This window comes from Manihot esculenta, chromosome 11 (assembly GCF_001659605.2).
Source record: "Manihot esculenta cultivar AM560-2 chromosome 11, M.esculenta_v8, whole genome shotgun sequence".
NCBI classification, from domain to species: Eukaryota; Viridiplantae; Streptophyta; class Magnoliopsida; order Malpighiales; family Euphorbiaceae; genus Manihot; species Manihot esculenta.
In genome coordinates this window covers 5,260,795-5,332,883 of record NC_035171.2, presented here as the reverse complement: position 1 = coordinate 5,332,883, position 72,089 = coordinate 5,260,795, and the positions used below count along the sequence as shown (strand labels likewise).

Here is a 72,089-nt window from a genome sequence, read left to right as displayed (position 1 = left end):
TCCTTATAACTCCTTTAACTCTGTTGATACCATCCTGTGGGGAGGGATAGAGATTGGTCCAATTCCATGAATTACTTCTATTTTAAACTCTATCTCCCTGATAGGTGGTAGCCCTGGGAACTCATCTGGGGAAACATCTAAACTCTCTAACAATGGGCACTGAGGCGGGCTCCCTGACCTGACTGCTATACTCTTTCTCAAGAGCTAGAACCCCTGACAACTTTTCCTGAACAACCTAAGAGCCTATAGGGTTGATACTGAACTTCTAGGTATCCCTATTCTGTCCCCTCTAAGGACTACCTCTGATCCATCCTGACCTCTGAACCTGACTACCTTGTCTCTGCAGATTAGGTAGTACCACTAGTAGAAGGACCAATCCAACCCTAGAATGACGTCAAACAGTCAAATCTAGAACCGCTAGGTCAGCTGGAAGGCATCTACTCACAACACATACTCTGACTATACCGGCAGACTAACTCTGCCACAGATGGATCACACTTGGGTGTACTGACCCCAAGGGGATACTCTAACCCATAAGCTATCAACCCATCCTCACAAGGGCTCACAAGCAAACAAAGAAAAGAGAAACATCAGGGTTCATGAAACAGACACACCAGAACATACCAGAGTGAGATTACCTGATCCCATCGGGTTCGATGTGTTAGCCTCCTACTGAGTCATGGCGAAGATCCGCGCTGGAGCTGATGGACCTTCCCCACGGGAACCTGCTGAAGAAGGGGCTGTCCCCCTGTCTCCGCCTCTACCACTGCCCTGAAACATGGATGGAGCTACTGGGTGAGCTACACTGCCCGAAACTGTCTGCTGGGACCGTGCCACCAAGGTCGCGGTGGGACACTCACGTGCCATGTGCCCCTCCTGTCCGCACCTGAAGCATGCTGTTGTCCCAATCAAACAGACTCCCTTGTGCTGCCTACCGCACCGTGTACATCTGGAGTTACCTGAACCAGAGCTCGAACCATCACCTAAACCCAGACCAGACTTTATCTGTTCCCAAAACTTGCTCTTCTTCGATCTTCTGAGGCCTCTGCCTCCCTTCTTACTCTTTGTGACAGCCTCGCTTAGAGGGGAGAGATCAACATCACTTGTCCCCGGGATTTTGGAACCCGAAGACTGTGCCACGTACTGTTTAACTGTCCCTTGGACAATGGCACTAGCCTCCATTCTCCGCGCCATATCCACTATAGCATGGAAGCTCTCCCTTTCTGCTGATTGAACCAACGAGGAATACCTGGAGTGAAGCTTCATAACGTATCTCCTAGACTTCTTCAGGTCTGTGTCAAGACCTTGTCCTGCAAACGGCAACAGCTCCAGGAACCTGTCCGTAAACTCCTCTACGCTCATCTCTTCCGTCTGCCATAGCTGCTCAAACTCAATCATCTTCAGTTCTCTGGAACTATCCGGAAAAGCCCATCCTGCAAACTCATTGGCAAACTGCTCCCAGGATAAGCTCTCCAACTTTGGGTCCACATAGTTTTTGAACCACTCCCTTGCCTTCTTGCATTTCAATGTGAACCCTGCCATCTGAATGGCTCTACTGTCACTTGCTCCTAGCTCATCTGTTATCATCTTTACCGTTCTGAGGTACTCAAAAGGGTCATCGCCTGCTTCGAACTTGGGGGCATCCAACTTGAGGTAATCTGTCATCTTTACTTTACCCCCAACTGATGAACCAGGCTTGGGTATCCGGACATCAGGGACTATTGGTTCTGCTGGTGGAGGAGGAGGTGCAGCATTCCCTGGGTTAGGGTTAGCTGGACCTGAGAAAAAGGGTGAGGATGGAAACATGGGGTACTGTGGGTACGGTGGGTGAAAGGGAGGATAGGGCATAAAGGTGGGATATGGGTTATAGCTGAAGAAATCCGACGTACCTCCCATCGGATACCCTGGCCCATGCGGGTAGGGTGGATACTGCGGTGGAACAAAACCCGAGGCCTGAGTGCCTCCTAGGGACTCCCCCATATCCTCTACTGACATACTCATGCCCAAACTACTATCTCTTCTCTGGTTATCCTCCTCTGTTTCCATCACATCCGCTGACATACCTTCATGAACTGATCTCCTCCGACCTGTATCAAAAGACCTTCTGGGGTCCCTTGATGTACTTTCCCTGATCGTCCTGCAAGATCTTGCCCTCTGCAGAGCAGGGGGATGGGCATCCATGCCCTCATTCTCTGGCGGAGCTCCAGTCAATCTCGCAGATCGACGAGTTCCTCTCATCTTGACTTCTGAAAGCATAACATAGCACATAAACATTAGCATCTTATGGTTCATGTGGAAACACATGAACCTGCTTCACATACATAACATACATATCATAGCATTAATGCACATGCTCATCGTCATGGCATTTCACATCATCATACAAGACAGGACTCCATATCCTATCCTAGTGGACATGATCTTCCTATTGTGCTTGCCCTACTATAACCTTTATGAGCCCGACACACTATAGGTCCGACCATGTGAACCTAGGGCTCTGATACCATTCTGTAACGACCCGGAAATCCGGACCGCTACCGGCGCTAGGATCCAGATCGGCATAAGGCCGCCGGGACCCGTAGCAAGCCTACTATGCATCCTGTACAGCTGGTATAATCCCAAACATGATCCAACATAAACATAAACTTTAAAACATAAAACTGTAAACTTTTTCTTTAACCCGTTTGACCTGTGTATGCACTATGACTGAACTCATAGAACCCCTAGGGTCAGCATACCCTATGTCAAACTCGGTCCATCACATGAAACAACATAAAATAAAACTCATGTACAAAGGGATTATCCAACTCGGGCCAAGCACAATACTATAACTCTGATCATATAACATAAGGTCATATTACAATACAACTCTTTTTACCACAATACATAAACTTAGATTACATCATGTCCACAACTATTCTATTACATAAGCATGACCATGGACGTATCCAGCTGATCTCCTGACTATCTCTGAACCTGCAAACCTGGGGATAGGGGAGAGGGGTGAGCTAAAAAGCCCAGTGAGCAGAAACTAAAAACATTTGCTTTAATTCCACACTTTTTAGGTATATTATTATTCATTTTATTTATCAAATCATTTAACTTTTTCTCATTCATGCTTTCATGAAATGCAACACATCACAGCTAATCACATAAAGGATGAATTTGTCACCACTAGCCCTCTGCATATTATAACATGTCCAACTACACCAGGGGCGATTAGGCCTCACCTAGTGTTCGCTTGCATAATTCATATCATAACATGTCCGACTGCACCAGGGGCGATTAGGCCTCACCTAGTGTTCGCTTACATAAACATAGTACCAGGGGCGACCTGGTCTTTTCATCTCATATCATATCATCATCATCATTATCATATACTATCATGGTGAGGGCTAGAGGATCATTCAACATTCATCCACATCAACAACATAATATGCAATGCATCATATTCGTGAATACTAATGCAATACAACCTACTACATAACATGGCATTTTATGATGCATGAACATGCTTAACATTTGATTTATTTACTTTAAAATAAGAGAGTTGTGTTCCACTCACCTGTGACTAGCTCAGGGCCGACTCTGCAACGGTTGACACTACTAAACACCTCGGTTCCTCGGGTCCGATCCTACACAGGTGGACTCCAGTGAGGTGCCAAACATACTCTAAACAACTCATAAAAGACTACCCAAAAACCCCCTAAAACATCATAGAAGCATGCATAGAAAACACCCAAGAAAAGGCTGGGCAGGGCACTTTCGGCAGCACCTTCGGCGGCCGAAAGTTCCAGACAGAGACGAAAGTCAGGCAAGTTCGGCGGCACCTTCGGCGGCCGAACCTTCTCTCCAGAGACGAAAGTCAGGCACTTTCGGCGGCCGAACATTACCTTCGGCGGCCGAAAGTCTGCTTTCAAGCCAAAACTCAACTTTCGGGGGCAAGGTTAGGCGGCCAATCCCTGCATCCTCAGGCAGGTTCGGCGGCCGAAACCACCTTCGGCGGCCGAACCTGAGTTCATCCAGAACTCAGCCTTTGTGCATTTCAAGCCTCCCAAACCTTCCAAACACCCCAAAAACAAGCATCCAACTTCTCAAACACATGCATACATCCTCAACCATGCACAAGGGAGCTCAAACAAGCTTAAACTCCCAAAAACAACATCTAAAGCATACATAGATAGTTTATGACCCACATAGGTCAAAACTATCAAAACAACCCAAACCTCACATACTCTCTCCCAATCATGCATACTCTCTCCCATAAGCTCAAGGGGCTTGAAAACTAACTTAAACCCCAACACAAACATCACATGAACATACATTATCATACATTGGGCATAAAACCCACATAAACCCTATCATGCATATCTACCCATCAAAACCATCTTAAAACTTCATGAAACGTAAAGAAAAGCATAGATCCACACTTACCTCTTGAAGATCGAGGGTTGGTGCGACCCAAAGCTTGAGATGTGGAGAACCCAAACTCTTAAAGTCTCCAAGCTCTCCAAACCTTGATCCAAGCTTTAAAACTCTTCAAAACAACCATAAAGCTTATAAAACGTGAAGGATTTGAAGAAAAAGCAAGAAAACGACTAGAGGAGGACATGAACACACCTGAGCTCGAGAATGGGGAGAAAACTCGCCCATTTTCGGTCTGAGGGGCTTTTATAGGTGGCCAGCCAAACCTCCTTCGGCGGCCTAACATGCATGCAAAACACCCCCATGTTCGGCGGCCGAACTTGAGGTTCGGCGGCCGAACCTGGTTTGTTCAATCAAGACTTTCGGAGGCCAAAGGCGCTCCCGAAACCAACTCATGTTCGGCGGCCGAACTTCACTTTCGGCGGCCGAACCTGGCAAAACCTCCTTGGTCTTTTCTTTTCAAAACTCAAATCTTTTTCATTTAAAACCATGAAATCAGTAAAAATCATTTTAGAAAACACATTTTACCCCTCTAGAAGACTCTGGCATCATCAACATTCCATATTCCAATGGAGATTCCGCCGGAAGGTAGGGATTCCGATGCCGGAATCTAGCCGGGTATTACAATTATCTACTCAGATCATGCGGCACTAAGGTATTTAATCAAGAAAAAAGAGTCCAAACCTAGGCTGGTGCGATGGATATTGCTGTTGCAAGAGTTTGACTTAGAGATCCGAGACAAGAAGGGAAAGGAGAACCTTGTAGCTGATCACCTCAGCAGAATTCTGACCAAGATGGAGACCTACCCCATCAATGAAAAATTCCCTGATGAGCACCTCTTTGCTGTCCAAGAAGAGGAACCATGGTACGCTGATATTGTGAATTTCCTTGTCACAGGAAATGTACCTACTGATTTGCCCAAGTACAAGAGAGACAAGATCAAGAAAGATGCAAGGTATTATGTGTGGGATGAGCCCTACCTATGGAAGCATTGTGCAGACCAAGTCATAAGGAGATGCATCCCAAATCATGAGATTTCTTCTGTCATAACTTTCTGCCATTCTCACAGCTGTGGAGGTCACTTTGGGCCATGCAAGACAGCCATGAAGATCCTTGAAAGTGGGTTATTTTGGCCTAACATATTCAGAGACTCTTATTTATTTTGTAGGTCATGTGCAAGATGCCAACAAACGGGAAATATTGGCAACCGAAGTGAAATGCCACAAGCACCCATCATGGTGTGTGAAATCTTTGACATATGGGGCATTGACTTCATGGGGCCATTCCCACCTTCCTTTGGTAACACCTACATACTTCTTGCTGTGGACTATGTGTCCAAATGGATTGAGGCCAAGGCAACAAGGGCTGATGATGCAAAAACAGTGGTCGACTTTGTGAAATCCCATATTTTCTCAAGATTTGGTATGCCCAAGGCCATTATCAGTGATCGAGGCACCCATTTTTGCAACAAGGTAGTAGAAACTCTCCTCAAGAAGCACCATGTCATCCATAGAACCTCTACTGCCTATCATCCTCAAACAAATGGGCTTGCCGAAGTGTCAAATAGGGAGATCAAGTCAATTTTGGAGAAAATAGTCTGCCCAAGTCGCAAGGACTGGAGTGTGCGCCTTAATGATGCTCTATGGGCATATAGAACAGCCTATAAAACCCCAATTGGGATGTCTCCATATAGGCTGATTTATGGGAAAGCTTGCCATCTACCTGTGGAGCTTGAACACAAAGCCTATTGGGCTGTAAAGAGCTGTAATCTTGATGAAAAAGAAGCTGGAGTCCACAGAAAATTGCAAATTCAAGAGCTCGAGGAGATTCGACGTGATGCATACGAAGCTTCATGGGATTACAAAGCAAAGACTAAAGCCTTCCATGACAAGAATATCTCCAGAAAAAAACTTCCAGGTGGGTGATAAGGTCTTGCTCTTTGATTCCAGGTTCAAATTATTCCCTGGGAAGCTTCGGTCTAGATGGATTGGGCCATTCTTGGTTGAGCACATCTATCCACATGGAGCTATTGACATACGGAGCCCACAAACAAGCAAAGATTTTAAGGTTAATGGGCACCGTTTGAAGAAATTTTATGAAGACTTCACTGCCCATCTTGTGGAAGAGGTTCCCTTGGATCCCCCTTCCCAAACTACTGAGTAAGATACTGCTGTCCAGCCCAAGACAGAAAACAGGGCGCTACTGGGAGCCAGCCCAGATGAAGTGATTTGCCCAAATCACTGGGGCAATTTGCCCAAATCACTAGGGCAGATCATCTGACTGTAGCATAGTTAAAAGTGATTGGGGCAGGTGATATGCCCAAATCGACAGGCACATCGACAGGGAAAATAAGCTCAAACAAGTCGGTCGAACCCAATGAGTGATTTGCCTAAGTGATTTGACCAAATCACCAGGCCAAAACGCCCATTCAGCACATCATCACGAGGAGTACTGACATAGCACTGCAATGAGGAAAAGTGATTTGGCCAAGTGATTTGCCCAAATCACTAGCCCAAATCATCCTGTCAAGAATCCAGAGGACCAGCAATTAATGATCAGGGCAGTTCAACCGCCCAAATCACTTTAAGTAATTTCTCTTTCATTTTTTTTTTATTTCTTTTCTCTTACGCAATCTTTGTTTCCTCTTCTCCTTCTCTTTCAAGATCCTACCCACCGGCGACATCAAGAAGCACCATGGCCCATAGTAAGATGATGACCACCGGCGGCCCCGGAATATGGAGGCAACGCAGAATGACTGGGCCCGTCCGCCTTCCCACTGACAGCGACGAGGAAGCAATGGACAGCCCTCCATCAGTACCCAACAACGACGGCGTCGACACTGGAGTGACAGTCGAAGCAAGAAACTCAGAAAGCCCAGTGGCGCAGACCTACCGCCGCTGGACTAGGTCGTCATTGAAGGCACCACCGCCTCCTTCCCCACCAGTCGTGACGGACATTCAAGAAGGCGAAACACCTCAAGAGACCACGCCTTCCACCACCAGTGGTCAGAAAAGACCCAGGACACCGTCACCACCACCGCCCGACACCGAGCAACATTCAGACACCCCCATTAGTACACCTCCCGCAAGCAAGGAAGGGGGCGAATTACCCAGTGATTTGCCCAAACCGTCACGCCTTGATCACATCAGCCAAGCGCTCACATTCAACAAAGCCTCAGAAAGGGCCAGGCTTGCCAGAATCTCGTCCCTACCACACCATCCAGGTAAATGCCTCCATCATAACACTCTTGCCACCCTGAGACTCCATACCCAGGTACGCTCTTTAATTACTGCCATTGGTTGGAACAGGTTCTTCTACCTTCACCTCCCTTCTTTCACTGAACTCACACAAGAGTTCTACACTACATTTTACTTTGATAAGCATGCAATGCACAATCTGTACACACATGATGTAATTGGATTCAGACTTTTGGGACAGCGATTTCGCTTGTCCATGCATGAGTTTGGCGTTGCCATGGGCTCTGAATGCCTTGGATCCACCTGGGATTTTCCTACTGACTTCAATCCCAGCAATGCCTATCTGGAGTTATGTGATAATCCTCCAGATTCTTACTTGCCCACCAGGTCCAAAGACCTGTACCTGAGGAACCCCAGCCTCAAATACCTGCACAGATTATTGGCCTATACCTTTTCTGGGAGAAAGGATGCACCTAACATCCTAACCAAAACAGAACTTTACATTCTGTGGTGTATGCACACACAACAGAAAATTCACTTAGGATATTGGGTAGCAACACAAATCTCAAGCATCATACAATACAATAGGCCACTGATCTTTGGGCATCTGATCACTGCCATAGCAGTGAATCAGAAGCTGTTACACCCTGCCCATACTGACCTCACCCCCACTGGTAAGCAAACTCCCCTGGACCTTCGATCATTGGATGATATGGGGTTGCTACGCCAAGTGGGGGGCATTTTTTCTCTTTCCCCTGCAGGACCCCTCACACCACGCCATGAGCGTGTGTTCAGAAAAAGGAAAGCCAGTCAACCATCCATTTCTCAGCATCCTTCACCTCAAGAAGCAACAGCAGAAGTGAGAGTCAATGAACCAGCACAAGAAGCACTTCCAGAAGCACCACAGCAGGAACAGAATCAAGTCCATGAAGACGTAGCCCCTAACCAGTCAGTACAGGCTCGTCTCGACAGAATTGAGACCAGAATGCACAATATGGAGCACTTGCTTCAAATACTGGTGAATCACTTCCTGCCCACAGAACAACAAAGACAGTGATTTGGCTGGGTGATTTGCCCAAATCACTAAGGCAATTTGCCCAAATCACCCACATCCCAGGCAGTCCCTTTCCTTCTCCTTATTAATTTTCTTCATATTTATGTTTAAACATTGAGGACAATGTTTGGGATAGGTGTGGGGGTGTTTGGGGAACATTTTTTTCTTCACCATGCTTACATGTTTAGTTTTCTTCTACATTCTTTTTGTTTATTTTGCATAGGTTTTACCTCTGTTACACACCAGAAATTTTTTGTCTCTGCCACACATATGCACACACACACAGAACTTTGTTTTTTTTTTCAGCTTATTGCTTTACTCAGCATAGATGACTAAGTCAACAAAGCTTCTTACCTCATGACCCCATTAAATTATCCAACCCTTTAAATCTGAATTGAAACATGCACAGTGTGTAGCCTTTACTTAGGAAGTTTTTCTTCTTAAATTGAATTCTTGAAACTGCTGTGGCCAATAGGAAAGGAAAATAAAATACATGCAATAAAAGTTAGTGTAATTCTCTTTGAGTTGATTTGCCCAATTGATATAAAAAGGAAAAAGAAAAAGAGAAACTCAGCAAATTAAAAAGCACAACCTGTTCCTATGATCTAAGGCTATGAACTGAGCTAATAGTCACTTGGACAAGTGACCAACTGAGTAACCGGAGGTGTATTACCCATGTGCACCGTCGCGTAAAAAGGTTGGTGACTTTTCAAGCATAAAATAAAGTTTTCGATGGTCTAAGATTATGAACAGAGCTAGTAGCCACTTGGACAAGTGACCAACTGAGTAACCGGGGTGTATCACCCATATGCACCATCGCGTAAAAAAGGTTGGTGATTTTTTCAGGCAAGGATAAAAAGTGCTGGTAATTAAAAATGCTTAAAATAGGGCAAGTCACTCTTAAGGGATTGCATTAAACCTAATATAAATTAATAAGCATGATCAAATAAAAAACTTTCCCTTGGCCATGGTGAGCGATAGGAAACAAGGAAAGAAGGGGACAACCTTAGTACATGCATCCTACACTGTAGTGTTTCAATTTAGGAGTCTAGGGGGGGCTGATTAAGTGGTACTTAGGCTCAAAAGAAAAGGAGCTTGATTGACTAAGTTGTTTGTTGCTTGAGGACAAGCAAAAGGCTAGGTGTGGGGGTATTTGATCAAGCATAATTTAGCCACATTTTTATTATATTTATTACTGTTTGTTTACACATTTTTCTAGCTTAATTTATACTTTTGTCATGTTTTTGCAGAAAAGGAAGAAATTAGAAAGTTAGAGAAAAAATGAAGAAAAAGCTGGAAAAGTGATTGGGTCAAAGTGATTTGCCCAAATCACTCGCAGAAACTGGCCAAATCACTCGCAGAGACAAAGACAGAAACTGGACTGAATCCCAAAAAGCGATTGGGGCAAATTGAGCAAGTGATTTGCCCAAATCACTCGCAGAATCTGCCCAAATCACCTTGACAGCAGAACTTGACAGCAGAGGCGGGAAAAACAGTTGGAAACCGAATTTTGAGTTTTCAGAAGTCCAAATCCAACTCAATCACTACCAAATCAATTCCAAGAGCCACGAAAGAGTTTCTCACTTAAGGAATTCAAGTTGCAATTAAATTCAACATCAAAAGAGGAATCACAAGTCAAATTAAAAAGGGATTTCAAAAACCCTAGATGGATGAGACTCTCCAACTATAAAAGAGCAACCTCCAAACCAGCAAGGCATCATCTCTTTCAGCATCTGCCATCCTCGAAAATTCTCCAGCAACACAGCAGAAACTTTCCTTCTTTCTTTTTTCTTTATTTTTGTGTATTTTAGTCACCATGAGTGGCTAAATTCATTATTTTCTAGCTGAAGTTTAGAACATTCAGATTTGTGATGAATTGGGAGGTTTAATACTCCATTGTTGAACTCTTGCTTGTTTCAATATTTATGCAATCTGATCTTTCTATAATTATTGCTTTGCTTTTAGAATCAATTAAGGCCTGTTGCTTTTAATTGCATAAGTAATATATTGTTTCAATGGTTAGGTCCGTAATTGCTTAGATTGTTTAAACACATATTTAATCAAGTTGCATAATCTGAACTTGACCACGCGGTTGGCAAGGTTAGAGTTAGGTTTCTCTAAGTCTTCATGCAGTTAACAGTTTTTCGATGCCAAGGCCCCAAGGACGTTCCTTGGCAACTTGTTAACTAGTGTTTGATTAGCAAACGTTTCCTAATCAAACTAGAATTAAGGAGGAATTTGGATTGTGAGAAGCGTCTCCACATCCTAAACTAACTTATTGAAATAAATAAGAGTATCCAAGAAATCAATGATCAATTCTGAACAAATTGAATTAGACTCACACTTCAGCTAGAATCTCTTTCCCATTGATATTCTCACTTATTTAAATTATTCTTCTCTTTTGTTTTTAGGCTTTTAACTCATCAAAAACAAACCCCCCTCTTTTACTTACTTGTTATTACTTGCCTTAGTCATTATTAGGAAGAAACTTGGTGTCAATTCCTGTGGTTCGACCCTATTGCACTATCTGCAATTTATTTGTTGATTGATAATAGGTTATTTTTGACGGCTTCGACAACCGCCTATCAAGAGACCAGGATGGGTTCGAGTGTGTCTTTAGAGGAGATAGGAGGGGGACACCTAAAGGGATGATATCAGCCTTCAGGCTCGTAGGTTGTTGAGTGAGAGGGATGTCAGGGGTTCCTAGCTCATGTGAGAGAGCTAGACAGTCAGGTTAGGGAACCGTCCTCAGTACCAGTGGTTTAGAGAGTCCCAGACGTGTTCCTGAAGATCTTCCAGGACTACCACCTGATAGGGAAATAGAGTTCGAGATTGAGTTGATGCCTGGTACCAGACCGATCTCTATTCCTCCCTATAGGATGGCACCAGCGGAGCTGAGAGAGCTGAAAGAGCAGTTACAGGAGTTGGTCGACAAGGGTTTCATCCGCCAGAGTACCTCACCCTGGGGTGCTCCAGTACTGTTTGTCAGGAAGAAGGATGGATCTCTTAGACTTTGTATCGACTACAGGCAGTTGAACAAAGTCACTACCAAGAACAAGTACCCCTTACCCAGGATCGATGATCTATTCGACCAGCTGGCAGGAGCAGGTGTTTTTCTAAGATAGATCTGAGGTCCGGATATCATCAGTTAAAGATCAGGGAAGAGGAGTGTACCGAAGACAGCTTTCAGGACTAGATATGGGCACTATGAGTTCCTGGTAATGCCGTTCGGGTTGACTAACGCCCCTGCAACATTCATGGATCTCATGAACAGGGTTTTTCAGAGAGTACCTGGATCACTTTGTAATTGTCTTCATAGATGATATTTTAGTGTACTCCAGGAATGCAGAGGAACATGCCCAGCATTTGAGAATAGTCCTGCAGACTTTGAGAGAGCATGGCTTGTATGCCAAGTTCTCTAAGTGCGAGTTCTGGCTGAGGAGCATTTCCTTTTTGGGACATGTAGTAAATCAGATGAAGGTATAGCAGTGGACCCCAAAAAGGTAGAGGCAGTAGCCAATTGGCCTACACCCACTACAGTGACTGAGATTAAGAGTTTTCTGGGTTTTGGCAGGTTACTATCGGAGGTTCGTTCAGGACTTCTCGAAGATAGCTGCTCCTATGACCAGACTGACCAGAAAGAATCAGAAGTTTCTTATGGTCTGAAGAATGTGATGAGAGTTTCGAGGAGTTGAAGAGACGTTTGACTTCGGCACCGGTGTTAGCTCTGCCGATTAGTGATGAAGACTTCACAGTGTACTGTGATGCATCCCGAGTGGGATTGGGTTGTGTGTTAATGCAGAAAGACCGAGTGATAGCTTATGCTTCTAGACAGCTGAAGAAGCACGAGCTGAACTACCCGACACACGATCTGGAAATGGCAACTGTTATCTTTGCACTTAAGATGTGGAGGCATTACCTTATGGGGTAAAGTGTGAGATCTTCACGGATCATAAGAGTCTACAGCACATCTTGAGTCAGAGAGAGAGTTAAATTTGAGGCAGAGACGGTGGGTGGAATTGCTCAGTGATTATGATTGTAAGATCCAGTATCATCCGGGAAAGGCGAATGTTGTACGATGCCTTGAGCCGGAAGTCACTAGGCAGTCTATCCCACATTTACAGCAGAGAGAAGGCCGGGGGTGAAGGATTTCTACAGGCTCATGGATGAAGGATTACAGCTAGAGTTATCTCAGCCCATGCACTAATAAGGAAGGTGGAGCGTCCTTTTGCGATTTGAATTTTGAATGTGCAAGGCATGAGGTGGCAACATGTGATCTTCAAGATTTGGATTCCTTAGCAAGCTGGATTTTGAAATTCAAAATTTGAATATGAATCTTGAAGATTTGAATTTCAAAATACTTTCCTTATTTGGCTCTCCATTAATGGCAACTTGAGATATGGCTTTTTGAATAAGGAAAAGGCAACTTGGAGATTTGAAATTTGAATTTCAAATTGCTTTGGCTGAATGTTCTTTCCTTCTTTGCCACTTTTCTTATTTAGCTTCACTTGATTTCAACTTGGCAGGCTTGCTCTCTTTTGCTCCAAATAAGGCAGTTTTGAGGGTATTTTCTCCAAAATGTCCTTTTTCACCATTTTCTGCAAAACAATGCCAAGAGCACTAAATTAAGCAGAAATCATGTAAATAATCATCAATAATATCAAGATAAAATGGACTAAAATATGCTCTATCAAATACCCCCACACCTAGCCTTTTGCTTGTCCTCAAGCAAATAAACATAGTCAAACAAGCTTTCTTTGCTACTTGATCCTTATTTCCACTTAAGCTCTTACTCTAGACACCTATTTTAAATTATTGCAGTGAAGAATATATGCATGAAGATTACTCACCTTCTTTCCTTGTTTCCCTTTACTTACCATGGCTAGGATTTATTTTACTCAAGAGAGAGGTCATACATGCACATATTATTTATTCAGATAGGACTCTTTTTAGCTTTCGGATTGACTTGCCCTTACCTTGAAGTACTTTATTCAGCTTTTTGCACTTTAATCTTGCTTGAAAACGTCACCAACCTATTGATGTGAAGGTATATATTTTCAGTTGGTCACTTGTCCAAGTGGCTACTAGCTCTGTTCATAGTCTTTCAACCATTGAAACAGTTTTGAATTTGTGCTCATGAGGTCCTTGCCTTTGCTGAATTTTCTTTCTCTCAATGATTTGGGCAAATCAACACCAATTGCTAAAACAAGTCATGTTAAGTTCATTCACACAATTTTCAATTTATTCTCTCTAATGAGTGTCATCAATATATTTTTCAACATGGCAAGCTCAAAGATTCAATTCAAAAGGCAATTCTCAAACATGAATATAACTCACTGCAATTGATTCAACATATGTTTAAAGAGTCATCACATCAATGGAGTCATGGAAAGAAAAACTCATCCAACATAGTTTATCAGTTTGAGTAGAGCAAATAAAAAAGAAGAATAAGGTTGTGGTTGTGTGTGTGTTATTGAAAGCATAAATGAAAACGAACTAAGGGAAACTGAAAGCAAAAAAATAAACGCATAAACTGAAACAAAATAAAGCTAAAGAAATCGCAAATCTGAAAGGAAAAAAAAAAAAGAAAAAAATTTCGCAGATGACAGAGTGATTGTCGAAGCCGGTCAAAATAATCAATTCAACTACCAACAATATTAATACTATAGACAGTGATGAAAGGATCGTATCCACAGGGAATTGATACTTATTTACCTTCCTTGTTGAGGCCAGATGAAAAAGAGTAGAAAATAAAATAAAGTGCAAGTGCATGTAAAGTAAAAATGGGGGTTTTGAGATTGAGTTGATTGCAATAATGAAAAGAGCAATTAAAAAGAAAGCAGATGATGAATTAAGAGTGAAACAATAATGGTAAAAGCTCTAGTTGAAGATCCGGATTCACTTTGGTTGTTGCGATTGATCATTGACTCTTATTTTCCTTTGATTGATTCAATAAATTAGCCATGGTGATTGAAGATGCTTCTCACAACCATACTTCTCCTTGATAATAAACCAATTAGGGAAAGTCCTCTAATTAATTACTAATTAACTATTGCCAAAGAACGTCTTTGAGCCTAAGGCCTTTTACAACAGTCAATTGCATAAAGATATGGAGAAAACCAATTCTAGTCACCTACAAGCATGAGACAACACTAGATCTTGCAATTTCCTTGATTATTACACCAAGTGTTTTTATGTTTGAACAATTCAAGCAATTACGGACTTAAAATTATCCAAACAAACAATATATTACTTTGCAACAAAGAATCAATGTAGATCTAAATAACGAAGCAATATTGAAATCACAAGAATATTGAATAACAAAAGACTAACAATAGAGTCCAAGTCTCTCAATCAAATCACAACCAAAGCTTCACCTATTGTTCAACTAGAATAAAAAGGTTTCAGCCACTCATGGCTGAAACAAAAACCAAAAAGAAAGGTAGAAGAAGAAGAAGGAGCCGAAGATGGTGGTGGTGCGGCGGCCGAAGGTGCGTCCGGATGGAAGGAGAAGAAGTCCGAAGAAGAGGAAAAAAAATGTGAGCAGCCAATGACCATACCTTTTTATAGAGTTTAGATGCTGCCCTAGGTCTTCCTTGCTTCCTAATTAGTGTAGAGGCTGCCCATGCTCAACTTACTGCCCAAGTTGTTGCAGAAGAGGAAGGAATTGGATTGCATGGCTTTCAGAAGGAAGGTGGCGCGCAGATGGCCTTCAGAATAGGAAAGGAGCGTACCTTGCTTCCACTCACCTCTGGCTGACTCTGAGCTAACTTTGCAGACTCTGAAGCAGCTAACACTGCTAATCTCCTCGGTTCCTCGGGTCCGAACCTACCCAGGTGGACTCAAATGAGGTACCAAATATACTCTGACAAACCTCTAAACAACTCTCCAGAAACCCCCTAAAACACCCTAGAATAATCATAGCAAACATGCAAAGGAAGGCTGGGCAGGGCACTTTCGGCGGCACCTTCGGAGGCCGAATGTCCCTTCCAGAGCCTAAAGTCAGGCATGTTCGGCGGCACCTTCGGCGGCCGAATGTGCATGACAGAGACGAAAGTCCAAATGTTCGGGGGCAACCTTAGGCAGCCGAAACTGCCTCCACAAGGGGTTCGGCGGCCGAACCCTCCCTTCGGCGGCCGAACCTGAGTTCATCCAGAACTCAGCTTCGTGCACAACCATGCCACCCAAACACCAACCCTCCAAACATGCATCCAACCTCTCCAAAACATGCATAAACACTTAACCAAGCATATAGGAGTCTTAAACACACTAAAACTCCAACAAACAACACACATGAAGCATACATAAAGCATAAAGGATCCATGAACCCTAATATGCTCAACCATGCAAACTCATGCATAACTCCCCTTTTCCTTCATTAAACTCATGTAAAACCTTATAAAAACCAAGGATTCACACTTACCTCTTGAAGAACAAAGGCTGGTGTGACTCCAAACTTGAAGAGATGGAGATTCAAGCTTCAAAAGTCTCCAAACTCTAAAACTCTTCAAAACTAACCTAAAGCTCACTTAAACTAGTTTAACTATGGAAGATTTGATGAAAAACCATGAAAAATCATCAAAGGAAAGCTTAAACCTGTTTCTGACCCAAAGGAGAGCTCAAACACCTCCATTCTCGGCCAGAAGAGCACTTATAGACGTCCAACCGCTTCACACTCGGTGGCCAAAGCTGCATGCGACACCACACCACCTTCGGCGGCCGAACTTCACTTTCGGGGGCCGAACCTAGGGTATTTTCGGCGGCCGAACATAACCTTCGGGCGCCGAAAGTGACAAGAGCTTCCTTAGTCTTTTCTTTGAAAAACTCAACTCTTTTCTGAATCAAACCTTTAAAACACTTAAAACATTTTAAAAAAACCTTCACTCTTTCCTTCAAAGAAGCTCCGACATCCCAGATTCCACCGGACGGTAGGAATTCCGATGTCAGAACTAGCCGGGTATTACATTCTACCCTCCTTACAGAAACATTCGTCCTCGAATGTTAAAACAACATATAACAAGCAAGGCCTAAAGCTTCTCTCCAAAGAGAGACACAGGTAACCTTGGAGTAAAAACTCCCGAGTCTTCTAGGCACACTTCTATACTGTGGTGATTCCAAAAGATTTTCACCAACAGAACTCCCTCTGGCTGCTTAGTACAGGTGAAATTTCTCTAAGATCTCAACCTCTGGTTCCTTAAGAACCTCACTTGGATCTGATACAAACTTTCACAACACAGGAATATGGAAAAACTAGATGGCTTCCTCCATCCGAATAGGTAAAGCTAGCTTAGATACATCCTCAATCCTTTTCAGGACTTCGAAAGATTTAACGTATCTTAAAGCCACTTCACCCTTCAACTCACAATAGATCACCTAATTAAAGATGACACGATAATCAAAACTCCAATTTTGCCTTGAACTCGGCAAGCTTCTGCTGCGCACTCTAATCTTGCCCGCCTTTCTTCTTCTTTACTAAACTAGCCTCTTTACTAACTCTCAACAGGCTACTGCTGCTGACTCTGATAGAAAACTCTTTTATCTTCTCACTACTAAACACCATTAGCTCTAACTTTCAATAGGAAGTACCCAGATTTCAAATCTATCATGGAAACTAACTAGTCCCTACTAGCTGTTCCAACAGATCGACAATCCTGAGTAGGAACACCTGTCCCTGGTAGCAACCTTGTTCAGCTGCTTACAGTTGACACCAGGTCTCAAGGATTCATTCTACTTTTCTCACCACCACACTGAAATAATCCAGGGTGAGGTACTAAGTCGAATATAACCCTTGTCTACCAACTCTAGCAACTATTCTTCCGGCTTCTATTCCTTTTCTATACTACCTCACTCTCTGCAGGTGCCATCCTGTCAGGAAAGATAGAAATGGTTCCGCGTCCAGAATCCAAATTCTATTTCTGTGACAGATGGTAAACCTGACAGCCTGCCTGGGAAAAACATCTAAAAACTCTCTCTAGCTACGGGCACTGAGGCTGATTTCTTGATTCCAACTACTAAATTCTTTCACAAGAGCTGGAAACCCTCTGATACTCTTTTCTCTGACATATCTTAAATCATAAAAGACATGCTCCTCAGTCAAAACTTACTTTTTAGAGAACTGGGCCTCCAAGCCGTGTTCTCCGAGGGTCTACAATACTGTCCTCAGATAATGGGCATATTCCTCTGTACTTCTAGAGTACACTAAGGTATCATCAATAAAGATAATAATTGGGTGATCCAGAATCTAACTAAAAACTCTGCTTATGAGGTCCATAAATGCTGCGGGTTCTATATTAACCCGAACGGCATGACTAGAAACTCCTGGTGCCCATATCTGGTTCTAAACTCTTTCTTTAGCACCACTGCCTCTCTAACTCTTTACTATTGGTACCCGGATGTCAGATCTATCCTGAAAAGACGACCAACTTCCACCAGCTGGTCCGAATAGACTGTCAATCCGAAGTAACCTGCTACCCATTCTTGGTAATGGCTTTGTTCAACCATCTATAGTCGAAACAAAGTCCAAGGAATTTATCCTTCATTCTCTCATAAACAACTCTTGAGCATTCTAAGAAGAAGTACTCAGTCGGATGGAACTTTTACCACCCAACCCTTACACTGATCCTTTAGCTTTTTCAACTTCTTTAACTCTACAGGTATTATCTTGAAGGGAGAAATAAAGATGAGTCTAGTTCCCATCACCACCTTATTTAAACTCTGTCTCCCTAATCAATGATAAACCTGTTAACTAGTCTGGGAGAACATCTAAAACTTTCTCTTTCGGAGACTATGGGTACTAAAGCTGGTTCCCTGACCTGACTACCATGCTCTCTAACAAGAACAAGAAACCCCTGACAACCTTTCCTGTACAACATATGAGCCTGTAGGGCTGATATCAAACCTCTGGGTATCCCTACTCTGACCCCTCAAAGGACTACCTCTGATCCATCGCGAACTCTAAACATAACTACCTTGTCTCTACAGACTTGGTAGCACTACGAGTAGCTAGCCCATCTATCACTAGAATGACGTCAAAACAGTCCAATCTAGAACCAAAAGGTCAAATAGATGGCATCTACTCTCAACATACTCTGAACTATACTGACAGACTGACTCTGTCACAGATGGATCACACTTGAGTCCACTGACTCAAAGGAAATACTCTACCCCAGAAGCTATCAACCCACGCTATCTATGGCTCTCAAAGCAACAAGGAAAGAGAAACATCAGGGTCCACTGAAACATACACATCAGAACATAAGAGAGTGAAACTACCTGTCACCACTATGTCCGATGTGTCATCTTCCTGCTGAGTCATAGTGAAGATCCGGGTCGGAGCCGATGGATCTTCTCCACGGGAACCTGCTGAAGAAGAGGCTGCTCCTCTCCCTCTACCTCTGCCCTGAGTTTTGGCTAGAGCTGTCGGCAGTGCCATACTAGCTAGAGCTGTCTGATGGGACGGTACCGTGAAAGTTGCCTGAGGACACTCTCGTGCTATGTGTCCCTCCTGACCACATCTAAAACATCCTGAAGTCCCAAAATGACAACCTCCTCTGTGCGGCTTACTGCACCTCCTACATCTAAAACTACCTGAGCCAGAGCTCGATCCCTCACCTAATCCCAGACCAGATCTTAACCTGTTGAAGAACTCCTTCTTCTTCGACTCTTTGAGGCCACTAACTTTCTTCTTACTCCTAGCAGCAGCTTCACCCAGAGAGGAAAGATCTACATTCCCTGCTCCTGGGGTCTTAGAACTTGAGGATTGTGCCACCTGCCATTTCACTGACCCCTCAATAATGGCACTAGCCTCCATCTTTTGGGTTGCATCTACTATGGAGTGGAAACCCTCCTTTTCTGCGGCTAAAATCAGGGAGGAATATCTAGAATGAAGTCTTATGGCATACCTCCTAGCTCTCTTCTGGTCTGTATCATACTCTTGCCCCACATACTGGAGCAACTCAAGGAACTTGTCCGTATACTCATCTACACTCATATCCTCGAACTGCCTTAGCTGCTCAAATTCAACCACCTTCATCTCTCGGGAACTATCTAGAAAAGCCCATCCAGCAAACTCATTTGCAAACTCTCCCCAAGACATGCTATCCACTCTAGGGTCCACATAACTGTTAAACCACTCCTTCGCTTTCTTGCATGACAAAGTGAACCCTGCCATCTGAATGGCTCTAGTATCATCTGCCCCTAGCTCATCTGCAATCATCTTGACCGTTTTGAGATACTCAAACGGATCATCTCCGGTTTTATACTTAGTGTAATACCCGGCTAGAGTCCGGTATCGGAATTCTACTTTCCGGTGGAATCCTGAATGTCGGGATTCTCTAAAAGGGTAAATTTTATGTTTTCTAAAGTAATGTAGCATGTTTTAATGTTTTAGAGTTGAATTGAAATGAGTTTTGAGAGAAAAGGAACCAAGGCAGAAAAACAAGGTTCGGCCGCCGAAGGTAATGTTCGGCCGTCGAACATCAGCTAGTTTCGGCCCCCGAAGGATAGTTTCGGCCACCGAACGTTGCATGGTTTTGCTGCCCCCGAAGCCTCAGTTAGGCCCCCGAACCTGAGGCGATTTTGCCACCTATACATTGTCTTCCACTCGGAGAAAAGGACATGTGTTACTTCCTTTTCACTCCCAGAGGTAAGACCATGTTCTCCATGGCTACTCTTCACGATTTCATCAAATCTTGTAAGTTTTTAATGGTTTTGATGTTATTTTTGAAGGTTTTGAGCTTTAAACACTAAGTTTTGAAGTTTGGAGAATTTGAAGGAAAGTTGTTCCATATATACACGTTAGGATCGTTCATCCTTTTGTTTTCAAGAGGTAAGTGAAGATCCTGACCCTGTTTATATATTTTCTGAAGGTTTTATGGGGTTTAGAGGTTAAGTTGCATGAATAGGGTAAAGAGTGAGTTCTTGGGGTTTTGTTGATGAAAATTGTATATGTGTTTTGTGTGTTGTTGTGATGGGGTTTTAAGGTAGTTTTTGACCCCTTTGAGCATATGCTTGAACGTATGCATGTTGAGGAGTTGAGTTGTTGAGTTGGGAGAGAGTTTGGTGCGTATGGTGTGAGGCAGAGCAAGTTTCTGCCTTGCTGATGAACTCAGCTTCGGCCGCCGAAGGAAGCTTCGGCCGCCGAATGTGCTGAGGTGGTGGCTTTGGCTGCCTAAGCTTGCCCCTGAGCCTTTGGACTTTCGGCTCTGGAGGGGAGTTTCGGCCGCCGAAGGTGCCGCCAAAGATTAGAGACTTTCGTCTCTGGAGTGCCTTTCAGCCTCCGAAACTTGCCCCGAAAGGGTTCGGCCGCCGAAAGTAGAGATTCGGCCGCCGAAGGTGCTTGAGTTTCGTCTCTGGAGAGGACATTCGGCCGCCGAACCTGCTGCCGAAAGTGTCATGTCCAGCCTTCCTTTGCATGCTTTGCATGATTGTTTTAGGGAGTTTAAGGGGATTCTTGGGGAGTTTTATAGAGTTGTGTTTGAGCTAGTTTGGTCCCTCATTTGAATCCATCTGTGTAGGCACAGACCAGGGGAACCAGAGAGTTCAGCAGTGAGTACTGCTTCAGAACCTGCAGAGTCAGTTCAGAGTTAGCCAGAGGTGAGTGGAACTAAACTTAATTCTTTCAATTGAGAAATGAAATGCTTTTAGCATCATTCATGCACCATGAGTATGCAGTAGGTTGGTTGCATTAGAATCCACGAATATGTTGCATTGCATAGTTATTTGTTGATGTGGGTGAATGCTGAATGATCCAATAGTTCCAGACAGGAAGTCCAGGACCCCATTCTATGGCCTGGCAGGTATAGGAAAGTCCAGGACCCCATTCTACGGCCTGGCAGGTATAGTAAAGACCAGGTGCTCAGTTATGCCCTGGCAAATGGTAAGTACAGGTGTTATATACACATATATATATATAGTACAGGAGACCAGGACCCCAGTCTACGGCCTGGCAGGGAACAGTTACTGGGACTATGTGGTGACAGGTTTACCCTTGATGTGAATTGTTTGTGTTATGATGCATTCTATGAGATCATGTTTTAATGGTTTGTTTTACTGTTCTACTCACTGGGCTATAGAGCTCATCCCACTCCCTTAATCCCAGTTTTGCAGGTTCAGTGTACAGTGTACAGGGAAAGTCCAGCAGGGTACAGAAAGAGAAAAGAGCTTTGTAATAGAATAGAGTGGACATGTAAAGCTAAAGAGATGTAATAGTTGTGTATAAAGTTAGAGTGGTGCTTGACTTAGTTATTTTGTATGGTAAATCTTTTGTTAATGTACATGATCTAGTTGTATAACTGTTTTACAGAGTATGTGTTAAACCAGGCTTAACAGGTATGAGTTAACCCATCTAGAGCAAGCTCTAGTCAAGGGTATAGAGTACAGAGTACAGAGTATAGAGTACTGAGATTGTGCATGCACAGGTTGAGCCATGGTTCAGAGAAAGAAAAGTTTTTATCTTCACAGAAAATGTATGATCATGTATGAGATTTACAGGTACACAGAGAGTATAGCAGGCTTGCTACGGGTTCTGGCGGCCTTAAGCCGACCTGAATCCTAGCGCCGGTGCCGGTCCATTTTGGGGTCGTTACACTTAGGAGCATCTAACTTCAGGTAATCTATCATCTTTACCTTGCTCCTCTCAGATGGGCCAGGTTGAGATGTTTGGATAACTGGAGCTACTGGTTCTACTGGTGGTGGAGGAGGTGTAACATCTCCTGAATTAAGGTTTGCTAGTCCTGGGAAAAAGGGTGGGGGTGGAAACATAGAATACTGTGGATATGGCGGGTAAAAGGGAGGATAGGGCATAAAGGTGGGATATGGGTTATAACTAAAGAAATCCGACATACCTCTCATCGGATACCCTAACCCCTGTGGGTAGGGTGGATACTGTGGTGGAATAAAACCTGAGGCCTGAGTGCCTCCTTGGGACTCTCCCATATCCTCTCCTAGCATACCCATGCTCATACTACCCCCTCTTCTCTGCTCATTCTTCTCTGATCCTCTCATATCCTCTGACACACCACCCTGAACTACTCCTCTTCTACTCACATCAATAGACCTTCTAGGGTCCCTTGATGAACCTTCTCCGCTTAATTCACCTGACGTTGCTCTAGGCAAAGCAGGGGAATGGGCATCCATGCCCTCACTCTCAGATGGTACTCCAGTCAATCGTGCAGATCGACGGGTTCCTCTCATCCTTTCTCTCTGGAAAACAACACATAGCATAACAAATCAGCAACATATGGTCAATGTGAAAACACACGAACCCTCATACATACATCACATAATCAATAATGCACATGTATAAATCATGGCATGGCATTACACATCAGCATATAGACAGGACTCAACATCCTATTCTAGTGGACATGATCTTTCCTATTGTGCTTGCCCTTCTAAAACAACCTCTTTCCGATGTGGAACATCTCTAATCCCTGAGCATCTTAGCTCAATACATCGTACTCCTGAGGCCCTAAGCTCTGATACCAATCTGTAACGACCCGAAAATCGGACCATCACCGGCACTAGGATTCAGATCGACTTAAGGTCGCCGGAACCCGTAGTGACCAACTATGAACTCTGAGTACCTGATAAAATCCTGTACATGATCAAACATAACTAACAAAACTGAATAACTACCAGGCTTCTCTACTATCACTCAGATAAAAATCTGAATTAGCCCTCAAGGCCAACACCATAGACTACTGCCGCTTTGGGATCACGCCCAGCGTTCTTTCCCTCACGGTTATGCTACTGGGTCAAGGGAATCAAACCCTGTCTTCCCTAGCATAATCACTGGTGATATCCTCTAGAAACTCATAACACATACTATACACTAAGCCTGGTTCAGCACATTTCTCATCAAGAAACGTAAAACAGGATCCATGTACAAAAGGATTAAAACATACACATGGGCAAAGCACAACTCTATCCATACATGACATAACATGACTATACATAACTACTAAAAGACATAACTTTACAGTTATCCTTTAATAAATATCATGTCCACTACTCTATTACAAAACTCTTTCCTTTTCCTGTACCCTACTGAACTGCCCTGATCTCTGAGCCTGCAAAACTGGGGTTAAGGGAGTGGGGTGAGCTACTATAGCCTAGTGAGTAGAACAATAAAAACATTAAAATATATGTCACCATGAATGCATCAAAGCACAAACAATTCACATCACGGATGGACTGATCCAAAAATCCCTCAATAACAATGCCCGGCCCTAAAAAGGGCACCGCAGGACTTTGCGACTATGCCCGGCCCGCAAAGGAGCACCACAGGACTTCATGACTATGCCCGGCCCTCTAGAGAGCACCACAGGACTTTGTGACTCGATACTCAGAGAGCTAATGGATCGTCCTGCTGTCCATCCACATCATCTATCATAACAATGCAATGCATCATCTTCGTGTTCACTAATGCAATCAATACATCCTATATAAACATGGCATTTATGATTTATGGATTATGCTCAAACATTCATTAACTTTAAAACATAGTTCAGTTCCACTCACCTCTGGCTGACTCTGAGCTAACTTTGCAGACTCTGAAGTAGCTAACACTGCTAATCTCCTCGGTTCCTCGGGTCCGAACCTACCCAGGTGGACTCAAATGAGGTACCAAATATACTCTGACAAACCTCTAAACAACTCTTCAGAAACCCCTAAAACACCCTAGAACAATCATAGCAAACATGCAAAGGAAGGCTGGACAGGGCACTTTCGGCGACACCTTCGGAGGCCGAATGTCCCTTCCAGAGCCTAAAGTCAGGCATGTTCGGCGGCACCTTCGGCGGCCGAATGTGCATGACAGAGACGAAAGTCCAAATGTTCGGGGGCAACCTTAGGCAGCCGAAACTGCCTCCACAAGGGGTTCGGTGGCCGAACCCTCCCTTCGGCGGTCGAACCTGAGTTCATCCAGAACTCAGCTTCGTGCACAACCATGCCACCCAAACACCAACCCTCCAAACATGCATCCAACCTCTCCAAAACATGCATAAACACTTAACCAAGCATATAGGAGTCTTAAACACACTAAAACTCCAACAAACAACACACATCAAGCATACATAAAGCATAAAGGATCCATGAACCCTAATATGCTCAACCATGCAAACTCATGCATAACTCCCCTTTTCCTTCATTAAACTCATGTAAAACCTTATAAAAACCAAGGATTCACACTTACCTCTTGAAGAACAAAGGCTGGTGTGACTCCAAACTTGAAGAGATGGAGATTCAAGCTTCAAAAGTCTCCAAACTCTAAAACTCTTCAAAACTAACCTAAAGCTCACTTAAACTAGTTTAACTATGGAAGATTTGATGAAAAACCATGAAAAATCATCAAAGGAAAGCTTAAACTTGTTTCTGACCCAAAGGAGAGCTCAAGCACCTCCATTCTCGGCCAGAAGAGCACTTATAGATGTCCAACTGCTTCACACTCAGTGGCCAAAGCTGCATGCGACACCACACCACCTTCGGCGGCCGAACTTCACTTTCGGGGGCCGAACCTAGGGTACTTTCGGCGGCCGAACATAACCTTCGGGGGCCGAAAGTGACAAGAGCTTCCTTAGTCTTTTCTTTGAAAAACTCAACTCTTTTCTGAATCAAACCTTTAAAACACTTAAAACATTTTAAAAAAACCTTCACTCTTTCCTTCAGAGAAGCTCCGACATCCCAGATTCTACCGGACGGTAGGAATTCCGATGTCAGAACTAGCCGGGTATTACAGGAAAAGTCACCAACCTATTTTTGATGTGAAGATTTATATTTTTCAGTTGGTCACCTGTCCAAGTGGCTACTAGCTCTGTTCATAGTTTTTTGACCATTGGAACAATTTTTTTCTTTTTGTGCTTTTGAGGTCTTTGCCTTTGCTGAATTTTTTTCTCTCAATGATTGGGGCAAATCAACACCAATCGCTAAAATAAGTCATGTTAAGTTCATTCACACAAATTTCAATCCATTCTCTCAAATGAGTGTCATCAATATATTTTTCACCATGGCAAGCTCAAAGATTCAATTCAAAAGGCAATTCCCAAAAATGAAAACATCTCATTGCAATTGATTCAACATAGGTTTAAAGAGTCATCACATCAATGGGATCATGGAAAGAAAAGCTCATTCAACATAGCTCATCAATTTGAGTAAAGCAAATCAAAAAGAATAAGACTGTGGTTGTGTGTGTTATTGAAAGCAAAAATGAAAAAAATTTCAAAACTGTGGCTAATCAAACTGAAAGGAACGCAAAGCATAATCAAACTGAAAGGAAAAAGCAAGGCGGAAGCAAGCTAAAAGCAAGGCTAACGCAAAACTGAAAGGAAAAATGTGTCTAAAGCGAAAAATTAAAATGTCGTACCCCCACACCTAATTCATGCATTGTCCTCAATGTATAGGAAACATAAAAGAACAAATAAACTGAGTACTTCCCTTGGTGTGGATGGCATGGTGCGATGGAGTCTTATTCAAAGTGAGTGACGATCTAATGGAATCTCTTCCACTAGCTATACTGTAAATCCTTCATAGAAGGGCTTCAAGCGATGACCATTTACCTTGAATTGCTTCCCTGTATCTATACTGCGAATGTCTATGGCTCCATGAGGGTAAGTGTGCTCAACAATGAATGGTCCAATCCACCTAGACCGAAGCTTTCCTGGAAACAATTTCAAACGGGAATCAAAAAGTAAGACTTTATCACCAACCTCAAAATGCTTTCTTGAAATTCGGTTGTCATGGGAGGCCTTGATCTTGGTTTTGTAGTCCCATGAGGTGTCATATGCCTCTCTTCTTATCTCTTCTAGTTCTTGCAGTTGCAACTTTCGATGGTGTCCAGCTTCCTTTAGATCCATGTTGCAATTCTTGATAGCCCAATAGGCCTTGTGTTCTATCTCAACTGGGAGGTGGCATGCTTTGCCATAGACTAATCTATAAGGAGACATACCTATGGGTGTTTTGTAGGCTGTTCTGTATGCCCACAAGGCGTCCTCCAGCTTTGTGCTCCAATCCCTTCTGCTGGGGGACACGGTCTTTTCTAGAATGGCTTTGATCTCCCTGTTGGACACTTCGGCTTGTCCATTTGTCTGAGGATGGTAGGCTATGGATGTTCGGTGCACCACATTGTGTTTTTTGAGAAGGTTTTCAACTACCTTGTTGCAAAAGTGTGTGCCTCTGTCACTGATGATTGCTTTCGGAACTCCATGCCTAGCAAAAATGTTAGTTTTCACAAAATCAACTACTGCCCTTGCATCATCTGTCTTGGTTGCTTTGGCCTCCACCCATTTGGACACATAATCCACTGCAAGAATGATGTAAGCGTATCCAAAAGAGGGTGGGAAGGTGCCCATGAAGTCTATGCACCATACGTCAAATACCTCACAAACCATGATGGAGTTTTGTGGCATTTGGCTTTTGTTGCCAAGATTTCCTATTTGTTGGCATCTACCACATGTCTTGCAAAACAGATTAGCATCTCGAAAAAGAGTGGGCCAAAAGAATCCACATTCAAGTATTTTATGGGCTGTCTTTCATGGTCCAAAATGACCACCGCAACTGTATGAGTGACAGAATGTGAGCACTGAAGTAATTTCTTGATCTGGAATACATCTCCTTATCATTTGATCATAACAGTGTCTCCACAGGTATGGTTCATCCCAAACATAGTATTTTGCATCATTCTTTATTTTGTCTCTTGTGTGTTTGGGCATGTCAGAAGGTAGATTACCTGTAGCAAGGTAGTTCACGATATCGGCATACCATGGCTCATCATCCTGAGTATAGCAGATCTGCTTATAGAGGTGATTCTCACTTTCTTCATACTTCAGAATTTGCTGTGAAGAGGATTCTGGTTGCTCCTGGATTGTCTGTACTGGATCTGGAGGCTGCATTGGAGACTGAAGAGGTGTGACTGCATGGCTGTTCTGCGACTGAGGCTGAAAGGGCTGCGATGGGAGCTGTGGAGAAGACTTCGGCGGCCGAAGGTGAGTGGGGCTCGGCGGCCAAAGGATGGTGAAGTTCGGCGACCGAAGAATGGCTCTTTGCGAAAGCTAAAAGGGCTTCTGCGACAGGTTCTGCAGTCCCTTCTGAAGTGGTGCGATCGCCACCTGTTCTTCCTGCAGTGGTCTGCAGCTCAGTTGCTGGATGCTGCAGACGATTTCTGTCAACTTTGGTTTTTCACTTTTCAGACCTGGTTCCCTGCAGAGGTCATTGTTTAGTACATCATCATGATTCTCATTAAAAATCTCTTGACTCAAACAATCAATCATGTCTAAACCATAAACAGGGGATAAATTATGGGGAAATTTCATAGCATCATAGACATTAAATTTAATCACTTCCCCTTCAAATTCCATGGTCAGGGTGCCATCATACACATCTATTTTGGTTCTGGCGATGCTCAAGAAAGGACGTCCAAGAAGGATGTCAGAAGAAGTGCTGCAGTGGTCCTCCTTAGTATCAATCACATAAAAGTCTGCAGGGAAGACGAGCTCATTTACTTGCACTAGAACATCTTCGAGCACTCCTTTTGGGTATACCACGGATCTGTCAGCTAGCTGGATCACAACTCTAGTGTCTTTCAGTGCACCTGCATTTAAAGAATTGTAAATGGAAAGGGGCATAACATTTATGGATGCACCAAGATCACACATAGCTTTCTTAATCCCAACATTCCCTATTTTACAAGAAATTGCAAACATGCCTTTGTCTTTACATTTGGTTGGGAGTTCTCTTTTAATGACAGCAGTAACAACTTCACCTACACTTACCTTTTCCCTCTCTGCAAGTTTCCTTCTATTGGTACAAAGCTCTTTTAGAAATTTTGCGTACTTGGGAATCTGCTTAACCGCATCTAGCAGAGGTATGTTGATCTGTACCTTCCTAAAGGTGTCAAGGATCTCCCTTTCTTCTTTTTCTTTCTGTGCTTTTTCAAATCTCTTTGGAAAAGGATGTGGAATTTGAAAACGTACCTTGGGATCATCCTTTTGCGCAGAAGGTGTTTCAGTTTACGCTGGAGGCTGGCTGGCTGGCTCAGGTGGAAGTGGCGCAGGAATGGTTTCAGCTGAAACCTCTGGTTCTTGCGCAGGAATGGTTTCTGGCTCTCTAGTCTTGGTATCTTGAAGCTCTCTCCCACTTCTCAATGTAATAGCATTCACATTCTCTCTAGGATTGTCTTCTGTTTGAGAAGGTAACTTACCTTGAGTCTTTGATCTGCTCATTTCAGTCAGCACTTTTCCCATTTGCAGTTGGAGAGTACGGATTGAATCTCTCATTTCATTCATTCCCTCATCATGGTTGGTTTGAGAATTTTGGGTGGTTGGTGGGGCCTGATTCCTTTGATAGCTCTGATAATTGTTACCCCTTGCATAGCTGAAATTGGGGTGGTCTCTCCAACCTGGATTATAAGTGTTAGAATAAGGATCACGTCTTACCTGGTTGTTATATCCTCCAATTGCATTAACGTGCTGGTCCTCTTCTTGAAGTGTGGGGCATTGATCAGTTGCGTGTCCCACGTAGGCACATATACCACATGGCCTAGGTTGCTGAGGCTGTTGAGCTGGTTGAGCTTGTCTAAGGGCAATCTGTAAGACCCCGCTCGTTCAGGCATCGGAATTCCTACCGTCCGGTGGAATCTCGGATGTCAGATCCTTTTTGAGGGGTATAGCAAGGGTTAAGTAAAGGTTTTCTAAAATTTTTTAAGTGTTTTTAAGGTTTTGGTTTAGAAAAGAGTTGAGTTTTGAAGAGAAAAGAATAAGAAGGCTTTTACCAGATTCGGCCGCCGAACGTGATGTTCGGCCGCCGAAAGTGCCCTAGGTTTGGCTTCCGAAACTCCAAGTTCGGCCGTCGAACGTTGCATGGTTTTGCTTGCAGCTTTGGCCGCCGAAGGTGAGGCGGTGAGTCACATATAAAGGGTCCCTCAGTCTGCAAATGGATAAGGATTGACTCCATTTGCATAGGCAGAGGTGAGAGTAGGGTTCTCCTTGAGATTTCATCATGTTTTCACCAAATCATGCAAGGTTTTGATGGTTTTAATAGTGTTTTGTAGCTTTTGAGCTATAAACCCTAGTTTTGGAAGTTTGGTGGTGTTGGAGGAGAGTTGCTCCAAAGCTCCACGTTTGGATCGTTCATCTACTTGTTTCCAAGAGGTAAGTGAAGATCCAGAACTTCTTTTCATGATTTAAGAAGGTTTTATGGAGTTTTTGGGTAGGTTTGCATGTTTAGGGTAAATAGGGTGTTTTTGGTGTTTTGATGGTGAAAGCTTGTTTATGTATGTTGTTTGTTGGAGTTTTAGTGTGTTTTAAAATCCTATATGCTTAGTTAAGTGTTTGTGCATGTTTTGGAGAGGTTGGATGCATGTTGTGGGAGTTTGGAGGTTTGGGGGGCTTGGTTGTGCACGAAGCTGGGTTCTGGATGAACTCAGGTTCGGCCGCCGAACCACTTATGGAGGCAGTTTCGGCTGCCTAAGGTTGCCCCCGAACATTTGGACTTTCATCTCTGGGGGAGACTTTCGGCCGCCAAAGGTGCCGCCGAACATGCCTGACTTTCGTCTCTGGAGTGGGGATTCGGCCGCCGAAGGTGCCCTGTCCAGCCTTCCTTTGCATGTTTTCTGTAATACCCGGCTAGAGTCCGGCATCAGAATTCCTGTAGTCCGATGGAATCTCGGGTGTCGGAATTCTCTAGGAGGGTAATACATATGTTTTAAAAGTGTTTTAAGTTGGTTTTAATGTTTTAAGAGTTAAAGAGAAAGAGTTTTTTAATGAAAAGCAACAAGGGAGAAATGCAAAGGTTCGGCCGCCGAAGGTCACTTTCGGCCGCCGAACATTGCATGGTTTCGGCTTCACGTTCGGCTGCCGAAGGTGGTCTGGCCAGCCACCTATAAAAGGGCCAAAGGTCGGTGAGAGGAGGATATTTCTCCTTCACCCGCAGCCAAAGGTGAGTAACAACCCTCTCCAAGTTGACTTTCATGTTTTTGATGTTTTTCACCAAATCTTTCAAGGTTTTAAGAGTTTTGGGATGTTTTGAAGGTTTTTAGCAAAAAGAGCAAAGTTTGGGAGCTTGGAGCTTTGGGAGAGATTTTCTTCATAACTCCACGTTAGGATCCTTCAACCTTGAGTTCTTCAAGGGGTAAGTGAAGATCCTAAGCTTCTAGTATGATTTTTGAAGGTTTTAAGAAGTTTGTATGGGTAGTATGCATGTTTAGGTTTAGATGGGATTTTGGTGATCTTGGCATGTTCAAGTATGTTGAAGTGTTATTTGTGATGTTTGTTGAGGTTATAGGTTAGTTTTAGACCTCTTTATGCATGTTTTATGGTATGTGCTAGTTGGGAGTAGTTGTTATGCATGTTGTGAAGGTTTGGGGGAAAGTTTGCATGAAGCAGAGCAAGTCTCTGCCCTTCGGGCGAAGCCAGGTTCGGCCGCCGAAGGAAGGTTCAGCCGCCGAAACCCTTGTGGAGGCAGTTTCGGCTGCCAAAGCTTGCTTCCAAAAATTTGGACTTTCGTCTCTGGAGGCAAGGTTCGACCGCCGAAAGTGCCGCCGAAGGTTGAGTTTCGTTTCTGGACGAGACTTTCGGCTGCCAAAGGTGCCCCCGAAGGTTAGTAAGAGGACTTTCGGCCGCCGAAGGTAGAGGATTCGGCCGCCGAAAGTATGTGAGTTTCGTCTCTGAACAAGACTTTCGGCCGCCGAACCTGCCGCCGAAAGTGCTCTGTCCAGCCTTCTTATGCATGCTATGTGTGATTGTTTTAGGATCTTTTAGAGGGCTTTTGGGGGAGTTTATAGAGATGTTCTAGAGTTGGTTTGGTCCCTCATATGTGTCCATCTGTGTAGGAACAGATCAGAGGAACCAGAGTGGTCAGCAGTGAGCACTGCTACAGAACCTGCAGAGTTTATACAGAGTCAGCCAGAGGTGAGTGTGTAATACCCGGCTAGACTCCGGTATCGGAATTCCTACCGTCCGGTGGAATCCCGGATGTCGGAAACCTCTAGAAGGGTAAAACCATGTTTTATAAAATGTTTTTAATGTATTTTATGTTTTTAAGCAAAAAGGAAATTGAGTTTTGAATGAAAAAGACCAAAGGAGGCTTTGCCAGGTTCGGCCGCCGAAAGTGAGGTTCGGCCGCCGAACATGGTGGGGTTTTGGGAGCGCTTTAGGCCTCCGAAAGCCTTGTTTGAAAGACTCAAGGTTCGGCCGCCGAACCTCATGTTCGGCCGCCGAACATGCATGAGGTGTGGGGGCACGTTAGGCCGCCGAAAGGTGGCAGAACCAGCCCTATAAGAGACCCCGTGACCGAAACAGGCGAGGTTTTCTCTCCCATTTCGGCCGACGGTAAGCTTTAGCCCTCCTATGGTCATTTTAAGTGTTTTTCCTCAAATCCTTTAGATCTTAACAAGTTACATCTTGTTTTTGAAGAGTTTTAAAGTTTAAGCAAGTTTTGGAGCTTTGAGGTTCAAGAACCCGAATCTCCCCGTCTTCGAGCTAGGATCGTTTCTCTCTCGATCTTCAAGAGGTAAGAGCCGATCTCTAGTTCTATATGTGTTTTAAGTAAGTTTTATGCAAGTTTTTTGGGGTAGAAATGCATGAGTAGGCTTGATGGGTTTTTATGAGAAATCCATGGTTTTAATGTGTGTTTATGTGCAATGTGGCTTGCTTGTGTGTTGTAGTTGGGGTTTAAGCTTGTTGGAGGCCCCTAGGAGCTTGCATGCTTGTGTATGAGTGTTGTAGAAGAGTTTTATGCATGTTTAAGAAGTTTGGGAAACTTGGAGGCAAGAGGAGCCAAGTTTCTGCCCTTGGCAGAAACCAGGTTCGGCAGCCGAAGGGAGTTTCGGCCGCCGAACATGGCTTGTGAGGCAGCTTTAGGCTGCCGAAGCCTGCCCCCGAAAGTTGGAGTTTCGGCTCTGTCCGAGACTTTCGGCCGCCGAAGGTGCCGCCGAACATGCATGAGTTTCGTCTCTGTCTGGGAGTTTCGGCCGCCGAAGGTGCCGCCGAACCTGCCTGACTTTCGGCTCTGGAGGGACTTTCGGCCGCCGAAGGTGCCGCCGAAAGTGCCCTTCCCAGCCTTTTCTTGCATGTTTTCTAGGGATGTTTTGAGGTGTTTTTAGGAGGTTTTTGGGGGTATGTTTAGAGTTATGTTCTTGTTGTTTGGTGCCTCATTTGAGTCCACCTGTGTAGGTTCGGACCCGAGGACCCGAGACCCCCGGTTGTGAGATAGTCTTTCAGAGTCCGTCGTTAAAGCTTCGGTCACCAGGTGAGTGGGATTATTCCCTAAGTTTTTAAGTAATGAATAAATGAATAAATGAATAAATCTGATAGCATACTCATGCATCATTAATGCCATGCGATGTTTCAGGATGTTTGCATTAGAAATTCACGAATATGTTGCATTGCATAATTTGATGTTGATGTGGATGGTTGTTGGATGATCCATAGTCCTCTGATGTTATGTTATGATGATATGTTATGGACGACCAGCGAGGCCCATTCTACGCCCCTGGTACTATGTAAGAGAAAGTCCAGTGAGGCCCATTCTACGCCCCTGGCACTTGGAATGTTATGTTATGTTATGTAAGAGAAGGTCCAGTGAGGCCCATTCTACGCCCCTGGAATTTGGAGATGTTGAGGACTAATGGTGACAATACCATCCTTTATGTGATTAAATGTGATGTGTTGCATTTCATGAAAGCATGTAAAGTAAAAGTTATGTTACTTAATGTTAATAATAAAATGAATAATAATATACCTAAAAAGTGTGGAATTAAAGCAAATGCTAATAATAAAATGAATAATAATATACCTAAAAAGTGTGGAATTAAAGCAAATGCTAATAATAAAATGGAGAATAAAATACCTAAAAATGGAGGAATTAATATCATGTTTTTTTACTTTTGCTCACTGGGCTTTTTAGCTCACCCCTCTCCCCTAACCCCAGTCTTGCAGGTGCAGAGTAGATAGAGAAGTCAGCAAGAGTAAGAGAAGTCTCTGTAATAGCATAGAAATGGACATGGTTGTAACAGCCCGGAAACCGGTACCCTATGGTAACGGCCCGAACCGCCACCGGCGCTAGGATCCAGATCGGCTTAAGGCCGCCGGGACCCGTAGCAAGCCAAACATACATACTATTACCTGGTCAAATCCCATACATGATTAAATCTTAACTATAAAAACATGAAAAACTGGACATCTGAACATACACCAAGCTTGATCCGTATGCTACAACATAACTGTGAACATAAACTTTCCCATGCTAGAGCCCTCATCAAATGCTCTAGCTGGGTCAACATTACATACATCAAGCCTGGTTCTCATCTCAACATAAAAACATTACATAACCATGCATCAACAGGGATTAACCAGTCTATAGGGCCAAGCACACTCTAATCCATAAACATTACTTCTACTATCAGTTACATACATTATCTCAATTTACATTACATGTCCACTTCTAAAACTACTAAACTGAAACATAAACGTAAACTATTACATAAAACACACGTCTCTTAATCTTTACTCTGCTGACTTCTGAGCTCTGACTTAAACCTGCAACACTGGGGTTAGGGGAGAGGGGTGAGCTAAAAAGCCCAGTGAGTAGAAACAGGAAAAACCATTCATTAATTACATGCTTTCATGAAATGCATCATAACACAAGTAAATCACATAACTTTCTCTGGTCCGTCTCGGGGTTCATGCAGATAACTATTCCCCACGGAGTGTTTTCTGAGAGTACTCTTGAATCGCTAGCATCTTTACTCTCAAGGATCGGACATGACCCCAAAAATCCCTCTGTCGGTGCCCGGCTCCCCAAAGAAGCTCACAGGACTAACATAGACATAGCATGGTGTCTGGTCCACAGAGAGCTCACATGGACTTTCCTACAGGTACTCGTCCGGCTCTCAAAGGACATAGACAAGACTCAATGACAGATATGGGCTATTGGAGTCGCCTTGGTCCAAACCTACCTCAGCATCAACATGAAATAATGCAATTCAACATATTCGTGAACTAGTGCAATCAACCTACTATACATAATCATGATGCATGCTCATGCTTTAGGCATTAGAATTTCTTAAAATAAAACATTAAATTTAGTTCTACTCACCTCCTGGCAGACGCTGACTGACTCTGCAACTGCTAGCACTACTGGCCTCCTCGGTCCCTCGGGTCCGATCCTACACAGGTGGACTCGAATGAGGTGCCAAACACAGTCTAACAACTCATAAGCATACCCCCTAAAACCCCTCTAAACATCACTTAAACATGCATAGAAAACACCCAAGAAACGGCTGGACAGGGCACTTTCGGCGGCACCTTCGGCGGCCGAAAGTCCCTTCCAGAGACGAAACTCGGGCAGGTTCGGCGGCAGGTTCGGCGGCCGAAACCCTTGGACAGATCCGAAAGTCCCTCCTTCGGGGCACATTCGGCAGCCTAAAGACTGCCTCCCATGCAGGTTCGGCGGCCGAAACTCCTTTCGGCGGCCGAACCTGGTCCCCTCTGGACGACAGGTCCGATTCTGCCAAGCCAAAAACCAAACTCAAAACACCCCAAATCCTCACATACTCTCTCCCAAGCATGCATACTCACTCCCACAAGCATAAAGGAGCAAAGAAACTAACTTAAACTCCTCAATACAACATCACATAACATACATTGGGCATAAAACCCACATAAACCTTAAACATGCATTTCTACCCAAACACAACCATCAAAACATCATTAAACTTCATGAAAACACTAGGGAAGCAAGGATCTACACTTACCTCTTGAAGATCGAGGGTTGCGTGATCACTAACTCGGAGGTGTGGAGAATCCAAGCTCCAAAAGCTCCAAGCTCCCAAAACTCCCTTTAAGCTTTAAATCTTCAAACACAAAGGTAGAAATCATGAAAAACTTGAGAGATGGGTAGAGAAAACACGAAAACGACCAAAGGAAGGCATAAACTCACCTGAGCTCGAGAATGGGGAGAAAACTCACCCATTTCCGATCTGAGGGCCCTTTATAGGTGGCCTGGTCGAAGACCTTCGGCGGCCTAACGTGCCCCCTAAACTCATGCAAGTTCGGCGGCCGAACCTCACTTTCGGCGGCCGAACCTTGGCTCGTTCAAACAAGACTTTCGGAGGCCAAAGGCGCTCCCGAAGCCTTTCCATGTTCGGCGGCCGAACTTCACTTTCGGCGGCCGAACCTGGCAAACGCCTCCTTGGTCTTTTCTCTTCAAAAACCCAACTCTTTTTCATTTAAAACCATAAAACACTTAAAAACATTTTAGAAAACCTTTCCTTTACCCTTGCTCTACCCCCCAAAGAGGATTCGACACCCGAGATTCCACTGGACAGTAGGAATTCCGATGTCAGAACGAGCGGGGTCTTACAATGGTTTATTCATAATGTAAAAGTATGTTATGTAATGTAATGTAAGTTTTATAGTGTGCTTGACTAGAGTCTGTTGTAATCCCTTAAATACATGAGATAAATGTTTTATGATGGTTATGTAACCCAAGCCTGCTATATGTTATGTACCCCATTGGAGTATTTGTTGAGGACTCCAATGAGGGGATTATGTTATGTTTATGCATGCACAGGCTAGGCTGGGTAAAGAAATGTGTAAATGAAAGAAAAGTTTAAATTTTTTATGTATGTTTTGGTTCATGTATGGGATTAAACAGGTTCACAGGATGTATGTTTGGCTTGCTACGGGTTCTGGCGGCCTTAAGCCGACCTGAATCCTAGCGCCGGTAGCGGTCCGGTTTCCGGGTCGTTACAGAATGGTATCAGAGCCCTAGGTTCATATGGTCGGACCTAGAGTGTCGGGCTCATAGATGTGATAGAAATGTCAAGCACAATAGGAAATCATGTCCACTAGGATAGGATGTAGAGTCCTGTCTAGAATGAAAGTATGTATGCCATGAGATATGCTATGAATATGATGTGTATATGATGTGGGTTCATGTGTTTCCACATGAACCATTTGATGCTAATGTTTTGTTATCTGTGCTGTTTTTCAGTAAACAGAATGCGAGGAACTCGTCGATCAGCTAGATTGACTAGAGTACCATCGGAGGATGAGGGCACGAGCGCCCGTCCTCCAGCATTGCCAAGGGCAATGTCAAGCAGGTCCAACAGGGACAGAACAGTGAGGGACCCTAGAAGGTCTTTGGATCTGGGTAGAAGCAGATCAGTAAGGGGTACAGTGCAAGAAAGAATGTCAGTTGATGAAGAAGTAGAGATGGATGTGGAGCAGAGGAGGGATGGTAACCTTGGTGTAAACATGCCAGAAGAGGGCATGGGTGAGTCTCAGGGAGGCACTCAGGCCTCGGGGTTTGTTCCACCACCCCAGTACCCACCTTTTTCACCATACCACGGGTATTCGATGGGAAGTACATCGGATTACCCCAGTTTTAATCCTTACCCTTCTCACATGCCATACCCACCTCCATCCTTCCATCCAGGCACGGCAAACCCTATCCCAGGGGATGCCGCACCTCCACCACCAGCAGAAACCGCAGTTCCAGAAACTCAAAGACCTCAACCTAGCTCATCTGGAGGGAGCAAGGCCAAGATGACCGACTATATGAAGTTGGGTGCTCCCCAGTTTGATACCGGTGATGATCCGTTTGTGTACCTGGAGAAGGTCAAAACAATTACAGATGAGATAGGTGCTGATGACAGCAGAGCCATTCAGATGGCTGGTTTCACCCTGAAATGCAAAAAGGCCCGTGAGTGGTTCAAGGGCTATGTGAGACCGAGGGTGGACAATCTTTCATGGGAGGAGTTTGCGAATGAGTTCGCAGGATGGGCGTTCCCTGACAGTTCCAGGGAGCTGAAGATGATTGAGTTTGAACAGCTGAAGCAGACAGACGAAATGGGTGTCGATGAGTACACCGATAGATTCTTAGAGTTGTTGCCGTTTGCTGGGCAACATCTGGACACAGATCCGAAGAAGTCAAGGAGGTATATCATGAGGCTCCATTCCAGGTATTCCTCCTTGATTCAGTCAGCTGATAGAGAAAGTTTCCATGCCATTGTAGACATGGCCAGGAGAATGGAGGCTAGTGCAATCATCCAGGGGACAGTTAAACAGTCAGTGACACAGCCGTCTGGTTCCAAGACCCCAGGTGGGGGAAGGATTGACCCTTCATCCTTGAGTTCAGCTAGTAAGAAGTGGGGCAGTACCACTAAGAAACCAAAGAAGAATAAGTTCTGGAGCAAGATCAAGTCAGGTCTGGGACTAGGAAGTGGCTCAAGCTCTGGTGCTGATAATGCAGTGTGTGCAAGGTGTGGTAAGCTACACAGAGGGGTATGCCGTTTTGGGACAACAGCCTGCTACAGGTGTGGGCAGGAGGGACACATGTCCATGGAGTGTCCTAGAGCAGTTCCTATGGCACGACCCCAGCAGACAACTTCAGGTAGTGTGGCACAGCCAGCAGCTTCAGCCGCGACACAGGCCAGTGGCAGAGGCCGAGGGAGAGGGTCAGCCTCTTCTTCATCAGCTTACAGAGGGGAAGGTCCGTCAGCTCCAGCACGGATCTTCACTATGACACAGCAGGAGGCAAACGCATCCAACACCGTGGTGTCAGGTAATATCATCATTGGTTGTTCAGATGCTTATGCCTTAATGGACCCGGGTGCATCCCATTCTTTTGTTTCTCCGAGAGCGGTCGAGAGGTTGGGTTTGATGGTCTCTGGGTTAGAGTGTCCCCTATGGGTCAGTGGACCCAAGTGTGACCCGTCAGTGGCAGAGTCAGTCTGCCAGTACAGTCCAGTTTTCATAGAGGGAAGATGCCTATCCGCCGACCTTGTGGTTCTAGACTTGACAGATTTTGACGTCATTCTAGGGATGGATTGGCTATCTACCCATGGTGCTACCTTGGATTGTAGAGACAAGATAGTTAAGTTCAGATGTCAGGATGGGTCAGAGGTTGTCTTTAGAGGAGACAGGGGGAGTACGCCTAGAGGTTTGATATCAGCCCTACAGGCTCGTAGGCTACTCAGGAGGGGTTGTCGGGGTTATCTAGCTCATGTGAGAGAGCTAGACAGAGATGTCAGAGAGCCCGCCTCAGTGCCTATGGTTAGAGAGTTCTTAGATGTCTTCCCAGACGAACTACCAGGTTTACCGCCTCCGAGGGAGATAGAGTTCGAGATAGAATTGATGCCAGGAACCAGACCGATCTCTATGCCTCCCTACAGGATGGCGCCAGCAGAGCTGAAAGAGCTTAAAGAACAGTTGCAAGAGCTGGTAGACAAGGGTTTCATCCGACCGAGTACCTCACCTTGGGGTGCTCCAGTGTTGTTCGTGAAAAAGAAGGATGGATCCCTTAGACTTTGTATCGACTACAGACAGTTGAACAAAGTCACTACCAAGAACAAGTACCCGTTGCCTAGGATCGATGATCTATTCGACCAGCTATCAGGAGCAGGTTGTTTCTCCAAAATAGATCTGAGATCTGGGTATCATCAGCTGAGGATCAAAGATGAAGACGTGCCAAAGACAGCTTTCAGAACCAGATATGGGCACTATGAGTTCCTAGTGATGCCGTTCGGGTTAACAAACGCCCCTGCAGCATTCATGGATCTCATGAACAGAGTATTTAGCCAATACCTGGATCACTTCGTTATTGTCTTCATAGATGATATCTTAGTGTATTCCAGGAATGCAGAAGAGCATGCCCATCATCTGCGGTTGGTCTTGCAGACTTTGAGGGAACATGGCTTGTATGCCAAGTTCTCTAAATGTGAGTTCTGGCTGAGGAGCATTTCGTTCTTGGGGCATGTAGTGTCAGAGAATGGTATTGAGGTGGACCCCAAGAAGACAGAAACTGTGGCTAACTGGCCTAGACCCACTTCAGTGACAGAGATTAGAAGTTTCTTGGGTTTGGCTGGTTACTACAGGAGGTTCGTTCAGGACTTCTCAAAGATAGCAGCTCCTCTGACCAGGTTAACCAGGAAGAATCAGAAATTTCTGTGGACCGACCAGTGCGAAGAGAGTTTTAAAGAGCTTAAGAAGAGGTTGACTTCAGCACCAGTTTTAGCTCTGCCATCTAGTGATGAGGACTTTACAGTCTTTTGTGATGCATCCCGTGTGGGACTAGGTTGTGTACTGATGCAGAATGAGAGGGTGATTGCTTATGCTTCTAGGCAGCTGAAGAAGCATGAGTTAAATTACCCCACACATGACCTTGAGATGGCAGCAGTAATCTTTGCACTCAAGATGTGGAGGCACTACCTCTATGGGGTAAAATGTGAGATCTTTACAGATCATAAGAGCCTGCAGCACATCCTGAGTCAAAGAGATTTGAATTTGAGACAGAGAAGATGGGTAGAACTGCTCAGTGACTACGATTGCAAAATCCAGTATCATCCGGGTAAGGCTAATGTAGTAGCTGATGCCTTAAGCCGGAAATCACTCGGCAGTCTATCCCACATCACGGCAGAACGAAGACCAGTAGTAAAGGAGTTCTACAAGCTCATCGAAGAAGGGCTGCAGTTAGAGTTGTCGGGTACAGGTGCCTTGTTGGCTCAGATGAAGGTGACACCCGTGTTCCTTGAGCAAGTTGCTCAGAAACAGCATGAGGACCCCGAGTTAGTGAAGATTGCCAGGACTGTTCAGTCAGGCAATGATAGTGAGTTCAGATTCGACAGTAAGGGGATTCTCCGCTATGGGAGTCGATTATGTGTACCAGACGACATAGGGCTAAAAGGAGACATTATGAGAGAGGCTCATAATGCAAGATACAGCATTCACCCCGGGGCCACCAAGATGTATCAAGATTTGAAGAAAGTTTATTGGTGGCCAGCAATGAAGAAAGAAGTGGCACAGTTCGTGTCAGCCTGCGAAGTGTGTCAGAGGGTGAAGCTGGAACATCAGAAGCCAGCTGGAATGCTTAACCCGCTACCTATTCCAGAATGGAAATGGGAAAACATAGCTATGGACTTCGTAGTAGGGTTACCGGCGGCGTCCAACAGAGTGGACTCCATATGGGTGATTGTGGACAGACTCACCAAATCTGCTCACTTCATTCCTGTCAGGAGTGGCTATTCTGTGGACAAGTTGGCGCAGGTGTATGTGGACGAGATCGTCAGGCTGCATGGGGTTCCCGTTTCGATAGTGTCAGATAGAGGGCCCCAGTTCACCTCCAGGTTTTGGCGGAGTCTGCAGAATGCCATGGGTACTAGGTTGGATTTCAGTACTGCCTTCCACCCCCAGACTGATGGACAGTCAGAAAGAACCATCCAGACTATCGAGGATATGCTCAGAATGTGTGTGCTGGACTTTGGCGGTTCTTGGAGGCAGCATCTACCTTTGGTGGAGTTTGCCTACAATAACAGCCATCATGCTAGCATCGGGATGGCTCCATATGAAGCTTTGTACGGAAGGAAGTGCAGATCACCTGTTTGCTGGGAGGAAGTTGGAGAGAAGGCCTTGGCAGGGCCTGAGCTAGTAGAGATTACCAGCAGGGTGGTACCCATAATCAGAGAAAGAATCAAGACTGCTGCAAGCAGACAGAGGAGTTATGCAGACATCCGCAGAAGGCAGTTAGAGTTTCAGGAGGGGGATCTGGTATTGCTTAAGGTGTCTCCAATGAAGGGAGTGGTTCGCTTCGGGAAGAAAGGTAAACTAGCCCCACGATACATCGGACCCTTTGAAATCTTGCAAAAGATTGGGAATGTGTCGTACAAGCTAGATTTACCTGCTTCAATGGCAAGAATCCATCCGGTTTTCCATATTTCGATGTTGAGGAAGTTTGTGTCAGATCCGAGCAAGGTTCTTAGTGAACCTGATGTAGAGGTCCAAGAGGATCTCACCTATGTTGAACAGCCAGTACGGATCATAGACACGCAGATCAGAAAGTTAAGAAACAAGGAAATCCCGATGGTAAAAGTCCTGTGGAACCACCACAACTTGGAAGAATGCACTTGGGAGACACGGGAGTCTATGCTCCAGCAGTACCCTCAGCTCTTTTAAGGTTAGATCCCTATGTGTTGATGTGCTTAGTATGTATGTTATATGTTTGCCATGTTATGTGTTGTTTGGTGAACATTCGGGGACGAATGTTCTTAAGGGGGGAAGAATGTAATACCCGGCTAGACTCCGGTATCGGAATTCCTACCGTCCGGTGGAATCCCGGATGTCGGAAACCTCTAGAAGGGTAAAACCATGTTTTATAAAATGTTTTTAATGTATTTTATGTTTTTAAGCAAAAAGGAAATTGAGTTTTGAATGAAAAAGACCAAAGGAGGCTTTGCCAGGTTCGGCCGCCGAAAGTGAGGTTCGGCCGCCGAACATGGTGGGGTTTTGGGAGCGCTTTAGGCCTCCGAAAGCCTTGTTTGAAAGACTCAAGGTTCGGCCGCCGAACCTCATGTTCGGCCGCCGAACATGCATGAGGTGTGGGGGCACGTTAGGCCGCCGAAAGGTGGCAGAACCAGCCCTATAAGAGACCCCGTGACCGAAACAGGCGAGGTTTTCTCTCCCATTTCGGCCGACGGTAAGCTTTAGCCCTCCTATGGTCATTTTAAGTGTTTTTCCTCAAATCCTTTAGATCTTAACAAGTTACATCTTGTTTTTGAAGAGTTTTAAAGTTTAAGCAAGTTTTGGAGCTTTGAGGTTCAAGAACCCGAATCTCCCCGTCTTCGAGCTAGGATCGTTTCTCTCTCGATCTTCAAGAGGTAAGAGCCGATCTCTAGTTCTATATGTGTTTTAAGTAAGTTTTATGCAAGTTTTTTGGGGTAGAAATGCATGAGTAGGCTTGATGGGTTTTTATGAGAAATCCATGGTTTTAATGTGTGTTTATGTGCAATGTGGCTTGCTTGTGTGTTGTAGTTGGGGTTTAAGCTTGTTGGAGGCCCCTAGGAGCTTGCATGCTTGTGTATGAGTGTTGTAGAAGAGTTTTATGCATGTTTAAGAAGTTTGGGAAACTTGGAGGCAAGAGGAGCCAAGTTTCTGCCCTTGGCAGAAACCAGGTTCGGCAGCCGAAGGGAGTTTCGGCCGCCGAACATGGCTTGTGAGGCAGCTTTAGGCTGCCGAAGCCTGCCCCCGAAAGTTGGAGTTTCGGCTCTGTCCGAGACTTTCGGCCGCCGAAGGTGCCGCCGAACATGCATGAGTTTCGTCTCTGTCTGGGAGTTTCGGCCGCCGAAGGTGCCGCCGAACCTGCCTGACTTTCGGCTCTGGAGGGACTTTCGGCCGCCGAAGGTGCCGCCGAAAGTGCCCTTCCCAGCCTTTTCTTGCATGTTTTCTAGGGATGTTTTGAGGTGTTTTTAGGAGGTTTTTGGGGGTATGTTTAGAGTTATGTTCTTGTTGTTTGGTGCCTCATTTGAGTCCACCTGTGTAGGTTCGGACCCGAGGACCCGAGACCCCCGGTTGTGAGATAGTCTTTCAGAGTCCGTCGTTAAAGCTTCGGTCACCAGGTGAGTGGGATTATTCCCTAAGTTTTTAAGTAATGAATAAATGAATAAATGAATAAATCTGATAGCATACTCATGCATCATTAATGCCATGCGATGTTTCAGGATGTTTGCATTAGAAATTCACGAATATGTTGCATTGCATAATTTGATGTTGATGTGGATGGTTGTTGGATGATCCATAGTCCTCTGATGTTATGTTATGATGATATGTTATGGATGACCAGCGAGGCCCATTCTACACCCCTGGTACTATGTAAGAGAAAGTCCAGTGAGGCCCATTCTACGCCCCTGGCACTTGGAATGTTATGTTATGTTATGTAAGAGAAGGTCCAGTGAGGCCCATTCTACGCCCCTGGAATTTGGAGATGTTGAGGACTAATGGTGACAATACCATCCTTTATGTGATTAAATGTGATGTGTTGCATTTCATGAAAGCATGTAAAGTAAAAGTTATGTTACTTAATGTTAATAATAAAATGAATAATAATATACCTAAAAAGTGTGGAATTAAAGCAAATGCTAATAATAAAATGAATAATAATATACCTAAAAAGTGTGGAATTAAAGCAAATGCTAATAATAAAATGGAGAATAAAATACCTAAAAATGGAGGAATTAATATCATGTTTTTTTACTTTTGCTCACTGGGCTTTTTAGCTCACCCCTCTCCCCTAACCCCAGTCTTGCAGGTGCAGAGTAGATAGAGAAGTCAGCAAGAGTAAGAGAAGTCTCTGTAATAGCATAGAAATGGACATGGTTTATTCATAATGTAAAAGTATGTTATGTAATGTAATGTAAGTTTTATAGTGTGCTTGACTAGAGTCTGTTGTAATCCCTTAAATACATGAGATAAATGTTTTATGATGGTTATGTAACCCAAGCCTGCTATATGTTATGTACCCCATTGGAGTATTTGTTGAGGACTCCAATGAGGGGATTATGTTATGTTTATGCATGCACAGGCTAGGCTGGGTAAAGAAATGTGTAAATGAAAGAAAAGTTTAAATTTTTTATGTATGTTTTGGTTCATGTATGGGATTAAACAGGTTCACAGGATGTATGTTTGGCTTGCTACGGGTTCTGGCGGCCTTAAGCCGACCTGAATCCTAGCGCCGGTAGCGGTTCGGTTTCCGGGTCGTTACAGAGTGGAACTAAACTAAATCTTTTAAATTGAGAAATTAAATGTTTTATCATGTTTCATGCATCATGAATATGTATAGGTTGTTGCACTAGAACCACGAAGATGTTGCATTGCATCGATACTTGTTGATGTGGGTAAATGCTGGGTCAGGCATATGATACTGACCAGAAGAAGGCAAGGAGATATGCCATAAGGCTTCATCCTAGGTATTTCTCCTTGATCCTTCCAGTGGAAAAAGAGAGTTTTCACTCTATAGTGGATGCAGCCAGGAAAATGGAGGCGAGTGCCATTATTCAAGGAATAGTTAAACAGCCCAAGGCACAGTCTTCAGGTTCCAGGATGGAGACTTCTTCTCAGAGTACAGCAGCCACAGGCAAGAAGAGATGGGATAAAGCGAGAGGAAAAAGGGGAAAGTTCTGGAGCAGAGTTAAATCAGGTCTGGGAATGGGTAGTAGTTCAAGTTCAGATGCAAGCAGTGCAGTATGCAAGAGATGTGGGAAAATGCATAGAGGAGCTTGTTTGTTGGGATCTACAGCTTGCTATAAGTGTGGGCAAGAAGGGCATTATGCACGAGAATGTCCTCATGCGACTTTGGTTGCACCATCCCAGCAGATGACATCTGGCAGTGTTGCACAGCCAGCAGCTCCGATTGTACCCCAGAGTAGTGGTAGAGGAAGAGGAAGAGAGTCAGCCTCTTCATCAGGGATGGGTTCCCGAGGTGCAGGTCGGTCAGCCCCAGCACAGATTTTCACCATGACTCAACAGGAGGCAGACACTTCGAACACAGTGGTGTCAGGTAATCTCATCATTGGGTGTTCAGAGGTGTATGCTTTGATGGACCCCGGTGCTTCTCACTCTTTTATTTCTTTAAGAGCCGCAGAGAGATTGGGTTTGATAGTCTCCGAGTTAGAGTGTCCTCTTTGGGTTAGTGGACCCAGATGTGACCCATCATTGGCAGAGTCAGTCTGTCGGTTCAGTCCAGTCTGTATAGAGAGTAGATACCTTCCAGCTGACCTGGTGGTTCTAGAGTTGACAGATTTTGATGTCATCCTAGGGATGGATTGGTTATCTACGTATAATGTTGCCTTGAACTGCAGAGACAAGGTAGTTAGTTTCAGAGACCAGGATGGGTTCGAGTGTGTCTTCAGAGGAGATAGGAGGGGGACACCTAAAGGGATGATATCAGCCCTTCAGGCTCGTAGGTTGTTGAGGAGAGGATGTCAGGGGTTCCTAGCTCATGTGAGAGAGCTAGACAGTCAGGTTAGGGAACCGTCCTCGGTACCAGTGGTTAGAGAGTTCCCAGACGTGTTTCCTGAAGATCTTCCAAGACTACCACCTGATAGGGAAATAGAGTTCGAGATTGAGTTGATGCCTGGTACCAGACCGATCTCTATTCCTCCCTACAGGATGGCACCAGCGGAGCTGAGAGAGCTGAAAGAGCAGTTACAGGAGTTGGTAGACAAGGGTTTCATCCACTAGAGTACCTCACCCTGGGGTGCTCCAGTACTGTTTGTCAGGAAGAAGGATGGATCTCTTAGACTTTGTATCGACTACAGGCAGCTGAACAAAGTCACTACCAAGAACAAGTACCCCTTACCCAAGATCGATGATCTATTTGACCAGCTGGCAGGAGCAGGTTGTTTTTCTAAGATAGATCTGAGGTCCGGGTATCATCAGTTAAAGATCAGGGAAGAGGATGTACCGAAGACCGCTTTCAAGACTAGATATGGGCACTATGAGTTCCTGGTAATGCCGTTCGGGTTGACTAACGCCCCTACAGCATTCATGGATCTCATGAACAGGGTTTTCAGAGAGTACCTGGATCACTTTGTAATTGTCTTCATAGATGATATTTTAGTGTACTCCAGGAATGTAGAGGAACATGCCCAGCATTTGAGAATAGTCCTGCAGACTTTGAGAGAGTATGGCTTGTATGCCAAGTTCTCTAAGTGCGAGTTCTGGCTGAGGAGCATTTCCTTTTTGGGACATGTAGTATCAGATGAAGGTATAGCAGTGGACCCCAAAAAGGTAGAGGCAGTAGCCAACTGGCCTACACCCACTACAGTGACTGAGATTAAGAGTTTTCTGGGTTTGGTAGGTTACTATCGGAGGTTCGTTCAGGACTTCTCGAAGATAGCTGCTCCTATGACCAGACTGACCAGAAAGAATCAGAAGTTCTTATGGTCTGAAGAATGTGATGAGAGTTTCGAGGAGTTGAAGAGACGTTTGACTTTGGCACCGGTGTTAGCTCTGCCGATTAGTGATGAAGACTTCACAGTGTACTGTGATGCATCCCGAGTGGGATTGGGTTGTGTGTTAATGCAGAAAGACCGAGTGATAGCTTATGCTTCTAGACAGCTGAAGAAGCACGAGCTGAACTACCCGACACACGATCTGGAAATGGCAGCTGTTATCTTTGCACTTAAGATGTGGAGGCATTACCTTTATGGGGTAAAGTGTGAGATCTTCACGGATCATAAGAGTCTACAGCACATCTTGAGTCAGAGAGAGTTAAATTTGAGGCAGAGACGGTGGGTGGAATTGCTCAGTGATTATGATTGTAAGATCCAGTATCATCCGGGAAAGGCGAATGTTGTAGCCGATGCCTTGAGCCGGAAGTCACTAGGCAGTCTATCCCACATTACAGCAGAGAGAAGGCCGGTGGTGAAGGATTTCTACAGGCTCATGGATGAAGGATTACAGCTAGAGTTATCTGGTACAGGTGCATTGATTGCACAGATGTGAGAGTTACACCCGTGTTTCTAAAGCAAGTGGCTCTGAAACAGCACGAGGACCCTGAGTTAGTGAAGATTGCCAGGACTGTTCAGTCAGGCAACAGTGCAGAGTTCAGATTTGACAGTGAGGGGATTCTTCGGTACGGGCAAAGGCTATGTGTACCAGATGACAGTAGTCTGAAAAAGGACATTATGAGAAAAGCTCATAATGCGAGATATAGCGTTCACCCTGGAGCCACCAAGATGTATCAAGATCTGAGAAGAGTGTATTGGTGGCCAGCGATGAAGAGAGAAGTGGCACAGTTTGTGTCAGCCTGCGAAACATGTCAGAGGGTGAAGTTAGAGCACCAGAAGCCGGCTGGAATGCTTAACCCACTGCCGATTCCAGAATGGAAATGGGAAAACATAGCTATGGATTTTGTAGTGGGGTTACCGGCGACGTCCAACAGACTAGACTCCATCTGGGTGATTGTGGATAGACTGACTAAATCTGCTCACTTCATTCCAGTCAGGAGTAACTATTCGGTGGACAAGCTTGCGCAGGTGTATGTAGAAGAGATAGTGAGGCTACATGGAGTCCCTGTGTCGATAGTCTCAGATAGAGGACCTCAATTCACCTCCAGGTTTTGGCGGAGTCTGCAAGCTGAAATGGGCACAAGATTGGATTTCAGCACTGCTTTCCATCCACAGACGGACGGTCAGTCAGAGAGGACCATCCAGACCATAGAAGATATGTTGAGAATGTGTGTGTTAGACTTTGGTGGTTCTTGGAGGCAGCATCTACCTCTGGTGGAGTTTGCCTACAATAACAGCCATCATGCTAGCATAGGGATGGCTCCTTATGAAGCTCTGTATGGAAGGAAGTGCAGAACACCAGTTTGCTGGGAAGAGGTAGGAGAGAAGGCTCTTGCAGGGCCAGAGATTGTAGAAATTACCAGCAGACTAGTACCTATCATCAGAGAGAGGATCAGAACAGCTGTTAGCAGACAAAAGAGTTATGCAGACATCCGTAGGAAACAGATAGAGTTCCAGGAGGGGGATATGGTATTGCTGAAGGTGTCTCCAATGAAGGGAGTGGTTCGCTTTGGAAGGAAGAGTAAGCTAGCTCCACGATACATTGGTCCCTTTGAGATCTTGCAAAAGATCGGAAATGTATCGTATAAGCTGGATTTACCTGCTTCTATGGAAAGGATCCATCCGGTGTTTCATGTTTCTATGCTACGGAGGTTTGTGTCAGATCCGGGTAAGGTTCTCAGTGAGCCTGATGTAGAGATCCTAGGAGATCTCACCTATGTAGAACAGCCAGTACGGATCATCGACACCCAGATCAGAAGGTTAAGGAACAAGGAGATACCGATGGTAAAAGTTTTGTGGAACCACCACAATCTAGAGGAGTGCACCTGGGAGACACGGGAGTCTACGCTTCAGCAATATCCCTATCTGTTTTGAGGTTGGTTAGCTTTCCTCTTTTTCTATGTGCTTATATGTTTTATGTTATGTTAGGAACATTCGGGGACGAATGTTCTTAAGGGGGGGAGAATGTAATACCCGGCTAGAGTCCGGCATCGGAATTCCTGTAGTCCGGTGGAATCTCGGGTGTCGGAATTCTCTAGGAGGGTAATACATATGTTTTAAAAGTGTTTTAAGTTGGTTTTAATGTTTTAAGAGTTAAAGAGAAAGAGTTTTTTAATGAAAAGCAACAAGGGAGAAATGCAAAGGTTCGGCCGCCGAAGGTCACTTTCGGCCGCCGAACATTGCATGGTTTCGGCTTCACGTTCGGCTGCCGAAGGTGGTCTGGCCAGCCACCTATAAAAGGGCCAAAGGTCGGTGAGAGGAGGATATGTCTCCTTCACCCGCAGCCAAAGGTGAGTCCCAACCCTCTCCAAGTTGACTTTCATGTTTTTGATGTTTTTCACCAAATCTTTCAAGGTTTTAAGAGTTTTGGGATGTTTTGAAGGTTTTTAGCAAAAAGAGCAAAGTTTGGGAGCTTGGAGCTTTGGGAGAGATTTTCTTCATAACTCCACGTTAGGATCCTTCAACCTTGAGTTCTTCAAGGGGTAAGTGAAGATCCTAAGCTTCTAGTATGATTTTTGAAGGTTTTAAGAAGTTTGTATGGGTAGTATGCATGTTTAGGTTTAGATGGGGTTTTGGTGATCTTGGCATGTTCAAGTATGTTGAAGTGTTATTTGTGATGTTTGTTGAGGTTATAGGTTAGTTTTAGACCTCTTTATGCATGTTTTATGGCATGTGCTAGTTGGGAGTAGTTGTTATGCATGTTGTGAAGGTTTGGGGGAAAGTTTGCATGAAGCAGAGCAAGTCTCTGCCCTTTGGGAGAAGCCAGGTTCGGCCGCCGAAGGAAGGTTCGGCCGCCGAACCCCTTGTGGAGGCAGTTTCGGCTGCCAAAGCTTGCTTCCGAAAATTTGGACTTTCGTCTCTGGAGGCAAGGTTCGGCCGCCGAAAGTGTCGCCGAAGGTTGAGTTTCGTTTCTGGACGAGACTTTCGGCTACCAAAGGTGCCCCCGAAGGTTAGTAAGAGGACTTTCGGCCGCCGAAGGTAGAGGATTCGGCCGCCGAAAGTATGTGAGTTTCGTCTCTGGACAGGACTTTCGGCCGCCGAACCTGCCGCCGAAAGTGCTCTGTCCAGCCTTCTTATGCATGCTATGTGTGATTGTTTTAGGATCTTTTAGAGGGCTTTTGGGGGAGTTTATAGAGATGTTCTAGAGTTGGTTTGGTCCCTCATATGTGTCCATCTGTGTAGGAATAGATTAGAGGAACCAGAGTGGTCAGCAGTGAGCACTGCTACAGAACCTGCAGAGTTTATACAGAGTCAACCAGAGGTGAGTGGAACTAAACTAAATCTTTTAAATTGAGAAATTAAATGTTTTATCATGTTTCATGCATCATGAATATGTATAGGTTGTTGCACTAGAACCACGAAGATGTTGCATTGCATCGATACTTGTTGATGTGGGTAAATGCTGAGTGATCCAAACTAGTGACAGACAGGAAGACCAGGACCCCATTCTACGGCCTGGCAAATGATAGGAAGTCCAGGTGCTCCGTTCCGCCCTGGCAATGGTAAGTTAACAGGTGTTATATACACATATATATATATATGACAGGAAGACCAGGACCCCAGTCCACGGCCTGGCACGGAAATGTTACTGAAGCTAGTTTGGTGACAGGTTTACCCTTGATGTGGATTGTATGAGTTATGATGCATTTCATGAGACATTGTTTTGTCACCTGTTTTATAGTTCTGCTCACTGGGCTAGTATAGCTCATCCCTCTCCCCTAACCCCAGTTTTGCAGGTTCAGAGTCCAAAGAAGGGTGTCGGCAGGGTACAGAAGAAGAGAAGAGTTATGTAATAGTTTAGCTGGACATGTAATATTAAAGAGATAGCTTGTGATGAATAGTGTATAGAAATGTGCTTGACTATTATGGAGAGTTGTAGTCCTTTGAGTACATGATCCTTTTATGATGTAAATACTTTTATGGTATATGCATGAAAAACCAGGCTTAACGTTATATGAGATGACCCACCTAGAGCATAGATGAGAGCTCTAGCAGGGGTTTTACAGTATAGAAATAGTGCATGCATAGGTTAAGCCTTGGCAAAAGAAAAGTTTTAAATTTTTATAGAAAATGTATGATCATGTACAGGATTTCACAGGTACACAGAGGTCACAGCAGGCTTACTACGGGTCTAGGCGGCCTTAAGCCGATCTGGATCCTAGTGCCGGCAGCAGTTCGGTTTCCGGGCTGTTACAGAGTGGTATCAGAGCAGCTAGGTTCACATGATCGGACCTATATAGATAGAGATGGGCTCATAGAGTTTTGAGTAGGTTAAGCACAATAGGGAAAACATGTCCACTAGGATAGGATGTCAGTTCTGTCTTTACGATGAGGTGAAATGCCATGATTTATGCATGTGCATTGTGTTATTATGTGATGTATGCTGACATGTTGCTGATGTGCTATGTTGTGTTATGTGTTGTTTCCAGAGAGTAATCATGAGAGGAACTCGTCGATCCACAAGATTGACTAGAGTCCCATCTGAAAGAGAAGGTACAGCTGCTCGTCCTCCTGCTTTGCCAAGAGAAAGGGCACACAGGTCAGGCGGGGAAAGAACGTCAAGAGACCCTAGAAGGTCTTCTGACGAGAGCAGAATGGGAGTGAATAGAGGAGGAAGAGTAGAGGAAGTAAGAGAAGCTATGGAGGTTGATCAGGGTAGAGATGAAAGCATGAGTGTGGGAGGGTCGGAGGAAGGTATGGGGGAGTCCCAGGGAGGAGCACAGGGCTATGGTTATCCGATGGAGGGTACGTCGGATTACTCCAGCTATGCCCCATATCCACCGTATATGCCCTACATGCCTTATCCTACCTTCTACCCACCATATCAGATGTATACACCCCCACCTTATCATCCCAGTCCAGCACACCCTGAACCTCAAGAAACAGCACCTCCACCACCACCACCTGAACCAGCAACCCCTGTTGTGGAAGCACAGCCATCTAGTTCTTTCGGGGGAAGAAAAGTAAAGATGACAGAGTACTTGAAACTGGATGCTCCTAAATTCAACACGGGAGATGATCCATTTGAGTATCTCAGTGCGGTCAGAATGATCACAAGTGAGCTGGGAGCAGATGATTGTAGGGCCATTGAGATGGCAGGGTTCACTCTAAAGTGTAAGAAGGCCAGGGAATGGTTTAAGAGTTATGTAGAGCCCAGGATAGATAGTATGTCTTGGGAAGTGTTTGCTAACGAGTTCGCTGGTTGGGCTTTTCCTAACAGCTCCAGGGAAATGAAAGTGGTTGAGTTTGAGCAGCTCAGGCAAACAGAGGAGATGAGCGTGGATGAGTATACGGATAAATTCCTGGATTTGTTGCGGTATGTGGGTCAGGCATATGATACTGACCAGAAGAAGGCGAGGAGATATGCCATAAGGCTTCATCCTAGGTATTTCTCCTTGATCCTTCCAGCGGAAAAAAGAGAGTTTTCACTCTATAGTGGATGCAGCCAGGAAAATGGAGGCGAGTGCCATTATTCAAGGAATAGTTAAACAGCCCAAGGCACAGTCTTCAGGTTCCAGGATGGAGACTTCTTCTCAGAGTACAGCAGCCACAGGCAAGAAGAGATGGGATAAAGCGAGAGGAAAAAGGGGAAAGTTCTGGAGCAGAGTTAAATTAGGTCTGGGAATGGGTAGTAGTTCAAGTTCAGATGCAAGCAGTGCAGTATGCAAGAGATGTGGGAAAATGCATAGAGGAGCTTGTTTGTTGGGATCTACAGCTTGCTATAAGTGTGGGCAAGAAGGGCATTATGCACGAGAATGTCCTCATGTGACTTTGGTTGCACCATCCCAGCAGATGACATCTGGCAGTGTTGCACAGCCAGCAGCTCCGATTGTACCCCAGAGTAGTGGTAGAGGAAGAGGAAGAGGGTCAGCCTCTTCATCAGGGATGGGTTCCCGAGGTGCAGGTCGGTCAGCCCCAGCACGGATTTTCACCATGACTCAACAGGAGGCAGACACTTCGAACACAGTGGTGTCAGGTAATCTCATCATTGGGTGTTCAGAGGTGTATGCTTTGATGGACCCCGGTGCTTCTCACTCTTTTATTTCTTTAAGAGCCGCAGAGAGATTGGGTTTGATAGTCTTCGAGTTAGAGTGTCCTCTTTGGGTTAGTGGACCCAGATGTGACCCATCATTGGCAGAGTCAGTCTGTCGGTTCAGTCCAGTCTGTATAGAGAGTAGATACCTTCCAGCTGACCTGGTGGTTCTAGAGTTGACAGATTTTGATGTCATCCTAGGGATGGATTGGTTATCTACGTATAATGCTACCTTGAACTGCAGAGACAAGGTAGTTAGTTTCAGAGATGGTCAAGCATAATTTAGCCACATTTTTATTATATTTATTATTGTTTGTTTACACATTTTTCTAGCTTAATTTGTACTTTTGTCATGTTTTTGCAGAAAATGAAGAAATTGGAAAGTTAGAGAAAAAGTGAAGAAAAAGCTGGAAAAGTGATTGGGTCAAAGTGATTTGCCCAAATCACTCGCAGAAACTGGCCAAATCACTCGCAGAGACAAAGACAGAAACTGGACTGAATCCCAGAAAGCGATTGGGGCAAATTGAGCAAGTGATTTGCCCAAATCACTCGCAGAATCTGCCCAAATCACCTTGACAGCAGAACTTGACAGCAGAGGCGGGAAAACAGTTGGAAACCGAATTTTAAGTTTTCAGAAGTCCAAATCCAACTCAATCACTACCAAATCAATTCCAAGAGCCACGAAAGAGTTTCTCACTTAAGGAATTCAAGTTGCAATTAAATTCAACATCAAAAGAGGAATCACAAGTCAAATTAAAAAGGGATTTCAAAACCCTAGATGGATGAGACTCTCCAACTATAAAAGAGCAACCTCCAAACCAGCAAGGCATCATCTCTTTCAGCATCTGCCATCCTCGAAAATTCTCCAGCAACACAGCAGAAACTTTCCTTCTTTCTTTTCTTCTTTATTTTTGTGTATTTTAGTCACCATGAGTGGCTAAATTCATTATTTTCTAGCTGAAGTTTAGAACATTCAGATTTGTGATGAATTGGGAGGTTTAATACTCCATTGTTGAACTCTTGCTTGTTTCAATATTTATGCAATCTGATCTTTCTATAATTATTGCTTTGCTTTTAGAATCAATTAAGGCCTGTTGCTTTTAATTGCATAAGCAATATATTGTTTGAATGGTTTAGGTCCGTAATTGCTTAGATTGTTTAAACACATATTTAATCAAGTTGCATAATCTGAACTTGACCACGCGGTTGGCAAGGTTAGAGTTAGGTTTCTCTAAGTCTTCATGCAGTTAACAGTTGTTCGATGCCAAAGGCCCCAAGGACGTTCCTTGGCAACTTGTTAACTAGTGTTTGATTAGCAAACGTTTCCTAATCAAACTAGAATTAAGGAGGAATTTGGATTGTGAGAAGCGTCTTCCACATCCTAAACTAACTTATTGAAATAAATAAGAGTATCCAAGAAATCAATGATCAATTCTGAACAAATTGAATTAGACTCACACTTCAGCTAGAATCTCTTTCCCATTGATATTCTCACTTATTTAAATTATTCTTCTCTTTTGTTTTTAGCTTTTAACTCATCAAAACAAACCCCCCTCTTTTACTTACTTGTTATTACTTGCCTTAGTCATTATTAGGAAGATACTTGGTGTCAATTCCCTGTGGTTCGACCCTATTGCCACTATCTGCAAATTTATTTGTTGATTGATAATAGGTTATTTTTGACGGCTTCGACAACCGCCTATCAAAAATTGGCGCCGTTGCCGGGGAATTGATTTAAACTAACGTATTTTCCCTTTATGACCAGGTCTGGCCGTAAAGACACTCTTCTTTACGACCCTGAGATTGAAAAAACTCCCAAGAGCCTAAGGAAGCAAGCAAATTTGAGGAACCAAGCCTCAAAAGCATCTTCATCAACAACACCCTCTCACAGACCACCTACTGCCCCAGCTGAAGAAATTTCTGCACCAGCAGAAACTTCCATCACCACACCAGCTACCATTGAGTTTGCACCAGAAACTGAATTTCTGGATATGACAGAAAATCCAGCTATGGCAGCGCCACCTGCTGCACCTGTAGAAGCTGAAAATCAAGCTAGAAACTTGCTTGTACAAGTACCCCAGCCACGGGAAAGAACTCTCGGAGAGCTAGATGAACCAGAAGGAGACCAAGCACCCTTGTGCATTGAGTATCCCCCATTGACAGCACCTTTTGAGCTAAAGACAGGTCTGATCCATCTCCTTCCCAAATTCAGAGGCTTAGAAAATGAAGATCCTCACAAGCATTTGAAGGCATTCCATGTGGTGTGCTCCACCTTGAGACCCCAAGGTATTCCAGAAGAGGATATCAAACTTAGAGCCTTCCCTTTTTCCCTTGATGACTATGCCAAGGAATGGCTATTTTACTTGCCACCCGGATCCATCACATCATGGACTGATATGGTGAGAGCATTCTTGAGAAAATTCTTCCCAACCTCAAAAGCCATAGGCATCCGTCGAGAAATAAGTGGCATAAGGCAAAAGCACTCTGAAGACTTGTATGAATACTGGGAAAGGTTCAAAAGGTTGTGCACAAGCTGCCTTCAACATGATATTTCTGACAAATCTCTCATTCATTACTTCTATGGAGGTTTGCTACCCTCAGAAAGAAAATTTATTGACGCAGCCTGTGGAGGATCAATTGAGAAAAAATCAGCTCGAGAGATGAGAGACTTAATTTCTACCATGGCTGCAGCCTCTCAGCAATTTGGAGATCAAGAGCAGCCATCAAGAAGAGTGAATGAGGTGAGTACATCTGATTTGGCATCCCAAATTTCTAATCTCACCAATGCTGTCCGTAGCCTTGTTGTGGGTCAAACCCAACAAGTTCAGCAAATTCAGCAACCCAAGCCATGTGGAATATGTGCCAACAACCACCCAACTGATCTATGTCCTTCCCTTCAAGAGGAGGACCAGCAAGTCAATGCTATTGGAGGTTTCAATGGGCAAAGAAGGTATGATCCCTATGCAAATACTTATAATCCAGGTTGGAGGGACCATCCAAATTTTAGCTATGCAAAGGGAAATCAATATCCAAGCTATCAGCAAAGGAATCAAGCTCAAGCTGCACCTCAGAACTCCAAAGTACCTCTTGAAGAGATTGTGCAAAATTTAGCAAATATTGTGCAAAGTCTTGAGAAACAGATGAGTCAAATGGCCTCCTCAATGAGCAAATATGAGTCTCAAGGGAAGCTACCCTCCCAAACTGAGATAAACCCAAGGCAAAACGCTAGTGCCATCACATTGAGGAGTGGAAAGGAGTTGGAAGACAGTAGGTCTGAAAACTTGCAAAAACAGGCCATGGAGGAAAATCTGCCAGAAAGTGATCAGGGCAGTTTCTGTGATCGATCTGCCCAAATCATCTGCGGTAATCTGCCCCAATCGCCAGAGAAGGCAGAACTTGATCTACCCATAACAATAGATGAGGCAGATTCCAGTCAGAAGCAGAAACAGCCACCAGTAGAAAAATTCAAGGTACCTCCTCCCTTCCCCAAAAGATTTGCAAGGTCTCAAAAAGAAAAAGAGGAGAAAGAAATACTTGAGACCTTTCGCAAGGTGGAAATCAACATTCCCCTACTTGATGCTGTAAAGCAAATTCCAAGGTATGCTAAGTTCCTCAAAGAGCTATGCACCAACCGAAGGAAACTTGCTGAACGTGAAAAGGTGAGTGTGGGGGAGTGTGTCTCACTGTTATTCAAAGAAAAATTCCAGTCAAATGCAAGGATAGAGGGATGTTCGCTGTTTCATGCAAGATAGGCAACGTGGGGATAAAGAAAGCCATGTGTGACCTTGGAGCTTCAATCAATGTCATGCCCCTCTCTATTTTTAATTTATTGAATGCAGGTTCACTAAAAAGCACCAGCATTGTAATTCAATTGGCTGACCGATCGATTGTCTATCCCAAGGGAGTGCTTGAAGATGTGTTGGTGCAAGTGGACCAACTAGTCTTCCCAGCTGATTTTTACATCATTGACATGGAGGAAGACAAGAGCAATACCACCTCTGACATCCTACTTGGAAGGCCATTCTTGAGCACAGCTAGAACCAAAATTGATGTGCATGATGGCACATTAACCATGGAGTTTGAAGGGGAGATTATCAAATTCAATGTTTATGAAGCTATGAAATTCCCTAAAGATGTTTCTCCTGTTTATGGCCTTGATGTCATTGATGACTTGAGCCAAGAAATCTTTGATTTTGATCTAGAGGAAACACTCCATGCTGATTTGTGCAGATATGAAGAGATGGACAGAAACTGCTCAGAGACAGACCAGACAGTGATGTGGGCAGATTCTGCGAGTGATTTGCCCAAATCACCCAGACAATTTTCCCAAATCAGTGAGCAGACAGAAATGACAGAAGGAGATTTGCCCAGATCACCGGATGATTTGCCCAAATCAACAGGAAATCTGCCCCAATCAACCAGTAGACAGCAGGCTGAGACAAAGACAGAAAGTGCACCAGATCTGAAGCCTCTGCCAGATCATCTCAAATATGCCTACTTGGGGGCTGGAAATACACTCCCAATAATCATTTCCAACCAGCTCAGCCAAGAAGAAGAGGAAAAGCTCCTTGATTTGTTGAAAAAGCACAAGAAGGCAATTGGGTGGACCTTGGAGGACATCAAAGGCATATCACCCTCAACATGCATGCATCGAATACATATGGAGGATGAGTGCAAACCTGTTCGTGAGGCACAGAGGAGGCTGAATCCACCCATGATGGACGTTGTGAAGAAAGAAATAGTAAAGCTCTTAGACATTGGGGTCATCTACCCAATTTCTGACAGTAAATGGGTGAGTCCCATCCATGTGGTGCCAAAGAAGACTGGGATTACCATTGTCCCTAATTCTGAAGGAGAGCTAGTACCCACTCGAGTACAAAATGGGTGGAGAGTTTGCATGGATTATAGGAAACTCAACACAGCCACAAGGAAGGATCACTTTCCCTTGCCCTTCATGGACCAAATGCTTGAGAGACTTGCTGGAAAGAGCCATTACTGCCTCCTTGATGGATATTCAGGCTTCTATCAAATCCCTGTTGCACCTGAAGATCAAGAGAAGACCACCTTCACATGCCCATTTGGCACCTTCGCATTTAGGAGGATGCCCTTTGGCCTTTGCAATGCACCAGCCACTTTCCAAAGGTGCATGATGAGCATCTTTTCTGACTATGTGGAGAAGATTATTGAAGTCTTTATGGATGATTTCACGGTGCATGGCAACTCATTCCATGAATGCCTAGCCAACTTGGAGAAAATACTTCAAAGGTGTTTGGAGACAAATCTGGTTCTCAACTATGAAAAATGCCACTTTATGGTCAACCATGGCTTAATCTTAGGCCATATTGTTTCAGCAAAAGGGATTGAGGTGGACAAAGCTAAAATTGACACCATCAAAAATCTGCCCTACCCAACCAGCATTAGGGAAATTAGATCATTCCTTGGACATGCTGGTTTTTACAGGAGGTTTATCAAGGATTTCTCCAAGATAACTCAGCCCTTGTGCAGGTTGTTACAGCAAGATGTGCCATTCGAGTTTGATGACAACTGCAAAACAGCTTTTGATTTGGTCAAATCACTACTGATTTCTGCCCCAGTCATCCAGCCACTTGATTGGACTCTCCCATTTGAGATCATGTGCGACGCCAGCAACTTTGCTGTAGGAGCGGTGTTGGGACAGCGTATAGGTAACTCTCCTCATGTCATTCACTATGCCTCACGTACCTTAGATGCTGCACAATGCAACTATTCTACCACAGAAAAAGAGTTGCTGGCTGTTGTGTTTGCATTGGAGAAGTTTTGGTCCTATCTACTTGGGACAAAGGTGATTATTGTAACGACCCGGAAATCCGGACCGCTACCGGCGCTAGGATCCAGATCGGCATAAGGCCGCCGGGACCCGTAGCAAGCCTACTATGCATCCTGTACAGCTGGTATAATCCCAAACATGATCCAACATAAACATAAACTTTAAAACATAAAACTGTAAACTTTTTCTTTAACCCGTTTGACCTGTGTATGCACTATGACTGAACTCATAGAACCCCTAGGGTCAGCATACCCTATGTCAAACTCGGTCCATCACATGAAACAACATAAAATAAAACTCATGTACAAAGGGATTATCCAACTCGGGCCAAGCACAATACTATAACTCTGATCATATAACATAAGGTCATATTACAATACAACTCTTTTTACCACAATACATAAACTTAGATTACATCATGTCCACAACTATTCTATTACATAAGCATGACCATGGACGTATCCAGCTGATCTCCTGACTATCTCTGAACCTGCAAACCTGGGGATAGGGGAGAGGGGTGAGCTAAAAAGCCCAGTGAGCAGAAACTAAAAACATTTGCTTTAATTCCACACTTTTTAGGTATATTATTATTCATTTTATTTATCAAATCATTTAACTTTTTCTCATTCATGCTTTCATGAAATGCAACACATCACAGCTAATCACATAAAGGATGAATTTGTCACCACTAGCCCTCTGCATATTATAACATGTCCAACTACACCAGGGGCGATTAGGCCTCACCTAGTGTTCGCTTGCATAATTCATATCATAACATGTCCGACTGCACCAGGGGCGATTAGGCCTCACCTAGTGTTCGCTTACATAAACATAGTACCAGGGGCGACCTGGTCTTTTCATCTCATATCATATCATCATCATCATTATCATATACTATCATGGTGAGGGCTAGAGGATCATTCAACATTCATCCACATCAACAACATAATATGCAATGCATCATATTCGTGAATACTAATGCAATACAACCTACTACATAACATGGCATTTTATGATGCATGAACATGCTTAACATTTGATTTATTTACTTTAAAATAAGAGAGTTGTGTTCCACTCACCTGTGACTAGCTCAGGGCCGACTCTGCAACGGTTGACACTACTAAACACCTCGGTTCCTCGGGTCCGATCCTACACAGGTGGACTCCAGTGAGGTGCCAAACATACTCTAAACAACTCATAAAAGACTACCCAAAAACCCCCTAAAACATCATAGAAGCATGCATAGAAAACACCCAAGAAAAGGCTGGGCAGGGCACTTTCGGCAGCACCTTCGGCGGCCGAAAGTTCCAGACAGAGACGAAAGTCAGGCAAGTTCGGCGGCACCTTCGGCGGCCGAACCTTCTCTCCAGAGACGAAAGTCAGGCACTTTCGGCGGCCGAACATTACCTTCGGCGGCCGAAAGTCTGCTTTCAAGCCAAAACTCAACTTTCGGGGGCAAGGTTAGGCGGCCAATCCCTGCATCCTCAGGCAGGTTCGGCGGCCGAAACCACCTTCGGCGGCCGAACCTGAGTTCATCCAGAACTCAGCCTTTGTGCATTTCAAGCCTCCCAAACCTTCCAAACACCCCAAAAACAAGCATCCAACTTCTCAAACACATGCATACATCCTCAACCATGCACAAGGGAGCTCAAACAAGCTTAAACTCCCAAAAACAACATCTAAAGCATACATAGATAGTTTATGACCCACATAGGTCAAAACTATCAAAACAACCCAAACCTCACATACTCTCTCCCAATCATGCATACTCTCTCCCATAAGCTCAAGGGGCTTGAAAACTAACTTAAACCCCAACACAAACATCACATGAACATACATTATCATACATTGGGCATAAAACCCACATAAACCCTATCATGCATATCTACCCATCAAAACCATCTTAAAACTTCATGAAACGTAAAGAAAAGCATAGATCCACACTTACCTCTTGAAGATCGAGGGTTGGTGCGACCCAAAGCTTGAGATGTGGAGAACCCAAACTCTTAAAGTCTCCAAGCTCTCCAAACCTTGATCCAAGCTTTAAAACTCTTCAAAACAACCATAAAGCTTATAAAACGTGAAGGATTTGAAGAAAAAGCAAGAAAACGACTAGAGGAGGACATGAACACACCTGAGCTCGAGAATGGGGAGAAAACTCGCCCATTTTCGGTCTGAGGGGCTTTTATAGGTGGCCAGCCAAACCTCCTTCGGCGGCCTAACATGCATGCAAAACACCCCCATGTTCGGCGGCCGAACTTGAGGTTCGGCGGCCGAACCTGGTTTGTTCAATCAAGACTTTCGGAGGCCAAAGGCGCTCCCGAAACCAACTCATGTTCGGCGGCCGAACTTCACTTTCGGCGGCCGAACCTGGCAAAACCTCCTTGGTCTTTTCTTTTCAAAACTCAAATCTTTTTCATTTAAAACCATGAAATCAGTAAAAATCATTTTAGAAAACACATTTTACCCCTCTAGAAGACTCTGGCATCATCAACATTCCATATTCCAATGGAGATTCCGCCGGAAGGTAGGGATTCCGATGCCGGAATCTAGCCGGGTATTACATTCTTCCCCCCTTTAAGAACATTCGTCCTCGAATGTTCAAACATCAAACATGTATCAAGCATACATCAACAAGCAAGCAACAAGCAAGCAAAACCTAAAAAAAACCTCTCTTCAAAAAGAGAGACACGGTCATTGCTGGAGTATAAACTCTCGGTCTCCCCGGTGAACTTTTCATCTTAAGGTGATTCTAAGGGGCTTTCACCATCGGGATTTCCCTGTTTCCACATTTTCTAACTTGTGTGTCTGCGGTCCGTACTAACTGCTCAACATAGGTGAGATCCTTTACGGTCTCCACCTCTGGTTCCTTTAAGAACCTCACTCGGACCCGACACGAACTCATATATTGTGGAAACATGGAAAAACGAATGGATCTCTTCCATTGAAGTAGGTAAACCTAACTCGTGGAATACATTCCCAATCCTTTGCAGGATTTCAAGGGTCCAATGTATTTGAGAGCTAATTTACCCTTTTGCCCATAATGAATCATCCTCTCTTTAGGAGACACCTCCAGCAAACCTCGACTTTCTCGAGAACCTCAACACGCTTCCGCTGCGCACTCTGACAAAACTCTTCTTCCCTTCTGAAACTCTACATGCCTCTTGCGGACAACTTCATAACTCTCCTGCTGACTCACAGCAGTTCTGATTCTTCACATCCTCTGACTATGCAGCTCTTACTCCTTCTCTCTGTCTCCGATTTTCCTCTCTTGACTCAAGATGTATTGCAAGCTCTTTCGATCTGTAAGGATCTGTCCTCATACCTTATACAGGTACCGCCTCCACATCTTGAGTGCAAAGATTACCATCGCCATCTCTAGGTCGTGCGTAAGATGATTCAACTCATGCTTCTTCAGCTACCTAGAAGCATAAGCAATCATTCTACCACCTTACATAACACACAACCTAGTCCCACACGGGACACATCACAGGACACTGTGAAATCTCCATCACTGGCGGACAGAGCCACCACTGGTGCTGACGTCAACATTTCCTTTGGCTTTTCAAAGCCCTCATCACTCTGAGTAGACCACACACCTTCTGGTTCTTCTTGATCCATCTGGCCATAGGAGCGGCAACTCTAGAAAAGTTCTAGATGAACCTCCATTAGGTAACCTGCCTAACCCAAAAGTTCTAAATCTTTGTCATTACCATGGGCCTGGGCTAGTCGGCTACAACTTCAACTTTCTCAGGTCTACTTCACTTTCCTTTCTCCATCACACATGACCCAAGAGGGATATGACACATGACCCAAGAGGGATATGCTCCTCGACCAGAACTCGCATTGGAGAACTAGGCATCCAAGCCATGTTCTTTCAGGGTCTGCAATCCTGATTTCAGATGATGGGCATACTCTTCTGCATTTCTGGAACTCGCCGAGATACCGTCAATGAAGACAATAACGGAGTGATCCAGAAACCGACTAAAACTCTGCTTATGAGATCCATGAATGCCGTAGGGGCGTTCATTGACCCGAACGACACTCCTAGAAACTCATGGTGCCCATATCTGGTTCTAAACACTGCTCTCTGTACACCTTCTTCCTTGATCTTAACTGATGGTACCTAGACTTCAGATCTATCTTGGAAAGGCAACCAGCTCCTGCTAGCTGGCTTAAAATAGATCGTTGATCCAAGGTAACAAATACTTATTCTGGGTAGTGACTTTGTTCAACGACTAGTAGTCGACACAAAGTCCTAGGGATCCATCCTTCATCCTCATAACAACGCTGGAACACCCCAAGGCGAAGTGCTCAGTCAGATGGGAACCCTTGTCTACCATCTCTTACAACTGATCCTTATAACTCCTTTAACTCTGTTGATACCATCCTGTGGGGAGGGATAGAGATTGGTCCAATTCCATGAATTACTTCTATTTTAAACTCTATCTCCCTGATAGGTGGTAGCCCTGGGAACTCATCTGGGGAAACATCTAAACTCTCTAACAATGGGCACTGAGGCGGGCTCCCTGACCTGACTGCTATACTCTTTCTCAAGAGCTAGAACCCCTGACAACTTTTCCTGAACAACCTAAGAGCCTATAGGGTTGATACTGAACTTCTAGGTATCCCTATTCTGTCCCCTCTAAGGACTACCTCTGATCCATCCTGACCTCTGAACCTGACTACCTTGTCTCTGCAGATTAGGTAGTACCACTAGTAGAAGGACCAATCCAACCCTAGAATGACGTCAAACAGTCAAATCTAGAACCGCTAGGTCAGCTGGAAGGCATCTACTCACAACACATACTCTGACTATACCGGCAGACTAACTCTGCCACAGATGGATCACACTTGGGTGTACTGACCCCAAGGGGATACTCTAACCCATAAGCTATCAACCCATCCTCACAAGGGCTCACAAGCAAACAAAGAAAAGAGAAACATCAGGGTTCATGAAACAGACACACCAGAACATACCAGAGTGAGATTACCTGATCCCATCGGGTTCGATGTGTTAGCCTCCTACTGAGTCATGGCGAAGATCCGCGCTGGAGCTGATGGACCTTCCCCACGGGAACCTGCTGAAGAAGGGGCTGTCCCCCTGTCTCCGCCTCTACCACTGCCCTGAAACATGGATGGAGCTACTGGGTGAGCTACACTGCCCGAAACTGTCTGCTGGGACCGTGCCACCAAGGTCGCGGTGGGACACTCACGTGCCATGTGCCCCTCCTGTCCGCACCTGAAGCATGCTGTTGTCCCAATCAAACAGACTCCCTTGTGCTGCCTACCGCACCGTGTACATCTGGAGTTACCTGAACCAGAGCTCGAACCATCACCTAAACCCAGACCAGACTTTATCTGTTCCCAAAACTTGCTCTTCTTCGATCTTCTGAGGCCTCTGCCTCCCTTCTTACTCTTTGTGACAGCCTCGCTTAGAGGGGAGAGATCAACATCACTTGTCCCCGGGATTTTGGAACCCGAAGACTGTGCCACGTACTGTTTAACTGTCCCTTGGACAATGGCACTAGCCTCCATTCTCCGCGCCATATCCACTATAGCATGGAAGCTCTCCCTTTCTGCTGATTGAACCAACGAGGAATACCTGGAGTGAAGCTTCATAACGTATCTCCTAGACTTCTTCAGGTCTGTGTCAAGACCTTGTCCTGCAAACGGCAACAGCTCCAGGAACCTGTCCGTAAACTCCTCTACGCTCATCTCTTCCGTCTGCCATAGCTGCTCAAACTCAATCATCTTCAGTTCTCTGGAACTATCCGGAAAAGCCCATCCTGCAAACTCATTGGCAAACTGCTCCCAGGATAAGCTCTCCAACTTTGGGTCCACATAGTTTTTGAACCACTCCCTTGCCTTCTTGCATTTCAATGTGAACCCTGCCATCTGAATGGCTCTACTGTCACTTGCTCCTAGCTCATCTGTTATCATCTTTACCGTTCTGAGGTACTCAAAAGGGTCATCGCCTGCTTCGAACTTGGGGGCATCCAACTTGAGGTAATCTGTCATCTTTACTTTACCCCCAACTGATGAACCAGGCTTGGGTATCCGGACATCAGGGACTATTGGTTCTGCTGGTGGAGGAGGAGGTGCAGCATTCCCTGGGTTAGGGTTAGCTGGACCTGAGAAAAAGGGTGAGGATGGAAACATGGGGTACTGTGGGTACGGTGGGTGAAAGGGAGGATAGGGCATAAAGGTGGGATATGGGTTATAGCTGAAGAAATCCGACGTACCTCCCATCGGATACCCTGGCCCATGCGGGTAGGGTGGATACTGCGGTGGAACAAAACCCGAGGCCTGAGTGCCTCCTAGGGACTCCCCCATATCCTCTACTGACATACTCATGCCCAAACTACTATCTCTTCTCTGGTTATCCTCCTCTGTTTCCATCACATCCGCTGACATACCTTCATGAACTGATCTCCTCCGACCTGTATCAAAAGACCTTCTGGGGTCCCTTGATGTACTTTCCCTGATCGTCCTGCAAGATCTTGCCCTCTGCAGAGCAGGGGGATGGGCATCCATGCCCTCATTCTCTGGCGGAGCTCCAGTCAATCTCGCAGATCGACGAGTTCCTCTCATCTTGACTTCTGAAAGCATAACATAGCACATAAACATTAGCATCTTATGGTTCATGTGGAAACACATGAACCTGCTTCACATACATAACATACATATCATAGCATTAATGCACATGCTCATCGTCATGGCATTTCACATCATCATACAAGACAGGACTCCATATCCTATCCTAGTGGACATGATCTTCCTATTGTGCTTGCCCTACTATAACCTTTATGAGCCCGACACACTATAGGTCCGACCATGTGAACCTAGGGCTCTGATACCATTCTGTAACGACCCGGAAATCCGGACCGCTACCGGCGCTAGGATCCAGATCGGCATAAGGCCGCCGGGACCCGTAGCAAGCCTACTATGCATCCTGTACAGCTGGTATAATCCCAAACATGATCCAACATAAACATAAACTTTAAAACATAAAACTGTAAACTTTTTCTTTAACCCGTTTGACCTGTGTATGCACTATGACTGAACTCATAGAACCCCTAGGGTCAGCATACCCTATGTCAAACTCGGTCCATCACATGAAACAACATAAAATAAAACTCATGTACAAAGGGATTATCCAACTCGGGCCAAGCACAATACTATAACTCTGATCATATAACATAAGGTCATATTACAATACAACTCTTTTTACCACAATACATAAACTTAGATTACATCATGTCCACAACTATTCTATTACATAAGCATGACCATGGACGTATCCAGCTGATCTCCTGACTATCTCTGAACCTGCAAACCTGGGGATAGGGGAGAGGGGTGAGCTAAAAAGCCCAGTGAGCAGAAACTAAAAACATTTGCTTTAATTCCACACTTTTTAGGTATATTATTATTCATTTTATTTATCAAATCATTTAACTTTTTCTCATTCATGCTTTCATGAAATGCAACACATCACAGCTAATCACATAAAGGATGAATTTGTCACCACTAGCCCTCTGCATATTATAACATGTCCAACTACACCAGGGGCGATTAGGCCTCACCTAGTGTTCGCTTGCATAATTCATATCATAACATGTCCGACTGCACCAGGGGCGATTAGGCCTCACCTAGTGTTCGCTTACATAAACATAGTACCAGGGGCGACCTGGTCTTTTCATCTCATATCATATCATCATCATCATTATCATATACTATCATGGTGAGGGCTAGAGGATCATTCAACATTCATCCACATCAACAACATAATATGCAATGCATCATATTCGTGAATACTAATGCAATACAACCTACTACATAACATGGCATTTTATGATGCATGAACATGCTTAACATTTGATTTATTTACTTTAAAATAAGAGAGTTGTGTTCCACTCACCTGTGACTAGCTCAGGGCCGACTCTGCAACGGTTGACACTACTAAACACCTCGGTTCCTCGGGTCCGATCCTACACAGGTGGACTCCAGTGAGGTGCCAAACATACTCTAAACAACTCATAAAAGACTACCCAAAAACCCCCTAAAACATCATAGAAGCATGCATAGAAAACACCCAAGAAAAGGCTGGGCAGGGCACTTTCGGCAGCACCTTCGGCGGCCGAAAGTTCCAGACAGAGACGAAAGTCAGGCAAGTTCGGCGGCACCTTCGGCGGCCGAACCTTCTCTCCAGAGACGAAAGTCAGGCACTTTCGGCGGCCGAACATTACCTTCGGCGGCCGAAAGTCTGCTTTCAAGCCAAAACTCAACTTTCGGGGGCAAGGTTAGGCGGCCAATCCCTGCATCCTCAGGCAGGTTCGGCGGCCGAAACCACCTTCGGCGGCCGAACCTGAGTTCATCCAGAACTCAGCCTTTGTGCATTTCAAGCCTCCCAAACCTTCCAAACACCCCAAAAACAAGCATCCAACTTCTCAAACACATGCATACATCCTCAACCATGCACAAGGGAGCTCAAACAAGCTTAAACTCCCAAAAACAACATCTAAAGCATACATAGATAGTTTATGACCCACATAGGTCAAAACTATCAAAACAACCCAAACCTCACATACTCTCTCCCAATCATGCATACTCTCTCCCATAAGCTCAAGGGGCTTGAAAACTAACTTAAACCCCAACACAAACATCACATGAACATACATTATCATACATTGGGCATAAAACCCACATAAACCCTATCATGCATATCTACCCATCAAAACCATCTTAAAACTTCATGAAACGTAAAGAAAAGCATAGATCCACACTTACCTCTTGAAGATCGAGGGTTGGTGCGACCCAAAGCTTGAGATGTGGAGAACCCAAACTCTTAAAGTCTCCAAGCTCTCCAAACCTTGATCCAAGCTTTAAAACTCTTCAAAACAACCATAAAGCTTATAAAACGTGAAGGATTTGAAGAAAAAGCAAGAAAACGACTAGAGGAGGACATGAACACACCTGAGCTCGAGAATGGGGAGAAAACTCGCCCATTTTCGGTCTGAGGGGCTTTTATAGGTGGCCAGCCAAACCTCCTTCGGCGGCCTAACATGCATGCAAAACACCCCCATGTTCGGCGGCCGAACTTGAGGTTCGGCGGCCGAACCTGGTTTGTTCAATCAAGACTTTCGGAGGCCAAAGGCGCTCCCGAAACCAACTCATGTTCGGCGGCCGAACTTCACTTTCGGCGGCCGAACCTGGCAAAACCTCCTTGGTCTTTTCTTTTCAAAACTCAAATCTTTTTCATTTAAAACCATGAAATCAGTAAAAATCATTTTAGAAAACACATTTTACCCCTCTAGAAGACTCTGGCATCATCAACATTCCATATTCCAATGGAGATTCCGCCGGAAGGTAGGGATTCCGATGCCGGAATCTAGCCGGGTATTACAATTATCTACTCAGATCATGCGGCACTAAGGTATTTAATCAAGAAAAAAGAGTCCAAACCTAGGCTGGTGCGATGGATATTGCTGTTGCAAGAGTTTGACTTAGAGATCCGAGACAAGAAGGGAAAGGAGAACCTTGTAGCTGATCACCTCAGCAGAATTCTGACCAAGATGGAGACCTACCCCATCAATGAAAAATTCCCTGATGAGCACCTCTTTGCTGTCCAAGAAGAGGAACCATGGTACGCTGATATTGTGAATTTCCTTGTCACAGGAAATGTACCTACTGATTTGCCCAAGTACAAGAGAGACAAGATCAAGAAAGATGCAAGGTATTATGTGTGGGATGAGCCCTACCTATGGAAGCATTGTGCAGACCAAGTCATAAGGAGATGCATCCCAAATCATGAGATTTCTTCTGTCATAACTTTCTGCCATTCTCACAGCTGTGGAGGTCACTTTGGGCCATGCAAGACAGCCATGAAGATCCTTGAAAGTGGGTTATTTTGGCCTAACATATTCAGAGACTCTTATTTATTTTGTAGGTCATGTGCAAGATGCCAACAAACGGGAAATATTGGCAACCGAAGTGAAATGCCACAAGCACCCATCATGGTGTGTGAAATCTTTGACATATGGGGCATTGACTTCATGGGGCCATTCCCACCTTCCTTTGGTAACACCTACATACTTCTTGCTGTGGACTATGTGTCCAAATGGATTGAGGCCAAGGCAACAAGGGCTGATGATGCAAAAACAGTGGTCGACTTTGTGAAATCCCATATTTTCTCAAGATTTGGTATGCCCAAGGCCATTATCAGTGATCGAGGCACCCATTTTTGCAACAAGGTAGTAGAAACTCTCCTCAAGAAGCACCATGTCATCCATAGAACCTCTACTGCCTATCATCCTCAAACAAATGGGCTTGCCGAAGTGTCAAATAGGGAGATCAAGTCAATTTTGGAGAAAATAGTCTGCCCAAGTCGCAAGGACTGGAGTGTGCGCCTTAATGATGCTCTATGGGCATATAGAACAGCCTATAAAACCCCAATTGGGATGTCTCCATATAGGCTGATTTATGGGAAAGCTTGCCATCTACCTGTGGAGCTTGAACACAAAGCCTATTGGGCTGTAAAGAGCTGTAATCTTGATGAAAAAGAAGCTGGAGTCCACAGAAAATTGCAAATTCAAGAGCTCGAGGAGATTCGACGTGATGCATACGAAGCTTCATGGGATTACAAAGCAAAGACTAAAGCCTTCCATGACAAGAATATCTCCAGAAAAAACTTCCAGGTGGGTGATAAGGTCTTGCTCTTTGATTCCAGGTTCAAATTATTCCCTGGGAAGCTTCGGTCTAGATGGATTGGGCCATTCTTGGTTGAGCACATCTATCCACATGGAGCTATTGACATACGGAGCCCACAAACAAGCAAAGATTTTAAGGTTAATGGGCACCGTTTGAAGAAATTTTATGAAGACTTCACTGCCCATCTTGTGGAAGAGGTTCCCTTGGATCCCCCTTCCCAAACTACTGAGTAAGATACTGCTGTCCAGCCCAAGACAGAAAACAGGGCGCTACTGGGAGCCAGCCCAGATGAAGTGATTTGCCCAAATCACTGGGGCAATTTGCCCAAATCACTAGGGCAGATCATCTGACTGTAGCATAGTTAAAAGTGATTGGGGCAGGTGATATGCCCAAATCGACAGGCACATCGACAGGGAAAATAAGCTCAAACAAGTCGGTCGAACCCAATGAGTGATTTGCCTAAGTGATTTGACCAAATCACCAGGCCAAAACGCCCATTCAGCACATCATCACGAGGAGTACTGACATAGCACTGCAATGAGGAAAAGTGATTTGGCCAAGTGATTTGCCCAAATCACTAGCCCAAATCATCCTGTCAAGAATCCAGAGGACCAGCAATTAATGATCAGGGCAGTTCAACCGCCCAAATCACTTTAAGTAATTTCTCTTTCATTTTTTTTTATTTCTTTTCTCTTACGCAATCTTTGTTTCCTCTTCTCCTTCTCTTTCAAGATCCTACCCACCGGCGACATCAAGAAGCACCATGGCCCATAGTAAGATGATGACCACCGGCGGCCCCGGAATATGGAGGCAACGCAGAATGACTGGGCCCGTCCGCCTTCCCACTGACAGCGACGAGGAAGCAATGGACAGCCCTCCATCAGTACCCAACAACGACGGCGTCGACACTGGAGTGACAGTCGAAGCAAGAAACTCAGAAAGCCCAGTGGCGCAGACCTACCGCCGCTGGACTAGGTCGTCATTGAAGGCACCACCGCCTCCTTCCCCACCAGTCGTGACGGACATTCAAGAAGGCGAAACACCTCAAGAGACCACGCCTTCCACCACCAGTGGTCAGAAAAGACCCAGGACACCGTCACCACCACCGCCCGACACCGAGCAACATTCAGACACCCCCATTAGTACACCTCCCGCAAGCAAGGAAGGGGGCGAATTACCCAGTGATTTGCCCAAACCGTCACGCCTTGATCACATCAGCCAAGCGCTCACATTCAACAAAGCCTCAGAAAGGGCCAGGCTTGCCAGAATCTCGTCCCTACCACACCATCCAGGTAAATGCCTCCATCATAACACTCTTGCCACCCTGAGACTCCATACCCAGGTACGCTCTTTAATTACTGCCATTGGTTGGAACAGGTTCTTCTACCTTCACCTCCCTTCTTTCACTGAACTCACACAAGAGTTCTACACTACATTTTACTTTGATAAGCATGCAATGCACAATCTGTACACACATGATGTAATTGGATTCAGACTTTTGGGACAGCGATTTCGCTTGTCCATGCATGAGTTTGGCGTTGCCATGGGCTCTGAATGCCTTGGATCCACCTGGGATTTTCCTACTGACTTCAATCCCAGCAATGCCTATCTGGAGTTATGTGATAATCCTCCAGATTCTTACTTGCCCACCAGGTCCAAAGACCTGTACCTGAGGAACCCCAGCCTCAAATACCTGCACAGATTATTGGCCTATACCTTTTCTGGGAGAAAGGATGCACCTAACATCCTAACCAAAACAGAACTTTACATTCTGTGGTGTATGCACACACAACAGAAAATTCACTTAGGATATTGGGTAGCAACACAAATCTCAAGCATCATACAATACAATAGGCCACTGATCTTTGGGCATCTGATCACTGCCATAGCAGTGAATCAGAAGCTGTTACACCCTGCCCATACTGACCTCACCCCCACTGGTAAGCAAACTCCCCTGGACCTTCGATCATTGGATGATATGGGGTTGCTACGCCAAGTGGGGGGCATTTTTTCTCTTTCCCCTGCAGGACCCCTCACACCACGCCATGAGCGTGTGTTCAGAAAAAGGAAAGCCAGTCAACCATCCATTTCTCAGCATCCTTCACCTCAAGAAGCAACAGCAGAAGTGAGAGTCAATGAACCAGCACAAGAAGCACTTCCAGAAGCACCACAGCAGGAACAGAATCAAGTCCATGAAGACGTAGCCCCTAACCAGTCAGTACAGGCTCGTCTCGACAGAATTGAGACCAGAATGCACAATATGGAGCACTTGCTTCAAATACTGGTGAATCACTTCCTGCCCACAGAACAACAAAGACAGTGATTTGGCTGGGTGATTTGCCCAAATCACTAAGGCAATTTGCCCAAATCACCCACATCCCAGGCAGTCCCTTTCCTTCTCCTTATTAATTTTCTTCATATTTATGTTTAAACATTGAGGACAATGTTTGGGATAGGTGTGGGGGTGTTTGGGGAACATTTTTTTCTTCACCATGCTTACATGTTTAGTTTTCTTCTACATTCTTTTTGTTTATTTTTGCATAGGTTTTACCTCTGTTACACACCAGAAATTTTTTGTCTCTGCCACACATATGCACACACACACAGAACTTTGTTTTTTTTCAGCTTATTGCTTTACTCAGCATAGATGACTAAGTCAACAAAGCTTCTTACCTCATGACCCCATTAAATTATCCAACCCTTTAAATCTGAATTGAAACATGCACAGTGTGTAGCCTTTACTTAGGAAGTTTTTCTTCTTAAATTGAATTCTTGAAACTGCTGTGGCCAATAGGAAAGGAAAATAAAATACATGCAATAAAAGTTAGTGTAATTCTCTTTGAGTTGATTTGCCCAAATTGATATAAAAAGGAAAAAGAAAAAGAGAAACTCAGCAAATTAAAAAGCACAACCTGTTCCTATGATCTAAGGCTATGAACTGAGCTAATAGTCACTTGGACAAGTGACCAACTGAGTAACCGGAGGTGTATTACCCATGTGCACCGTCGCGTAAAAAGGTTGGTGACTTT

The 72,089-nt window shown here is 44.6% G+C and overlaps 1 protein-coding gene across 1 annotated transcript; it reads left to right on the top strand.

Moving 5' to 3' along the window:
- The first annotated feature begins 56,892 nt into the window (after positions 1–56,892).
- LOC122724981 lies at positions 56,893–71,383 on the top strand. The gene is made up of 5 exons (XM_043961377.1): positions 56,893–57,811; positions 57,902–58,374; positions 67,746–68,167; positions 68,303–69,079; positions 69,793–71,383. Exons 1-5 carry the CDS (start codon positions 56,893–56,895, stop codon positions 71,381–71,383), a joined length of 4,182 nt encoding a protein of 1,393 aa, XP_043817312.1.
- Positions 71,384–72,089: the final 706 nt, after the last annotated feature.

Excerpts from the sequence above, each read along its gene's own strand:
- LOC122724981 (XM_043961377.1), top strand. The coding sequence starts at position 56,893 with ATGACAGAAGGAGATTTGCCCAGATCACCGGATGATTTGCCCAAATCA. Across the intron at positions 57,812-57,901 it reads GGAGAAAATACTTCAAAGGT|GGATTGAGGTGGACAAAGCT; the intron begins GTTTGGAGACAA and ends TTTCAGCAAAAG. Across the intron at positions 68,168-68,302 it reads TGCATCCCAAATCATGAGAT|ATGTGCAAGATGCCAACAAA; the intron begins TTCTTCTGTCAT and ends ATTTTGTAGGTC.